Source organism: Pan paniscus, chromosome 3 (genome assembly GCF_029289425.2).
Source record: "Pan paniscus chromosome 3, NHGRI_mPanPan1-v2.0_pri, whole genome shotgun sequence".
Lineage (NCBI taxonomy): Eukaryota > Metazoa > Chordata > Mammalia > Primates > Hominidae > Pan > Pan paniscus.
The window spans coordinates 139,831,345-139,903,433 of NC_073252.2; positions in this window are offsets into that span (position 1 = coordinate 139,831,345).

Here is a 72,089-nt window from a genome sequence, read left to right on the forward strand (position 1 = left end):
ATTAACAGGCATATTAAAAGCAGTCAATACCTCAATTACAGCTACAAGTTCCTCTTTTTGAGCTGAAGTATAGGGCATCTGAAAAACTTTACCTTTTGTTCCAGAATAAGAAGATTTACTATTACTAGGCCCATCTGTGAAGACATTTTCAGCACCTTCGATTGGTTTAAATTTAGTTATTTTAGGGAGAATCCAATTAGTTAATTTCAAAAATTGAAATAATTTCATTTTAGGAAAATGATTATCGAGGATATCCACAAAGTCAGCTAAATGGGTTTGCCAAGTAAGACTATTTATAAAATCTTGCTGTATTTGTGCCTTTGTGAGAGGTACAATAATTTTTCCAGGATCATATCCATGTAATTTAAAAATCCAAGTTCTCCCATTTCCTATTATAGTAGCAATTTGATCCAAATAAGGAGTTAGAGTCTGTGAATTAGTATATGGAAGAAAAAGCCATTCTACCAAGTCCTGCTCTTGGACAATAACACCCGTAGGTGAATGCTGAGTTGAAAAAATTAGCAAATCTAGAGTCTTCTCTGAATCTATTCTATTTATTTGAGCCTTATGGACTTGCTTCTTAATCAGCTGTAACTCTGCGTCAGCCTCCTTTGTTAATTGCTGAGGGCTAGTGAGACTAGGATCTCCTCTAAGGATAGAAAATAGATTACTCATGGCATAGGTAGGAATGCCCAGAGCAGGTCGTATCCAATTAATGTCCCCTAGTAATTTTTGAAAGTCATTCAATATTTTCAATTGATCCCTATGTAGGGTTACTTTCTATGGCACAATGGTAGTGTCATTTACTAAGGTCCCTAAGTAGGAGTAAGGAGTAATAGTCTGAATTTTGTCAGGAGCTATAATTAAACCAGCATGAGAAATCAAATTTTGCAAGTGATCATAACATTGGAATAATATTTCTCGAGTGGGGGCAGCACAAAATATATCGTCCATATAATGAGTAATGTAACACTGAAAATTTTTTACAAGTAGCTTCAGTTGCTTGCTCTACATAAGTCTGGCAAATTGTTGGACTGTTTAACATGCCTGTGGCAACACTTTCCAATGAAAACACTTAGGAGGCTGCAGGTTGTTTACTGCAGGAATTGTAAATGCAAACTGTTCAGTCTTGCTCAGCTAAGGCGATAGTAAAGAAACAGTCTTTTAAATCTATGACTATTAAGGGCCAATTTTTTGGAATCATAGCAGGAGAAGGCAATTGTCTGTCTACATTGTCCCCATAGGTTGTATAACTGAATTAATGGCTCTTAAGTCAGTTAACATTCTCCATTTACCTGATTTTTTCTTAATTATGAAAACTAGAGAATTTCAAGGGGAAAATGTTGAAGATATGTGTCCTTTTTCTAATTGTTCAGTAACTAAGTCTTCTAAAGCTTCCAGTTTCTCTTTATTTAGTGGACATTGTTCTATTCAAATTGGCTTATCTGTTAACCATTTTAAAGATATAGGTTCTGGAGGCTTAACAATCGCCATCATCAAAAATGATATCCTAAACCTTGGTGGGAACTTTGTCTTCCCACTTGAAGTGGTTCCTTCAAACCTTGAAAATTTTTTCCTAGTCCCGTACCAGGGACATACCCCATTTCAGGCATCATATGTTGACTTTGAGGGCTATATAATTGCTCTGGAATTAGAACTTGTGCTCCCCATTGTTGTGATAAATCTCTCCCCCATAAATTTAAAGGTACAGAAGTTACAATTGGTTGAATAGTCCTAGGTTGTCCATCGGGCCCTTCACAATGCAAAATATAACTGCTTTGATATACTTCAGGGGCTTTACTAACTCCAACTACGTTAAATTGAGTGGGTTGAATTGGCCACAGAGATGGCCAGTGCTGTAGATAAATGATTGAAATGTCCACTCCTGTATTGACCAAACCTTTAAATTTCTTTCCCTGAATAGTTATTTAACAGGTAGGACATTTATCAGTAATTTGATTCACCCAATAAGCTGCTTTGCCTTGTTTATTTGTGCTTCCAAATCTTCCTGTTCATTTAATTTCACTTTTCCCCATTTCCACATATGGCACAATCAGGAGCTGTTTTATACACTCTCCTGGCTCTGCTTTCCAGGGAACAGAAGTAGATATAACAATTTGAATTTTCCCATTGTAATCTGAATCAATGACTCCTGTTTGTACTTGCACTCCTTTTAAATTTAAACTAGACCTACCTAGAAGTAATCCTATCATCCCCTCTGGCAACATCTGACGGGAGACAGCAACATTTTTTAACAGTCCCATTACAAAAGGAGAACCTGGTCCATATTGATTAATAGCTTGTTTAAAATCTTTGAGTACTTTAAAAGGAAAAGTCTCAAATATAGCTATAATATTTCCCTGTTGATCAGGTGGGTGTATTCTAACAGGGAACTGCCAAGCCTTTAAATCACCCTCTTTTCTAGCTTGCTGGATTCCTGCCTGAATAGAACTGAAAGTGGTCACTCGAGACACTGCTTGAACAGTCACGGGGCCAGCTACTTTTTGCCCAGTGTCCTTTGGAAAAGAAAGATCTGGAAGGTCAGGCCACTCTTTTTCTTCAAAATAAGGAGGGGGTGCAGAAGGGTAGGGATGAACCTCTTCCTCCTTGCCACTTTAGCTTTAGCTGGAAAACAAACCTGCTGTGTTACCTCTTCTGTTACTTTGTTATACTTCCCTTCCTCCTCCTCATCAGTATGAAAAGCTTCCAAAGTGGATCGAACCAGAGCCCACACTTGTCCCATTGTTACCCTGATGCTTCCAAGCTCCCCTTCTTATTCACCACGGGGATTGCTTAAGAGTACTCGGGTGTCCTCCAGCTTCGTTTCACATTCTCCAACCATCACTCTGGTGACCCTTTGACCTGGGTTTGAGCCCCACATATGGGCATGACTTGCTGAGACCAGCTCAGTTGTGGAGACCTTAATCCAGCAGTGCTAGAGGAATTAAAGACACACCCACAGAAATATAGAGTGTGGAGTGGGAAATCAGGGGGCTGACAGCCTTCCGAGCTGAGAGCCACGAACAGAGATTTGCCCACATATTTATTGACAGCAAGCCAGTGATAAGCATTGTTTCTATAGATTATAGAATAGCTAAAAGCATTCCTTATGGGAAACAAAGGGATGGGCCAAAACAAAGGGATGGGTTCTGGCTAGTTATCTGCAGCAAGAATATGTCCTTGAGGTACAGATGGCTCATGCTATTGTTTGTGACTTAGGAACACCTTAAGCAGTTTTCAGCCCTGGGTGGGCCAGGTGTTTCTTGCCCTCATTCTGGTAATCCCACAACCTTCAGCGTGGGCATCATGGCAATTAGGAACATGTCACAGTGCTGCAGAGAATTTATTTATGGCCAGACTTGGGGGCCTGTTCCCAAAAGAAACTAGATTTTGAATGGAATTACCATTAATATATATTGGAGTTTTATGGGAATAAAATATCATAGGTGAATTAAAATTAATAGATAATAAAATTTAATAATAAAAATTAAATTTATGTAAAATATGAAGGAATAAACATTCCTTTTTCTAATATACTTCTTCATAAAAGGATAAAAGTAGACTGATTATTATGTTATCAAATATTTAAAGATAAAATGTTTGTACATTGATAGTCATTGGGTATTCGCTAAAACACTTTTCAAAAGCTTCATAATACAAACGTTAGAATGGTAAACTGTGTTTTTCTGGACATAGATTACTAAAGTTATATAGACATATATAGGCCTAGCGATGACAATTTTTATAACCTTAGTACAGTTGGATCTTGAATACCGTGGTGGTTAGGGGCATTGACTTCCTGTGTACCTGAAAAAAAATATATATATATATATATACACACACACACACATATATATATATATATATATACACACATACATATATATATATATACACATACATATATATATATATTCTACAATGGAAATTAGAGGTTTCACATAAAAATCAGCTCTCTGAACTTTAACTCAAGAAGGAAAAGAGAAATCCACCAAAATCAGAAAAAAAGCCCCAAACCCTGGGGAGGAGATGCAGGCAAATAGCCCCCTTGACAGCATCTGGCTGATAAAAGTGAGTAAAGTTCCAGTACACGTGAGAGGCAGAGAGCCTCCCTCTGTGACTTACCTTTCCACTGGGGATCTGAGCAACCCAGGCTGAGGGAGAGCACTTTGTTTCCCCCAAGCCCAGGACTATTTTGGGAAGAGACTTGGAGGTCTGAGAGAGAAAGAGAGTGAGAAAAGCTGCAGGCATTTCCCCTGGACCCTCAGGACTAAGAGCAGGATGCCATTCTGAATTCAGGTTAAAACAGTCAGCCATTCTTTGGTGACCTGGCAGCATGGCCCTGCAGGCATTTCAATCGTAGACTAGAGATTGGAGCACTTGCTCTGGAGTGGAGTAGGGGCCTCCACAACCAGAATCATAAAGAGCTACTTAGCAGCAGTCACTGCAGTTACTTTCTTCCCCATCCCAGGCCTGGGTTGGGGAGAGGGCTGCTACAGCTACAGTTTTTGCTGGGTGATTTGAAGCCAGAGCCACCTTGGTGACCTGGAACTGGTCTAAGTGAGTCATTGCTGGGTGTCCCAGCCTGCTCCCCTGAGATTATGGTGCACCAGGGCCCCCTCCTCTCTGTGCCTAGGAAGATCTCCAAGCATTTGGAGCACTCATTCACATTGACTAGCAATGCGAGACCCCCCCATCCTTCTTGTGCAGAGTCCTCTCCAGGCCATGCCCAAGCATATTCCCAGGTATTCAGAGCACCCATTCTTCTGGATCAGCAGCTTGCCCCACCCCACTCTCCTTGTGCAGAGATCCTGGTGCAGGGAGTCTCTCTCCACTTTATGTTTAGGCAAGTCTGTAGGCATTCAGAGCAACTGCTCACCTGGTTCAGCAGTTCCACCCTACCTGCCCTGGATATAGATTGTGATGCAGCACAACCCTCTCTGTTGCATGCTTAGACTGATCTCCAGGTAGTCAAAGAACCTTCTCACCCAGATTGGTAGCTTGAGCCACTGTACCCTTTTTGTGCAGAGATCCTGGAGCAGAGATTGTGGTGCAGCAGCACCCTCTGCACTACACACTCAGGCAGACCTCCAGGTACCTGGAGAACCCACTCTCCTAGATTGAGAGTTTAGGCCAGCCTTTCTAATCATGCAGAGAACTTGGAGCTGAGAAGATTTATCAGCTCAATGCCTAGGTGCACCTCTGGGTGCTTGGAGGCCACCCACTAGATTCTTCTTCAGCACTAGCGCTTGTGCCTGTCATCAAGGGTCCTGCAGGTGGGCATGCCCAGTCTGGACCTGCCCATCATAGTCCTCACTCCCCAGGGCTGAACAGGGAGCTCAAACCACTGTGCAATCCACAGATCAGTCCATTGCCTGAGGCAACAGAGACCTTCTCTCAGTAAACAAGGCTCAGGTATATACCCAGCCATATTAGCCCCATCCAGTTCTTATCCATAAATACCATCTACTGGCTTGTAGGTTGGACTGCACAGATAAGTATAAAACCCACCAAAAGAAGTGCAAAAGCAAAAAGACCTTACCCAACATTCTCTATAGTCACACCCCCTAGGGAGGGGGAAAAGGGAAAGAAAAAGAGACAGAAAACCACTAAGTTTATAAAGAAATAAAGTAAAAGAAAAATTCCTACCTGTACAAAAATAATTACAAAAATCAGAAGTGCCAGAATCTCCAGATAAGAAGAAACCAACACAAGAATTATGGCATCATAAAAATTCTGAGTGTAGTGACACCACGAAAGGTCACACTAGCTCTCCTGCAGTGGTCCCTAACCAAAATGGATACTCAGACATGAGAGATAAAGAATTCAAATCTTTTTTTTTTTTTATATGATTGTTGCCACATGTATGTCTCCTTTTGAAAAATGTCCATTCATTTCCTTTGCCCACTTTTTTATGGGTTTTTTTTTTTTTTTTTTTTTTGTAAATTTGTTTAAATTCCTTATAGATGCTGGATATCAGACCTTTGTCAGATGTGTAGTTTGCAAAAATTTTCTCCCATTCTGTAGGTTGTCTGTTTACTCTATTGATAGTTTATTTTGCTGTGAAGAAACCCTTTAGTTTAATTAGACCCTGTTTGTCAATTTTTGCTTTTATTGCAATTGCTTTTGGCATCTTTACCATGAAATCTTTTCCTGTGCCTATGTCCTGAATGGTATTGCCTAGTTTGTCTTCCTGGGTTTTTATAGTTTTGGATTTTATATTTAAGTCTTTAATCCATCTTAAGTTAATTTTTGTATATGGTATAAGAAGGGGGTCCAGTTTTAATACTCTGCATACAGCTAGTCAGTTATCCTAGCACCATTTATTGAATAGGAAATCCTTTCCTCATTGTTTGTTTTTGTCAGGTTTGTTGAAGGTCAGATAGTTGTAGTCTTATTTTGTGGTTCTGTATTTTGTTCCATTGGTCTATGTGTCTGTTTTTGTACCGGTACCATGCTGCTTTGGTTACTGTAGCCCTGTAATATAGTTTGAAGTTGGGTAGAGTGATGCCTCCAGCTTTGTTCTTTTTGATTAGGATTGTTTTGGCTATTTGAGCTCGTTTTTGGTTCCATATTAATTTTAAGATGGATTTTTCTAGCTCTGTGAAGAATGTCAATGGTAGTTTAATGGGAATAGAATTGAATCTGTACATTGCTTGAGCAGTATGGCCATTTTAACAATATTGATTCTTTCTATCCATGAGCGTGGAATGTTTTTCCACTTGTTTGTGTCATCTCTGATTTCTTTCAGTAGTGGTTTGTAGTTTTCCTTGTAGAGATCTTTCACCTCCCTTGCAAATTGTATTCCTAGGTATTTTTTTCTTTTTGTGGCATTTGTGAATGGGAGTTCGTTCCTGATTTGGCTCTCGGCTTTACTGTTGTCAGTGTATAGGAATGCTAATTATTTTTTTCACAATGATTTTGTATGCTGAGATTTTGCTGGGGTTGTTTATTAGCTTTAAGAAGCTTTTGGGTTGAGACAATGGGGTTCTTTAGATATAGGATCATGTCATCTACAAACTGAGATAGTTTGACTTTCTCTCCTCCTATTTGGATGCTCTTTATTTCTTTCTCCTGCCTGATTGCCCTGAGCAGAACTTCCAATACTATGTTGAATAGGACTGGTGAGAGAGAGGGCATCCTTGTCTTGTGCCAGTTTTCAAGGGGAATGCTTCCAGCTTTTGTCCATTCAGTATGATGTTGGTTGCGGGTTTGTCATAGATGGTTCTTCATATTTGAGGTATGTTCCTTTAATACCTACTTTACTGAGAGTTTTGAACATGAATGAATGATGAATTTTATTGAAATAATTTTCTGCGTCTATTTCAAAAAGATGTGCTGCTGGATTTGCTTTGCCAGCTCCTTGTTAAGGATTTTTGGATTGATGTTCATCAAGGATATTGGCCTGAAGCATTCCTTTTTTATTGTATCTCTGCCAGGTTTCGATATCAGGATGATGCTGGCCTCATAGAATGCGTGAGAAAGGAGTGCCTTCTCCTCAATTTTTTGGGAGTAGTTTCTGTAGGAATGATTTCAGCTCTTCTTTGTACATTTGGCAGAATTCAGCAGTAAATCCCTTTGGTCCTGGGCTTTTTTTGTTCGGTAGACTATTTATTACTGCCTTAATTTCAGAATTCATTATTGGTCTATTCAGGGATTTAATTTCTTCCTGATTCAGTCTTTGGAGGGTGTATGCATTCATGAATTTATTCATTTCTTTTAGATTTTCTAGTTTATGTGCATAGTGGTATTCATAATATTCTCTGATGGTTGTTTGTATTTCTGTGGGGTCAGTGGTAATATCCCCTTTGTTGTTTCTGATTGTGTTTATTTAATCTTTTTTATTTATTAGTCTAGCTAGCAGTCTATTTTCTTAGTTTCTTTTTTTTTTTTAAAGAAAAAAACAAACAGCTCCTGGATTCGTTGATCTTTTGAATGGTTTTTTCATGTCTCTGTCTCCTTCAGTTCACAGTTACAGTTCACCTCTGATTTTGGTTATTTCTTGTCTTCTGCTGGCTTTAGTATTTTTTTGCTCTTGGTTCTCCAGATTTTATAGTTGTGATGTTATGTCATTAACAAAATCTTTCTAATTTTTTATGTGGGCATTCAGTGCTATAAATTTCCTTCTTAACAACATCGCTTATCGTTAGAAAAATGCAAATCAAAACCACAGTGAGATACTATCTAACACCAGTCAGAATGGCTAGTATTAAAAGTCAATAAATAACAGATGCTGGCAAGGTTGTGGAGAAAAAGGATTGCTGGTGGGAGTGTAAATTAGTTCAACCATTGTGGAAGACAGTGTGACAATTTCTCAAAGACCTAAAGACAGATATACCATTTGACTTAGCAATCTCATTACTGGGTATATCTGAAAGGAATATAAATTATTCTATTCTAAAGACACATGCATCTGTATGTTCACTGCAGCACTATTCACAATAGCAAACATGTGGAATCAACCGAAACGCTCATCACTGATAGACTGGATAAAGAAAATGTAGTATATATACCATGGGATACTATACAGCCATTAAAAAATAATGAGATCATGTCCTTTGCAGGAACATGGATGGAGCTAGAGGCCATTATCCTTAGCAAACTAACTCAGGAACAGAAAACCAAATACCACATATCCTCACTTATAAGTGAGAGGTAAATGATGAGACTACATGGACAGATAGAACAGAAAAACACACACTGGGCCTATTGGAGGGTGGAGGGTGGGAGGAGGGAGAGGATCAGGAAAAATAATTAACGAGTACTGGGCTTAATACTTGGGTGATGCAATAATCTGTACAACAAAACCCCATGATACAAGTTTACCTATGTAGCAAACCTGCACATGTACTCTGAACTAAAAAAAAGAAGTAGAATGATTGTATGCCCTTGAAGTTATATTGTTGTCAGTTTTAATTCAATTGTTATAACTTAAAAAAATAAGAATTTGAAGCACAGATTACAAGGAAGCTTGAAAAGATCCAAAACAATGTTGAAAATCAACACAAAGACATTTCTTTCCTTTTTTTTTTTTTTTTTTTTTGAGACGGAGTCTTGCTCTGTCGCCCAGGCTGGAGTGCAATGGGATGATCTCAGCTCACTGCAACCTCTGCCTCCCAGGTTCAAGCAATTCTCCTGCCTCAGTCTCCTGAGTTGCTCAGATTAAAGGCACCCACCATCACATCCAGCTAATTTTTGTATTTTTAGTAGAGACAGTTTCACCATGTTGGTCAAACTAGTATCAAACTCCTGACCTCAGGTGATTCACCTGCTTCGGCCTCCCAAAGTGCTGGGATTACAGATGTGAGCCACCATACCTGGCCTAACACAAAGAAATTTCTAAAGCTAATCAAGAAATAAATGAAGAGGTGAAGATATTTAAAAGAAATCAGTTAGACTTTATGGAATTGAAAAACTCATTTAAGGAACTTCAAAATACAATTCGAAGCTTTCTCAATAGACTGGACCAAATAGAAGAAAAAAAAATTCAAAACTCAAAAACTGGTCTTTCCAACTAACCCAGTCAGACAAAACTAAGAAAAAAAATAATTTTAAAAAGGAAGAAATTCTTCAAGAAACATTGGATTATATAAAGCAAACAAACCTATGAATTATTGTCATTTCTGAAAGAGAAGGAGAAAAAGTAAACAACCTGAAAAATATGTTTGAGGAAATAATTCAAGAGAATTTTTCTAATTTTGCTAGGGAAGTAAACATTCAGATACAAGAAATATTATACAGGACAAACATCACCAAGGCATATATAGTCACCAGATTGTCCAAGGTTAACACAAAAGAAAAATTCTTAAAGATAGCTAGAGAAAAAGGCCAGATCATGTACAAAGGGAACCCCATCAGGCTAACAGCATACTTCTCAACAGCAACCTTACAATCCAACTAACCTTACAATCAAAGAGACTGAAAGCCTATTTTCAGCATTCTTAAAGAAAAAAAATCTAACCAAGAATTTCATATCCCATTTTCATAAAAGAACTAAAGCTTGTCCAGAGAAGCAGGCACAAAGGGAATCTGTTACCACTAGACCAGCCTTAAGAGAGATCTTTAAGGGGTTTCTAAGCATAGAAACAAAAGAATGATACATGCTACCACAAAAACTCAATTAAGTACATAGCTCACAGACCCTATAAAGCAACCAAACAATAGAAACTACAAAGCAACCAGCCAACAAGTTCATAATAGGATGAAAACCTCATATATCAATATTAACCTTGAATGTAAATGGTTTAAATGCCCCACTTAAAAGGCACAGAGTTGGAAGTTTTGTCTGTGTGTGTGTGTATGTATATATATATATATATTCATATATATAAAGACCCTTTTGTCTGTTACCTTCAAGAGACCATTTCACATAGCCTCAAAATAAAAGGTTGGGGAAGGAGCTATCATGCAAATGGAATACAAAAAGGAGCAAAGGTCACTCTTCTTATATCAGATAAAACAGACCTTAGATAGTAAAAAAGGATAAAGAAGGAAATTACATAATGATAAAGCATTCAATTTAATAAGAAGACTTAGCTATCCTAAACATATATACAACCAACATTTGAGGACTCAGATTCATACAACAGCAACTTCTAGATCTATGAAAAGACTCAAACACACTATAATAGTGGAAAACTTCAACACCCAAATGACAGCATTAGACAGATCATCAAGGCAGAAAACTAACATAGAAATTCTGTTCTTAATTTCAACACTTGAACCAACTGAAACTAATGGAAATCTACAGAATACTCCACCCATCAACCACAGAATATACATTATTCTCACCTACACACAGAACGTACTCCAAGATTGACCACATTTTCAGCCATAAAGCAAGTTTCAAAAAATTAAAAAAATTTAAATCATACTAACCATACTCTCAGACCACAAAGGAATAAACATAGCAATCAATACAAAGAAAATCTCCCCAAACCACACAATTATCTGGAAATTAAACAACTTGCTCCTGAATAACTTCTGGGTAAACAACAAAATGAAGTCAGAAAAAAAATATTTGAAATAAAAGAAAACAGAGACACACATAGCAAAATCTCTAAGATGCAGATAAGGAGTGTTCAGAGGAAAATTTATAACACCAATTTTCTATTTCAAAAAGTTAAAAAGATTTCAAATTAACAATATAACACTAAACTTAAAGGAACTAGAAAAGTAAGAACGAACAAATCCTAAAGCTAGCAGAAGAAAATAAATAACTAAAATCAGAGCATAACTGAATAAAATTGAGACACAAAACTCCTTGGAAAGAATCAACAAAACCAAAAGCTGATTTTCTGAAAAGATAAAGAAAATTGATAGACTGATAGCTAGATGAACAAAGAAAAAATAGTGAAGATCCAAATAAGCACAATCAGAAATGACAAAGGTTGTTACAACCAATGGCACAGAAACACAGAAAAATCCTCAGAGAATGTTATAAACACTTCTAAGCACTCTGATATCATGTGGATGTTTGTTCCCGCTAAATCCCATGTTGAAATGGAATCCTCAGCATGTAGGGCCTGGTGGGAGATGATTAGGTCATTGGGGCAAATCCCTCATGAATAGCTTAGTGCTGTCTTTGTGATGAGTGTGTTCGCACTCTGAGTTCATGTGAAATCTTATTGTTTAAAAGAGTGTGGCACCTCCTGCTCTCTCTTGCTCCCACTCTCACCATGAGATACGATGGCTCCCCCTTCTCCTTTGACCATGGTTGAAAGCTCCCTGAGGCCTCACCAGAAGCAAAGCAGATGCTGGCATGTGCTTTCCATACATTCTGCAGAACTATGAACTAATAATTCTTTCTTTCTTTATAAATCACCCACCTCAAATATTTCTTTAGAGCAAAGCAAGAATGGACTAAGACACACACAAAATAGAAAATCTAGAGGAAATACATAAATTTCTGGAATTTATAATTTCCTGGAAACACACAACCTCCGAAGATTGACTCAGAAAGAAACTGAAGCCCTGAACAGACCAATATTAAGTTCCAAAACTGAACCAGTAGTAAAAAACTTACCAACTGAAAAAAAAAAGCTTCAGACCAGTTGGATTTACAGCTGAATTCTGTCAGGCATACAAAGAACTGCTAGTACCAATTCTGCTGAAACTATTCCAAAAAACTTAGGGGAAGGGACTCCTCCCTAACTCATTCTAGGAAGTCAGAATCACCCTGACACCAAAACCTGGCAAAGATGCAGTAAAAAAAGAAAACTATAGGCCAATATCCCCCAATATCCCTGAAGGACTTAGACACAAAAATTGTCAACAAAATAGTAGCAAATCAAACCCAGGAGGGCATCAAAAAGTTAATTCACCACTATCAAGTAGGTTTCTTTCTTCTTATGTAAAGTTGGCTCAACATGCAGAAATCATTAAATGAGATTCACCACATAAAGATAATTTAAAACATAAACCATATGATAGTCTCAATAGATGCAGAAAAAAGCCTTTGATAAAATCCGACATTCTTTCATGATAAAAACCCTCAAGAAACTAGGAAAGAACATACCTCAAAATACTGAGAGCCATCTATGACAAACTCACAGACAATATCATACTGGATGGGCAAGTGTGAACGGGCATTTCTTTTGATAATTGGAACAAGATAAGGATGCCCATTCTCCCCACTCATATTCAACATAGTCCTTGAAGTCCTAGCCAGAGCAATCAGACAAAAGAAAGAAATAAAGGGCATCCAGATAGGAAAAAGGAAGGAAAACTATCTATCTTCAGTGATAACATGACTCTATACTGAGAAAACCCCAAGGACTCTGCCAAAAGGCTCCTGGAACTGATAAATGACTTCAGTGAAGTTTTAGGATACAAAATCAATGTAAAAATATCAGTGGCATTTCTATATACCAATAACATTCAAACTGAGAGCAAAATCAAGAACACAATCTCATTTAAAATAGACACACACACACACACACACACACACACACACACACACACACACACAATATTTAGGAATACATCTAACCAAGGAAGTGAAAGAACTCTACAAGTAGAACTGCAAAACACTGCTAACAGGAATTGTAGATGACACAAACAAATGAAAACATTCTATGCTCATGGATAGGAAGAATCAAAATCATTAAAGTGGTCTATACTGCCCAAATTGATCTATAAATTTAATACTATTTCATCAAACTAGCAATGTCATTTTTCACATAAATAGAAAATCTATTCTAAGATTCATATGGAACCAAAAAAGAGCCTGAATAACCAAGGCAGTCCTAAGCAAAAAGAACAAAGCTGGAGGCATCACATTACCTGACGTCAAACTATATTATAAGGCTACAGTAACCCAAACAGCATAGTACTGCTACAAAAACAGACACATAGTGCAATGGAACAGAATAGAGAGCTCAGAAATAAAGTCACATTCCTACAGCCATCTGATCTTTGAGCAAGTTGACAAAAATAAGAAATAGAGAAAGGAATTCCTATTCAATTAGTGGTGCTGGGATAGCTGGTGAGCTATACATAGCAGAATGAAACTGGACCCCTACCTTTTACCATTTACAAAAATTAACTTAAGATGCATTAAACATTTAAATGTAAGACCTCAAATGATAAGAATTCTAGAAGTAAACCTAGGAAACACCATTCTGGACATTGGCCTTGGAAAAGAATTTGTGTCTAAATACTGAAAAGCAATTGCAACAAAATAAAAAATTGACAAGTGGGACCCAATTAAACTAAAGAGCTTCTGCACAGCAAAAGAAGCTATCAAGGGAGTAAACAGACAACCTGCAGAATGGGAGAAAATATTTGCAAAGTATTATTGGATAAAGGTCTAATATTCAGAATCTATAAGGAGCTTAAACAATTCAACAAGCAAAATCAAATAATTCCATTAAAAAGTATACACAAGACATGAACAGACAGGTCTCAAGAGAAGACATGCTATTAATAGCAGCGTGAAACATAAAAAATGGCTTAACATCTCTAATCATCAGAGAAATGCAAATCAAAACTATAATGAGATATCATCTCACACCAGTCAGAGTGGCTATTATTAAAAAGTCAAAAAACAAAACAAAAACAAAAACAAACAGATGCTAGGGAGGTTGTAGAGAAAAGGTAATGCTTGTGAACTGCTGGTGAAAATGTAAACTAGTTCACCCACTATGGAAAGCAGTTTGGAGATTTCTTCAAGAACTTAAAGAGAACTGCCATTAGACTTCAGGAATCCCATTACTGGGTATATATCAATGAAAACAAATCATTCTACCAAAAAGATGTATATACTTGCATATTCATTGCAGCACTATTCGTAATAGTAATGACATGGAATCAACCTAGGTGCCCATTAATGTAGATTGGATTAAGAAAATATGCCACATATACAGCATGGAATACTGTGCAGCCATAGAAAAGAATTACGTCATGTCCTTGTCAGCAAACTGGATGCAGGGGGATGCTATTATCTTAAGTGAATTAACTCAGAAACATAAAATCAAATATCACATATTCTCACTTATAAATGGGAGCTAAACATTGTGTACTCGTGGACATAAAAATGGCAACAACAGAAACTGGGGGCTACTAGAGGGAGGAAGGAGGAAGTGGATAAGGTTTGAAAACTAACTGTTGGGTACTATGTTCATTATCTGGATGATGGAATCATTCATATTCCAAACCTCAGCATCAGGTGACATGTAATGAACTTGCACATTGAATCTAAATAAATGTGCACTTGAATCTAAAATAAAAGTTGAAACTATGAAAAAAATGAATAACCATTAGCTGATAAAATACCCAACCAATCAAAGAAACAGACAAAAGCAACAAAAATGAAAATCCATGTATAACTTTTGACTCCCTAAAACTTGTTACTAATGGCCTACTGTTGACAGAAAGCTTTACTGATAATATAAACAACTGACTAATACATATTTTGTATGTTATGTATATTAGAGACTTCATTTTTACAATAAAGTATGCTAGAGAGAAGAAAATGTTATTAAGAAATTCAAGGAAGAGAAAATATACTTATTATTCATTAAGTGAAACTGGATCATTATAAAGGTTTTCATCCTCATTGTCTAGGTGCCAAGTAGGCTGAGGAGAAGGAAAAAGTGGAGGAGTTGATTTTGTTATCTCTTGCACTTCTAAAGTACAAGAGGCAGAAGAGGTGAAAGAGGGGGAAGGGAAAGCTGGATAGGCAGGCACACTTGATGTAACTTTACAGAAATACGTTGTTTTCTGTCTGACAAATTTGCTTTTCTATTTCTCTAAAAATGTTTCCATACAGCACCATTCCTTTTTCCACCATTTATTTTTGTTTCAGGGTCCATATCATAGAAGGGTTCATGTCATAGAAGATGTCAAAAGTAGTGTTGAATCATTGCAGTCCTTTTGCCAGATTGTCTAATGCCAATTTGTTGTCCCACACTGCTGCTTCTATGTCTTCTTCCTCATCCTTGGGCATTGGTTCACAATCACTCATTTACATCAAGTTGTCTTGTGTTAATTCATCTGGTGTGGTGTCTATTATCTCTTGAATTTATCCAAGATTGGTATCTTGAAACCTTTTGTCACCCACCATTTTTGCCATATCCACAGTCTCTCTCATGATTTTATTATCTCTGTCATAAATCCTGTGAAGTCAAGTACAACATCTGGGCACAGTTTTCTTCAGCAGGAATTTATTGTTTCAGGCTTGATGGCTTTCACAACTTTCCTATAACAGTGAAGACATCTTCAATGGTGTAATCCTTCCAGGCTTTCATGATGTTGTCTCTATTTGGGTTCTCTTCTATAGTGTTGATATTTTTTTCCTAGAGTACTGTGTATAATAAGCCTTAAAGATCCTTATTACCCACTGATCCAGAGATTGAATTAGAAATGTTGTTTTTGGGGGTAAGCAGACACCTTCGCCTACCTTTGTTGTTGAACTCATGGGGTTCTGGGTGGCCAGGGCCATTGTCCAATATCAAAAGAACGGTAAATGTCAGTCTCTTAGTGGCAAGGTATTTTCTGACTTCAGGGACAAATCATCAATGGATCTGTTACTTTTGCACCAACCTAATATTTCTATTTCTATTAGGTTGGTGCAAAAGTAACAGATCAATTGATAATTTACACCATCAAATTACTTTTGCACCAATCTAATATTTCAGAAAAAGCCCTTTAATGAAATATAATATTTAAAAGGGCTTTCCTTGTTTAGGTTTTCTTATTTGTACAACCAAAAGATTGGCAGCTTGTGTTTGTCTTTTCCTTTTAAGCCTGAAGAGTTTGCAGCTTTATAGAGAAGGGCAGTCCTGATTATAAATCTGACTGAATTTACACAAAACAATGGAGTTAACCCAAGTCTTTCTGTCTTAAATCCTAGTGCTTGCTTCTCTTTGTTACAACTAAAAAGTGTATTTTGTGGAAATTTTTGCAGAATTGGGCACATTTGTCTACATTAAAAATCTGTTCAGGCAGAGATCCTTTCTCTTTGATGATTTTCTTAATGGCATCTGGGAACTTTTCTGCTTTCTCTTGGTTGGCAGCAACTGCTTCTCCTGTTATCTTGACATTTTTTGAGTCAAACCTCTCTTTAAAATTATCAAACTATCCTTTGCTGGTATGAAGTTCTCCAGCTTTAGATCCTTCACCTTACTTTTTGCTTTACGTAGTTATACAGTAACTTTGCTTTTTGTTGAATTATATTAAAGTCCATAGTTATGCCTTTCTTACAGAAATCCTGCACCCACATAAAATACGCATGTTCAATATATGACACAAAGGTATTTCAGCCAAAGGACAAGGTTTTTGTGCCTGCTGACATAGCTGCAGCAATAATTTCACCAATTTTCTTTCCTCTTTTTTTTTTTAACATCAGTCTTTATGCTGGATTCATTAATCTTGAAATGGTGGAAAACCACAACTACAGACCTCAACCCATGGTATATATGCAGCAATTCGATTTTTATTGTAATGTCATGACTTTTCTTTGATTATTGGGAGCACTTCAAGCATCATTAGTGTCACTTTGCATGGGTCCCATGGTGTTATTCAACGTTTATGGTATTGCACTAAATGTGAAGAAAAAAACACAAGAACTGTGGGAGATTACCTTTTACTGAAATATGCAATTTGGCGGAGATACTAACTGCTCATATAGAGATGATTATCATCACAGGGTGTTTCAAGCAGACACAACACTCGAGCTCACCCCAATAGCAACAGGAGGTGGCTTGAAATTATTATAGTAGTTCAGTATATAGTATGGTTAATCTTATGCAGTTATAATTTTACAGAAATGACATGCTTAACTTTTTCTTAATTTTTTCAATATTTTGACACTACACAGTTTATTTGCAAGTGTTTTCAAATTATTACAAATCTCAAACAAATTTCGATATATTTACTAAAAAAAATCCATATGTAAGTGGATCTGTGCAGTTCAACCTGTGTTGTTCAAAAGTCAATTGTATAATTTTTCTTATAATAAGCAAAGAAAAGTATAAAACGAAGAGAACTCTGGGCCAATTCATTCTGATGTAAATAAACTATTGGATACAAGGTTTCTAAGAAAATGTTGTAATAGCACATATTTTTCATTTGTGTTTTACAAACATCAGTATCCTTCAGATGTGCTATTGAGAAATGTTTTCAAATTTAGCCAGTGTTACCAAATGTCTTTTAGTAAGTTTGATCCCAGAATATTCTAGTTATGGCACAACTCAGCCCTTTATTGGAAACACGAATTTGCTCAACTTAGTAGCTTGATCATTAGCATGAGCACAGAGAAGGCAGAAACAGAAAATTACATCTCTCATCCATTGGAGATTCAAAAATCTGTGTACTATTCACCACCTTTCTCTTAATATCAAATTAATTACATATTTTTATTTTTTCTTCCAGCATTCTTACAGTTTCACCATTTCTTGCATTTCTAAAGCTAGAAGTTTATTCTCAGTCTTGGCATTTCCCTATTTAAACTATATATGAAAACCCAAATTTAGTTTCTTCATTTCTTCTGCAAACATAAGTTCATTTAGTCTTCAGATGATTGAGTAAGGTAGATATAAGAATGGTTACAATACAGATTTAGAAATCAGTAATTCACCTGAAGTAGTAAGAAATTTTGGACATGAATCACATCCAGCTAACTCCAAAGCTATACACTTTCTGTCATGTAACAGTAAGTTTACTAGCATTGCAATTGCTGTTGCCAAAGTCTTAGATATGCTCTCTGTTAATTATATTAGAATTCTGCCCACACAGATGGACAGAGGATGAGAATATTTGAATTTTGTTTTTAATTAAGATACTCATTACATTTATTGAACTTTGCATATATATATGTATATATGTGTGTGTGTGTATATATGTATATATATGTGTGTGTGTATATGTATATATATGTGTGTGTGTGTATATATATATATTTTTTTCTCTTTTTCTTTTTTTTGAGATGAAGTCTCACTCTGTTGCCCAGACTGGAGTGCAGTGGCATGATCTCGGCTCATTGCAACCTCCGCCTCCCAGGTTCAAGCAATTCCCCTGCCTTAGCCTCCCAAGTAGCTGGGAGTATAGACACGTGTCACCATGCTTGGCTGGTTTTTTATATTGTTAGTAGAGACGGGGTTTCACCGTGTTAGCCAGGATGGTCTCCATCTCCTGACCTTGTGATCCACCCTCCTCGGACTCCCAAAGTGCTGGGATTACAGGCATGAGCCACCACGCCTGGATGATTATATTTTATAAAAAAGCAAAACTGCAGTGTTTCTTGGGAGGAAGCAGAGCCATTATAGCTATTTATATGCTCTTGGCCTCTTATAGATCTAAGAAGTTTAGATGAAAATATTTATGTTTACTGAAGAAATTTACTTTCATCTCAAATATTTCAAAATTTCCAAATATAACCTATCCTTTAATTATATTTTATAGCTTTTGTTGTTATTGTTGTTGTTATTTGTTTTTTATTTTTATTTTTTAGACAGGGTCTCACTTTGTCACCCAGGCTAGAGTGCAGTGAGTGCCGATCCTCCTGCCTCAGCCCTGCCAAGTAGCTAGGACTACAGGCATGTGGTACTATTCCTGGCTAATTTTTTTGTCTTTTTTGTAGAGAGGAGGTTTCACTATGTTGCCCAGGCTGGTCTCAAACTCCTGAGCTCAAGCAATCCGCCTACCTTGGCCTCCCAAAGTGCTGGGATTACAGGTATGAGCCACTGTGCCTGGCCGTATTTTATATTTCTGATAGTCTTGTGGACTGTTAAGCTCAACACATTCATTTCTACCAGCCAATGGAAACAGCGAATGGTCATAAATGGTATTTAAACTGTGGTAAGAACGGATTCCATTTTTATGATTTTGTACTCTCATTAAATGAGAAATAAGAAAATGCTTGCATAATGCTATCATTTCTTCTAAAGCCAATTATCTTGGCCTTCAAAACAAGTTGTGAGAATGTCAATGCTTGAGACATTTTCAAAATTGTTACTTGTTTATGTTTTTCTTTTTTTAAAAATAATTGCCATAAATTGTGACAGGCTGCCTTTTCAACACTTTTCATTTAAATGCTCATTAACTCATTTGGGATAATTAAAATGTTCCCAATAAGAAAGTCAGCTTTTTACATGAAGCATACAATCTTGTTTTTGAAATTCCAGAAAAATGCTTAGGGAACACCAATTGCAACTTAACATTTGTCCTGTGGCTTTAAGGGAAGAAAGCAGTTTCTGTTAAATAAAAACTTTAATTCTTTTGACCCAGCACACAGTTAGTCTCCTACCCTAAATTTGTCTCTATGATTTAATATTTTGCCTTCTTAGCAAATATTTTGAAACAAGTAGTAAAAGAGATAATTTTTGTTAAAATACTTTCATGAAAATGATTAAACATGATTTGGAAGAAGAAGAAACTAATCTGTGTAGTTTAAAAGGATGAGGTGGCTTTTGTATGATTATAAAGTTTTAACAGTTTAAATTGAGAGAACATTTGTCAAAAAGCCAACATTCAGAACACTTAAACATTTCTTATTAACTCTGGTTAACCCTATTAACTATTTCAATGGAAATAAAAACAACCTATTCTCACACAAAGCCAAGAAAAATGAGACATTCTAGTATTTTGAATGTATTGATGCCTTAAACCTTCTACATAATTGAAAACAATTAGGTCTACATAAAAAAGTCCTTGTCATATGAAAATTTGGCTGGAAACTAATGAAATAATCTGTGCATTGTGTAACTACTTAACATATTTTTATTTGATTAGGTGACTAATCAGATGAATTAGAGAGATAATAAAATTGGCTTTAAAATTTTACATTAACATATGCCCTGAAGTCTTTCTTAAATGTCTATTGTGGTATAAAATATGTCTATTGAAAGGAAAGACACTAAATAGGCAATTTAATCTTTAAAATATATGTAGTTTGACTGAAAAACAAAAACAAAAATCTGTGGCCTAGAAAGGAATATATGTGTGATACATAAGTCTGGAGAGATTACCAGGTGACAGACAATTTCTGCTTTAGAGATGGATATTGTTACAAAAAAGCTACAAGCATACATTTTAGCAAGTAAATTATGTCGTGCACTAAATGGCAACTTCATTTTGGGGACTGAGACTGAGGATGATGTTCTCTACATACTTTGAGCCCTAGTGCTGCCTAATAAAAGCAAACAATGAAGAATGGACTTCCTTTGTAATACGTGCATTGATTAAACTGGGCTGGAGGAGAGATGATGCAACTGAAAATATGGTGGAATGATTAGCTGAGTATAAGTAAAATAAAGATATCTGGGATTCACTACAGGTTAAATGTTAACATGTGCATAAGCTGTTCGATACTGTTCTAAAAACAAGCAAAGTAATAGTGGATGTAGTGGAATAGAGTCTATAAGGAAACTTACAAGCTTTCATGAAAGGGTAATACCGAAGGCCAACTAAAATTTAGAATGAATTATTGGATTACATAATCATCATTTTGGAACTCCTAATGATCCTACTAATCCAGGTAAAAATTATCATCTGAAACAACTACATGAATGGTTGATGAGAAACATGAAAAGCAGCAAATGTAACCATTTTCTAAATATCTCTGACGTGCAAAGAGGAAAAAATAACTACAATGAAACAGTTTTTCAACCCCTTAGTACAATGTTTAATCTTAGTACCACTAATGATTGGTGAACCAGAAAATGAGCTTTATGATATGATGCATTACCCAGCATTACTAATGTTATACTTACCTCAACACTAGTTCTAATTTCTGGTTTGTAGGAATTGCAAAGGATAGAAGAAGAAGCTAGATAATGACAGAATTTAGAAAACTCTCACTGTGAAACTGAGCAAGATATGGAAATGCCTTCACCTTTGCTCCTAGAAAATTTAGACCAATGAAATTTTGAAGATACTGACATGACAGAACCATTTAAGCCTAATAATTTCTTCACAATGTCTCTGAACTTAATTTTCTCATTTTATAGATTAGGAAAGGAATGTTAAGTTCAAAGGCAACCCACACTTGTAAAAGCCAGTCAGCATTCTACCCCAGATCTTTTGATTCCTAAGTCAGGTATTCTTTGCCTAGTACCCTGTTATTCTTCAGGGGCTTGGTGGTACCCCAACAAGCGATATGTTCTCTATCACTAGAGAGGTTGGGGGATAATTTGAAAGTTATACTACAGAGAAAATTTAAACAGCAAACTTGAGTCTGGACTAGGAGAACATCTTTAAGATCTTCTCTGAGAGTGCATGGTTCTGTGAGTAATCCACAGCTGGAGCAAGCAGGTGTTAGCTGGGTAATTTAGGAACCCACCCCCAGTCATACTCTTGTCTCTAAGAGTGTAATTATTGCACAGGGAGTAATTTCAAGAAATGGCTAATCACCACAAACAAAATAAAACGGCAAACTTGTTTTTAGCCCCTTAAGAATGGATAAATAAAGCATTATTCTGATTATTTTTCATTACCTTCAGATAAATTCACATTGAAAAAAATGCATTTCCATTCTCCTGTCAAATTCAATTATATAGTCATTTCATTTGAACTTCTTTTATGAAGAAAAATGAATATCACCTTCAAAATATTTGCAACTAATCTATAACAGCAGCTATATATCCTGCTTATATAACTTTTATAAAGTGTAAATTACAGTACAGATGTTAGTAATTATTTCATTCACTCCTAAAATGACCTTCGTAACTGTTTTGTACCAAAGCATATTGGTAGCTCTAGTTTCTCAATGCAGTTAAAAGAAAAGCACAAAGTCAAAATATTCCTCATCAGGTTAACGAGAATAAGTAGCAAACACCTGCCCTTTTGAAGATACAAAAATGATTTTAACAGATTAGGTTCTGAGCTTCCTCATGAGATGATTACAGCCTTTTAAAACAAACTGTTTTTAGACATGGCCCTGTAAGCCCTGCTGGTAAATCAATAGACTAACAATTTTATTTTCTGTCTTTCACTCTGAGAGTATTGAAGAACTGTCCTCAAGGAAGTTTTCTCAGAGAGTTTTTCTTTTTTACACCTGCAGAGTAGAGGGGTGTGGTACTGATCTATATATTAAGAGAAGAAATAAAGCCTAAAACTTTGTATATGATGTCTGAATTTCATTTTCTGCACTCAGTGAAACAGAACAAAATGGAATAAATCAACACCATAAACCACAATAACAAAAACGCTTACTTCCTACATTACATAACCTCTCCTTTCTTCTTGTCAGTATAATTATTAATATACTACAGTCCTGATAGGTAAAATACTAATAACAATTAGAGCATTTTTAAGAGGAAGGCAGTTAGAGCAGGAAAAAAGGCTGAGAACATGAATGATCTACAGTCGGAGCCTGAATAGCTTTTCTGCCTTACTTCCCTTTATGAATAGAAGACATTAATGTCCACACTCAGGACAAGGAATAGTATTGAACTTTCAAAGCTTTTGAGATGTAGATCTTGCTCTGCCACCTATTTAAATAATTGAAAAACCTAACATTTTATTTTTATTTTCAAAACCCTCCTGATAATAAATATCATGATAATTTTTATTTAGTGGCTATCTCGTATGTGCCAAAAACATATGTTTTGTTTTTCCGTTTAATCCTCACAACTACTCCATGACATACATATTATTATCTCATTTAACAGGTGAGGGAGTGAATTTTGTTTTAGCAAGTTGTTCAATTTACACAATGAGGAAATGGAAAAATTGGGATTTGACTTTAGATCTGACTTCAAAGTTTATGTTCTTTTCTCTATACTGCAATCTTTTTTAAGAAATTAGAGGAGATGTAGAGAACAAATGGGCTAGAGCCATAACTATTTTAATTCTTAATAACTGTCAATGTTGTTTACCCTGAATTTAAAGTTTTTAGAATTATACAAATTAAGATATTAGATTATATTTGAAATAAAACTAGAAGAGCTTACTAAACAATTTATATACATTTTAAATAAACGAACAAAAAATCCTCTAAATGCTTACTATCCTTTTGAGCTATTAAAATGTTTCTGTTTCAATAATGTTAGTTTAAATCTATATCCTAGCAATGGTCAGATGTTTTAATCATTAGTATACATTCCAGAGAAGGCTAGCTAGCATTTAATTTAAAAGACATATTCCAGATGTGGCTACTACAAGCTTCAGCTAGCTTCATGTCTCTCCAACGTTATATTTTCCTATTTTTTTAAACAAATATTAAAGATTATCTTTCTTTGGTGAAATGAATGGTGTTGAAGATCTGTCAATGAGCTGAAATGTGGAGAAAGTTGCATGAATCAAATATAAGAATCTAGAATGAGCTCTTCATCCCTCATCATAGAATTAAGAATCTAGGTTTCATTCCCAAATGGTCCTGTGTTTAGTCAGTGATTCCAGCAGGTTTTTGGTCACATGACCCAGATTAACGTAGTTAGCTAAAATAATGTCACATTTGCCCTGGGGTGAACTTTTCATTTAATGTTTGTCAGAACACCCAAGGGACTGTTCATTCATACACAAGGGTTTGTGTCCCTATTTCATACCTGCTTACTACTAAATATCTGCAAGTGAGACAGAACTCTGTCTGAAACTTGCTTTCATTCAACAGTTGGAGAGGAGGAAGAGCTGTCTTCTCATTTACCTCTAACTTTCGAAGATTACTAATATTTATCAGAAAAAAATCTAGTTGTAGGTGGACAAATGGGCTTTGATCCATTAAAAACTAATATTCAGCTCCATGCATTATATGATCAATTCTATGATTACCTTGGGACAATTGTTACCTCCTCACCATTTCTGCATTTATATTACCAAAAGAGAATGCTAGAAGTCAGGCAGGGTACTCTTGTATCATTCCTAAACTAGTTTTTGGATGCACTTGGACTTTTGATGGGTCTCTGGAGAGATTGGCAGGTTACCAGACTGCCTGAGGATACATCCATCTGCATAACTTGTAGAGCCAGGCCTCAAAATTGTCCAACAAACTGTTATCCTCTTCGAACAAGGGCTTCATCCAGATTTGGACAACAAAATAAATATCCTAGGAGTCAGGAGCTACCACTTCAAACTGTTCAAGATTTGTGACAGTGTCGTATAAAAATCAGCAGATGTATTCTCTCAACAGTATTTTAAAAGTAGCTTCTACGGTTTACAAAAAAGTATGTGGTCATTAAGTCCAGAAAGGTACCCTCCTTATTCGCTGCCTCATGATGTCTTGTGATTGCAAATAGAGCTACGTTGATTGGCCTGGCCACTGAGATGGGGCTCCTGGGCTCCCTGGAATGCATAACATGAGTAATTTTTACAATCACTAGGCTTAAACAGATCAACCTGGTGTTACAGGAAATAAAACTTAGTGAGTGTGTACTTATACTATTTTTACAAATGGGATTTCTGTTTAAGATTTCTAGTCTGGGTGATATTTGACAAAAGAATTAACCTAGGATATATTATTTATTTTCAGTAATACAATTCTTTTTAATTTTTATTTGCAAATATCTTAAATCGAATGACATCCTTCCTAAAGGCAGATATTATCATAGTTGTACAATGACCACGAAAACATACCAGTTCTTAGGTTTTAGTGAGTTTAGGAAGTTTGTAGGAATGAATACAAAGAGAAGGTTTGTTAAACTCCATTTAAATGAAAAACATCTACAACTTTTCATTTTCCCACTCACATATATTGTCTGAGAGGAACTATGTCGTTTTCAAGATTGCTGGGAGTAAGCTGTAGAGTAGTTGGGAGCAAAACGGGATCCAGCCTCATACTGGGGATAAATATCATATCATTCTCTCACCAGCATAAAAATGCTATCTACCTTGTACAGTTGTTTTGAGGATTAAATGAGATAATTGCCATAAAGTAGTTAGGACAACATTTACAATAAACATGTTAACATCTTTACAATAAATAGATATTTAGATTTCCTTAGATAGAATTTAAGAAAACCCAACTTGATGAGATATAAAAATTAGGAGATAGTTTTATTTTAAAGGAATTTGAATAAGGAATATAAAGGAATTTGAATAAGAATATAACCCATATTATAATAATTAACTCTCCACAGTTGTGTATAATTGCTGAAAGCATCAATAAGTCAAAGTACCAAGAGTACTTAAATATGGAATCAGAAGTCCTGGTTTGAATTCTAGCTGACAATAGATTGTTTGATATTCCTGAGCCTTATTTCAAAATTGTTCTGAAAATTAAATGAAATAATTTAAAACAAATGCCTATCATTGAGCGAGCACGTAACAGATGCTCAACAAATATTAGCTCTTTCGTCCCATCTAAATTATATGTTTCTGGAGAATAAGAAGTATGCTGTAAATTTCTCCTTATCTCTATGTAGCTCATTGATCTGCACACCCTTGGGGTCTTAACAATTAAATATTCCCAGACTTCATGAATAAAATGCATTTCTAACTTTGACCATGTGACAAAAGCACTGAATATGTGAATTTATTTGATTGCTTTCTCACTGAAATGTCTGAATGCTCTTCTGCACCTTACAATGTCAAGGATATTATTTTCTTCATAATGATATTCAAACAAATACAATGTTAAAAAATAAATTGCAGGAAACAGTGGGAAATAAAACTTACCAGGCAGAAGATCAAGAGGAATTAAGTCTCAAAGGTCTGGTCCACATGTCTATAAAATTGATTTGACTTAATAAGTTTGATGCAAAGAGAGTTGTATTGTTTGGGATGTGCACACACACACACACACACACACACACACACATCTTTAACTGTCTGAGCACACCTTTCTGCCATTCATTTAGAATTCCATGAATAAATAAATATAAATAGGTTGTTTCTTTTTAAAAATCAGCTTTTTATCTGAAATTTCAAATGAAGCATATACTAATATATGAACAGACAGACTAAAAAGCATGGTAAACTGAAGAATGCCCAAATGCCAAAGACTACTCATGATTGTTATACTCTTCTTGGTAAAAGAAGTACTGTATCTCTTACCACATGTTGATTAAATCTGTTTGTTTTTGTAAATATTTCTGTAATTTTTTTTTGCAACCACCACCAGACTTAAAGCATGGAGCTTTTTCACTCTAAAACTTTGTGGGGTAATTTGGGTAAAATGTTTTCTATCTGTTCTCCTAGCTAACCCCTATATATCCTTTAGAATTCAGCCTCAGTGTCTTACAGGAAGCCTCTTCTTTATCACTGTTCCTTTATCTTCCTGTTTTTGACTAGCAAAATGCCCTGAGTAATATGAAAGTGCCTCCACAATATTAAAACTGTAGTGTTTCTGTCTGTCTTATCCACCAGATTGTGAAAATCTTTAAGGCAAAGACTTCATCTTCTTTCATCTTGAGTCTAATCCTCTAGCATGGTGCCTGGCACATAACACAGGCTCAATAGACATTTGTTGAACTGAATTGAATCTATTTATAGAACAGTTTGTTTAACTAAATTTATTCTAAAGTGATTCCCAAGTTTCCACTAGTCCAAGAAGAATGCTACTTTATGTACAGCTTCCTGAAGGAGACATTAATATGTATTTTTTATGAAAGCAATTTCTGATTTGTGTTGCAGTGATAGATTTCAGCATCTGATGATAGGTTTCAGTGATAGGAGGGTGATACCACGTATGTAATTCACAAAAGGTGTAACGTGTAACATGCAATTGGCTGAGTTTAGGGACGTAAGCTCATCTCCAGGCTACCACTACACACGTGACTGAGTTTTACCATGTGTTTTTGGTTTTCTGCTTTGCAAAAGAAAACAAGTCACTGCTTCTTTCTACCTAACAGGAGGGACCAGAAAACCTACCGTGCACAACCAGATCATAAAAGGTGAGTTTTTAATTGATAAGGGCTCATCCTCTCAAAGACTTCTTTCACTTACATAGTCATTCCAATTACTAATAAGTAAATCTGTAAAATAAATGTAGATATAACAGCTGATCTTAAGAAGTGTAATTTAGTGATTTATTTTCGAAGATGGCCAAATAGGAACAGCTCTGGTCTACAGCTCCCAGTGAGATTGACATAGAAGACGGGTGATTTCTGCATTTCCAACTGAGGTACGTGGTTCATCTCATTGGGACTTGTTGGACAGTGGGTGCAGCCCATGGAGGGTGAGCCAAAGCAGGAAGGGGTGTCGCCTCAACAAGGAAGCACCAGGGGTCAGGGGATTTCCCTTTCCTCACAAAGAAAAGCCGTCAGTGACTGTAGCTGGAGGAATGGTAAACTTCTGCCCAAATACTGCACTTTTCCCACAGTCTTCACAACTGGCAGACCAGGAAATTCCACCCCCATGCCTGCCTTGGTGCATCTCAGGCCCACAGAGCCTTGCTTGCTGCTAGAGCAGTAGTCTGAGATCAACCCGGGTCACTGGAGCTTGGCGGAGGGAGGGGCATCTGCCATTGCTGAGGCTTGAGTAGGCAGTTCTATGCTCACAGTTTAAACAAAGCAACAGGGAAGCTCAAAGTGGGTGGAGCCCACTGCAGCTCAGCAAGGCCCACTGCCTCTCTAGATTCCACCTCTGGGGGCAGGGCATATCTGAACAAAAGGCAGCAGACAGCTTCTGTAGACTTAAATGTCCCTGCCTGACAGCTCTGAAGAGAGCAGTGGTTCTCCCAGCACAGTGTTTGGGCTCTGATAACAAACAGACTGCCTCTTCAAGTGGGTCCCTGAACCCTGTGTAGCCTGACTGGGAGACATCTCCCAGTAGGGGCCGACAAACACCTCATACGGGCAGGTGCCCCTCTGTGGCAAAGCTTCCAGAGGAAGGATCAGGCAGCAATATTTGCTGTTCTGCAGCCTCCACTGGTGATACCTAGGAAATCAGAGTCCAGAGTGGATCTCCAGCAAACTTCAACAGACCTGCAGCTGAAGGTCCTGTCTGTTAGAAGGAAAACTAACAAATAGAAAGGAATAATATCAACATCAACAAAAAGAACATCCACACCAAAAGCCCATCTGTAGGTCACCAACATCAAAGACCAAAGGTAGATAAAAACACAAACATGGGGAGAAACCAGAGCAGAAAGCCTGAAAATTCCAAAAACCAGAACACCACTTCTCCTCCAAAGGAACACAGGTCCTTGCCAGCAAGGGAACAAAATTGGATGGAGATTGAGTTTGACCAGTGACAGAAGTAGACTTCAGAAGCTTGGTAATAAGAAACCTCTCTGAGCTAAAGGAGCATGTTCTAACCCATCGCAAGGAAGCTAAAAATCTTGAGAAGTTTAGATGAATGGCTAACTAGAATAACCAGTATAGAGAAGAGCTTAAATGACCTGATGGAGCTGAAAACCACAATATGAGAGCTTCGTGAAGCATACATGAGCTTCAGTAGCTGATTTGATCAAGCAGAAGAAAGGATATCCATGAATGAAGATCAAATTAATGAATAAAGCAAGAAGACAAGATTAGAGGGAAAAGAGTGAAAACAAATGAACAAACCCTCCAAGAAATATGGGACTATGTGAAAAGACCAAATCTATGTTTGATTGGTATACCTGAAAGTGATGGGGAGAAAGGAACCAAGTTAGAAAACACTCTTCAGGATATTATCTGGGAGAACTTCCCCAACCTAGCAAGATAGGCCAACATTCAAGTTCAGGAAATCCAGAGAACACCATGAAGATACTCCTTGAGAAGAGCAATCCCAAGACACATAATTATCAGATTCATGATGGTGGAAATGGAGGAAAAAATGTTAAGGGTGACCAGAGAGAAAGGTCAGGTTACCCACAAAGGGAAGCCCATCAAACTAACAGCGGATCTCTCTGCAGAACCCCTACAAGCCAGAAGAGAATGGGGGCCATATTCAACATTCTTAAAGAAAAGAATTTTCAACCCAGAATTTAATATCCAGCCAAAGTAAGCTTCATAAGTGAAGGAGAAATAAAATCCTTTACATACAAGCAAATGCTGAGAGACTTTGTCACCACCAGGCCTGCCTTACAAGAGCCCCTGAGGGAAGCACTAAACATGGAAAGGAGCAACCGGTACCAGCCACTGCAAAAACATGCCACATTTTAAAGACCATCAACACTATGAAGGAACTGCATCAATTAAAAGGAGAAATAACCAGCTAACATCATAATGACAGAATCAAATTCATACATAACAATATTAACCTTAAATGTAAATGGGCAAAATACCCCAATTAAAAGACACAGACTGGCAAATTGGATAAAGAGTCAAGACCCATTGGTGTGCTGTATTCAGGAGACCCATCTCACATGCAAAGACACAAATAGGCTCAAATTAAAGGGATGGAGGAAGATCTACCAATCAAATGGAAAGCAAAAGAAGCAGAGGTTGCAATCCTAGTCTCTGATAAGACAGACTTTAAACCAACAAGGTCAAAGGAAACAAAGAAGGGCATTACATAATGGTAAAGGGATCAATTCAACAAGAAGAGCTAACGTTTCTAAATATATATGCACCCAATACAGGAGCACCGAGATTCACAAAGCAAGTTCTTAGAGACCTACAAAGAGACTAAGACTCCCACACAATAATAGTGGGAGACTTTAACCCCCCACTGTCAAATTTAGACAGACCAATGAGACAGAAAATTAACAAGGATATGCAGGACTTGAACTCAGCTCTGGACCAAGTGGACCTAATAGACATCTACAGAATCCTCCACCCCAAATCAACAGAATATACGTTCTTCTCAGCAACACATCACACTTATTCTAAAATTGACCACATAATTGGACGTAAAACACTGCTCAGAAAATGCAAAATATCTGAAATCATAAAAACTTTTTCTCAGACTACAGTGCAATCAAATTAGAACTCAGGATTAAGAAACTCACTCAAAACTGCACAACTACATGGAAACTGAACAACCTGCTCCTGAATGACTACTGGGTACATAACAAAATGAAGGAGAAATAGATGTTCTTTGAAACCAATGAGAACAAAGACACGACATACCAGAATTTCTGGGACACATTTAAAGCAGTGTGTAGAGGGAAATTTATAGCATTAAATGCCCACAAGAGAAAACAGGAAAGATCTAAAATTGACACCCTAACATCACAATTAAAAGAACTAGAGAAGCAAGAGCAAACAAATTCAAAAACTAGCAGAAGACAAGAAATAACTAAGATCAAAGCAGAACTGTAGGAGATAGAGACGCAAAAAAACCTTCAAAAAATCAATGAATCCAGGAGGAGGTTTTTTGAAAAGATCAACAAAATAGATAGACCACTAGCCAGACTAATAAAGAAGAAAAGAGAGAAGAATCTAATAGAAGCAATAAAAAATGATAAAGGGGATATCACCACCGATCCCATGGAAATACAAACTACCATCAGAGAATACGATAAACACTGCTATGCATATAAACTAGAAAATCTAGAAGAAATGCATAAATTCCTGGACACATTCACCCTCCCAAGACTAAACCAGGAAGAAGTTGAATCTCCGAATAGAACAATAACAGGTTCTGATATTAGGTAATAATTAATAGCCTACCAACCAAAAAAAGTCCAGGACCAGACAGATTCACAGCCAAATTCTACCAGAGGTACAAAGAGGAGTTGGTACCATTCCTTTTGAAACTATTCCATTCAATAAAAAAGAGGGAATCCTCCCTAATTCATATTATGAGGCCAGCATCATCCTGGTACCAAAACCTTGCAAAGACACCGCAAAAAATGAGAATTTTAGGCCAATATTCCTGATGAACATTGATGCAAAAATCCTCAATAAAATACTGGCAAACTGAATCCAGTAGCACATCCAAAAGTTTATCCACCATGATCAAGTTGGCTTCATCCCAGGGATGCAGGGCTGGTTCAACATATGCAATCAATAAACATAATCTATCACATAAACAGAACCAATGACAAAAACCACATGATTATCTCAATAGATGCAGAAAAGACCTTCAACAACATCCAACAGCCTTTCATGCTAAAAACTCCAATAATTAGATATAGATGGATTGTATCTCAAAATAATAAGAGCTATTTATGATAAACCCACAGCCAATATCATACTGAATGGGAAAAACTTGAAGCATTCCCTTTGAAAACCAGCACAAGACAAGGATGCCCTCTCTCAGCACTCCTATTCAACATAGTATTGGAAGTTCTGGCCAGGGTGATCAGGCAAGAGAAAGAAATAAAGGGTATTCAGTTAGGAAAAGAGGAAGTCAAATTGTCTCTGTTTGCAGATGACATGATTGTATATCTAGAAAACTCCATTGTCTCAGCCCAAAATCTCCTTAAGCTGATAAGCAACTTCGGCAAAGTCTCAGGATACAAAATCAATGAGCAAAAATCACAGGCATTCCTATACACCAAGAACAGACAAACAGAGAGCCACATCATGAGTGAACTCTCATTAACAATTACTACAAAGAGAATAAAATACCTAGGAATCCAACTTACAAGGGATGGGAAGGACCTCTTCAAGGAGAACTACATACCGCTGCTCAATGAAATAAAAGAGGACACAAAGAAATGGAAGAACATTCCATGCTCATGGATAGGAAGAATCAATATCATGAAAATGGCTGTACTGCCCAAGGTAACTTATATATTCAATGCTATCCCCATCACCCTACCACTGACTTTTTTCACAGAACTGCAAAAAAACTATTAAATTTCATGTGGAACCCCAAAAGAGTCTGCATGGCCAAGACAATCCTAAGGAAAAAGAACAAAGCTGGAGGCCTTATGCTACCTGACTTCAAACTATACTATAAGGCTACAGTTACCAAAACAGTGTGGTACTGGTACCAAAACAGATATATAGACAATGGAGCAGACCAGAGACCTCAGAAATAACACCACACATCTACAACCATCTGATCTTTGACAAACCTGACAAAAGCAAGCAATAGGGAAAGGATTTCTTATTTAATAAATGGTGCTGGGAAAACTGGCTAGCCATATGCAGAAAGCCAAAACTGTATCCCTTCCTTACAACTTATATAAAAATTAACTCAAGACGGATTAAAGACTTACATGTAAGACCTAAAACTATAAAAACCCTGGAAGAAAACCTCAGCAGTACCATTCAGGACATAGGCATGGGCAAAGACTTCATGACTAAAACACCAAAAGCAATGGCAAGAAAAGCCAAAATAGACAATTGGGATCTAATTGAAGTAAAGAGTTTCTGCACAGCAAAAGAAACTATTATCAACTATCATCAGAGTGAACAGGCAACCTACAGAATGGGAGAAAAAAATTTACAATCTGTCCATCTGACAAAGGGCTAATATCAAGAATCTACAAAGAACTTAAACAAATTTACAAGAAAAAGACAACCCCATCAAAAAGTGGGCAAAGGATACGAACAGACAATTCTCAAAAGAAGACATGTATGCAGCCAACAGACACATGAATAAATGCTCATCATCACTGGTCATCAGAGAAATGCAAATCAAAACCACAATGAGATACCATCTCACGTCAGTTAGAAAGACAATCATTAAAAAGTCAGGAAACAACAGATGCTGGAGAGGATGTGGAGAAATAGGAATGCTTTTATACTGTTGGTGGGAATGTAAATTAGTTCAACCATTGTGGAAGACAGTGTGGCAATTTCTCAAGGATCTAGAACTAGAAATATCATTTGACCCAGCAATCCCATTACTGGGTATATACCCAAAGGATTATAAATCATGCTACTGTAAAGACACATGCACACATATGTTTATTGCAGCACTATTCACAATAGCAAAGACTTGGAACCAACCCAAATGTCCATCAATAATAGACCGGATATAGAAAATGTGACACATATACACCGTGGAATAGTATGCAGCCACAAAAAATGATGAGTTCATGTCCTTTGCAGGGACATGGATGAAGCTTGAAACCATCATTCTTATCAAAATATCACAAGGATAGAAAACCAAACACTGCATGTTCTCACTTATACGTGGGAGTTGAACAATGAGAACACATGGACACAGGGAGGGGAACATCACACACTGGGGCCTGTTTGGGGGTCGGGGGCTGGGGAGAGATTGCGTTAGGAGAAATACCTAATGTAAATAATGAATTGATGGGTGCAGCAAACCAACATGGCACATGTATACCTATGTAACAAACCTGCATGTTGTGCCCATGTACCCTAGAACTTAAAGTATAAAAAAAAGTGTGATTTGGTAATTGTATTAGCCCATTCTCACACTGCTGTAAAGAACTGCCTGAGACTGGGTAATTTATAAAGGAAAGAGATTTAATTGACTCACAGTTCCGCACGGCTGTGGAGGCCTCAGGAAACTTAAAATCATGGCTGAAGGGGAAGCAAACATGTCCTTCACATGATGGCAGGAAGAGGAAGTGCCAAACAAAAGACAGAAAATCCCCTTGTAAAACTGCCAAATCTTTTGAGAAGTAACTTACTATCACAAGAACAGAAGCATTGGTTTAAGCACGCTTATGATTCAATTACCTCCAACCAGGTCCCTCCCACAACATGTAGAGATTAGGAGAACTATGATTCAAGATGAGATTTGGGTAGGGACATAGCCAACCATATCATTTCACATCTGACCCTTCCCAAATCTCATGTCCTCACGTTTCAAAACACAATCATGCCTTCCCAAAATTCCCCCTAAATTCTTAACTAATTTCAGCATTAACCCAAAAGTCCAAGTTCAAAGCCTCATCTGAGACAAGGCAAGTTTCTTCCACCTAGGAGCCTGTAAAATTGAAAGCAAGTTAGTTACTTCCTATATGCAATGGAGGCACAGGTATTGGGTAAATACAGCCATTCCAAATGGGAGAAATTGTCCAAAACAAAGGGGCTATAGGGCCTTTTTGAGTCCAAAATCCAAAGATGCAATAATTAAATCTTAAAGCTCTGAAATAATCTCCTTTGACTCATTGTCTCACATCCAGGACATCCTGATGCAAAAGGTGGGCTCATAGAACCTTGGGTAGCTCCACCACTGTGGCTTTGCAGGGAAAATTCCTCCTCCTGGCTATTTTCATGGGTTGGCATTGAGTGTCTGTGGCTTTTCCAGGCCAACAGTTCAAGCTGTTGGTGGATCTACCATTCTGGGGTCTGGAGGATGGTGGTCCTTTTCTCACAGCTCCACTAGGCAGTGTCCCAATGGGAATTCTGTGTGGGGGGGTCCAACCCCACCTTTCTCTTTTGCACTGCCCTAGCTGAGGTTCTCCATGAGGACTCCATCCCTGTGGTAAACTGCTGCCTGGATACCTAGGCATTTCCATACATCCTGTGAAATGTAGGCAGAGGTTCCCACACCTCAATTCTTGACTTCTGTGCACCATCAGGCCCAACACCACGTGTAAGCTGCCAAGGCTTGAGGCTTGCACCCACTGAAGCCACAGCCTGAGCTACAAATTGACCACTTTTTGCCATGGCTAGAGTGGCTGGGAGGCAGGTCACCAAGTCCCTAGTCTACACACAGCAGGGGGTCCCTGGCCCTGGCCCTTGAAACCATTTTTTCCTCCTAGGCCTTCAATCTTGTGATGGGAGGGGCTATTCTTTGACATGGCCTGGAGACATTTTCCCCATTGTCTTGTGGATTAACATTAAGCTCCTCATTACTTAAGTAAATTTCTGCTGCCAGTTTGAATTTTTCCTCAGAAATTTTCTATTGCATCCTCCGGCTGCAAACTTTCCAAACTTTTATGCTCTGCTTATCTTTTAAACATAAATTCTAATTCTAAACCATATCTTTATGAATACATAAAACTGAATGATTTTAACAGCACCCAAATTACCTCTTGAATGCTTTGCTGCTTAAAAATTTTTTCTGACAAATACCCTAAATCATCTCTCTCAAGTTCAAATTTCCACAGATCTCTAGGGCAGAGGCAAAAAGCCATCAGTCTCTTTGCTAAAGCATAGCAAGAGTGACCTTTACCCCAGTTCCCAACAAGTTTCTCATCTTCATCTGAGACCACCTCAGCCTGGACTTCACTGTCTATATCACTATCAGCATTTTTTCAACAAGTCTCTAGGAAGTTCCAAATTTTCCCGCATTTTCCTGTCTTCTTCTGAGCCCTCCAATCTGTCCCAACCTCTGCCTGTTACCCAGCTCCAAAATTGCTTCCACATTTTCTGGTATCTTTATAGAAGCACCCCATTCTCCACAGTACCAGTTCACTATATTAGTCTTTTCTCACGCTGCTATTAATAACTGTCTGAGACTGATAATTTATAAATAAAAGAGGTCTAATTGACTCACAGTTCTGTATGGCTCGGGAGGCCTCAGGAAACTTACAATCATGGTGGACAAGGAAGCAAACACATCCTTCTTCACATGATGGCAGCAAGGAGAAATCCCAAGCAAAGAGGGAAGAGTCCCTTATAAAACCATCAGATCTCAAGAGAACTCACTTACTGTCATGAGAACAGCAGCATGAGGGCAACCACTCCCATGATTCAATTACCTTCCACCATGTCCCTCCCATAACACATGGAGCTTATGGGAACTACAGTTTAAGATGAGATTTGAGTGGGGACACCACCAAGCCATATCAGTAATTATGTATAAAGGCAGTTTAGATGAGAGAGTAAAATGCTAGCATAGAGGAAAATACAACTCCTGGTTAATAGAAGTCTTATATGCCATAGAATTGCATCCATTTAGGATAGCAGATGTCCTCAGGATATTTCCAGTTATCTCCTGGAGCTAGGATAAAAGGATATACTTTATTTCTTTTACAAGGAAATTGAAAAATTAGAAAACAATTTTACACACTCAATATAGGCTTCATTTCTCAAAAATACTATAAGAATCACAATGCAACAGTAGTCTTTTATTTATGAATCACAGCCAAGATCCGAGGGCTGCAGATCTCTATAAATAATCTATTCTTTCAAGAACACAAATCCTTTTTTTTTAATCTGCGTTTTGGATGGAAGTACTGACTCCATTTAAAATGGGGAAAACTAAACAACAGAGACGGTATGTTTTTGACATAGGAATACTAATAACGCCTTAGGAAAATTAACCATTTCATATTTTCACTACTTGGATCTTTGGGGTTCATTTCTTTAATATGTTTATTATTTAGGTTTTTTTTTTTTTTTTTTTTGAGATGGAGTTTTGCTCTTATTGCCCAGGCTGGGGTACAATGGTACAATCTGGGCTCACCGCAACCTCTGCCTCCTAGGTTCAAGTGATTCTCCTGCCTCAGCCTCCCAAGTAGCTGGGATTACAGGCATGTGCCACCATGCCTGGCTAATTTTTGTATTTTTAGTAGAGATGGGGTTTCTCCATGTTGGTCAGGCTGGCCTTGAACTCCCAACCTCAGGTGATCCTCCCAAAGTGCTGAGAATCCAGGCATGAGCCACCACACCCGGCCTATTTAGTTATTTTAACAAATTTTATTGTAAATCGACAAATTATAAGTGTGTATATGTATGGGGTACGAAGTGATGCTATGATATATGAATGCAAGCCTACCTTGTTTTATTGTGCTTTGCTTTATTGTGCTAGGCAAATATTGCATTTTTTTACAAATTGAAGGTTTGTGGTAACCTGTGTTGAGCAAGCCTATGGGTTTCATTTTAAACAGCACATGCCCACTTTTGTCTCTGTGTTACATTTGGTAATTATTATAATATTTTAAACGTTTTTATCATGATGATTTCTGTTATGGTGACCAGTAGTCAGTGACCTTTGAAATCACTACTGTAATTATTTTTGGATACCACAAACTATGTCCATATAAGATGTTGAACTTAATTGATAAATTTTGTATATGTTCTCACTGTTCCATCTACTAGCCATTCCCCAATCTCTCTCCCTCTCCTCACGTGTCCCTATTCCCTGAGATGTGACAATGTTGAAACTAGATCAATTAATAACACCATAATGGCCTCAAAGTGTTCAAATGAGAGGAAGAGTTCCATGTTTCTCCCTTTAAATCAAAAGCTAGAAATGATTCAGCTTTTTGGGAAAGGCACGTCAAAAGCCGAAATAGATGGAAATCTAGGCTTCTTGGGCAAAATAGCTAGCCAAGTTGTAAATGGAAAGGAAAAGTTATTGAAGGAAATCAAAAGTACTATTGCAGTAAGCATGTGCAAGATAAGAAAATGAAACAGGCTTATTTCTGATATTAAGAGTGTTTAGTGACCTGAATAGAAATCAAATTAGCCACAACATTTCCTGAAGCCAAAACCTAATTCAGAGCAAGGTTCTAAATCTCTTCAATTCTGTAAAGGCTGAGAGAGGTAAGGAAGCTAAAGAAGCTAGGAAGCTAACAGAGGTTTGTTCATACAGCTTAAGGAAAAAAGCTGTAACATAAAAGTGCAAGGTGGGCCAGGCACAGTGGTTCACACCTGTAGTCCCAGCACTTTGGTAGGCTGAGGTGGGCAGATCATGACGTCAAGGGATCGAAACCATCCTGGCTAACACGGTGAAACCCCTTCTCTACTAAAAATACAAAATTAGCCAGGTGTGGTGGCAGGTGCCTGCAGTCCCAGCTACTCGGGAGGCTGAGGCAGGAGAATGGCGTGAACCTGGGAGGCGGAGCTTGCAGGGAGCTGAGATTGCCCCACTGCACTCCAGCCTGGGCAACAGTGCGAGACTCCATCTCAAAGAAAAAAAAAGTGCAAGGTGAAATAGCAAGTGCTGCTGTAGAAGCTGCAGCAAATTATCCAGAAGATCTAGCTAAGATAATTGATGATGGTGGCTATACTAAACAGCATATTTTCCATACAGTCAAAACAGCCTTCCATTAGAAGATGCTATCTAAGACTTTCATAGCTAGAGGATGGAAATCAATATCTGGGTTCGAAACTTCAAAGAACAGTGCGGCTCTCTTATCAGAAGCCAAGCAGCTTGTGACTTTAAGTTGAAGCCCATGCTCATTTACCATTCTGAAAATCCTAAGATCCTTATGAATTATGATAAATCTGCTTTGCCTGTGCTAGAACAACATAGCCTGGATGACAGCACATCCTTTTAAGGCATAGTTTACTGTTTATATGTTTATAGCCATAGTTTATCTATTATTTTAAGCTCACTGTTGAGATCTACTGCTCAGAACAAGATTACTTTCAAAGTATTATTGTTCTTTGACCACGCACCTAGTCATTGAAGAGGTCTCAAGTATATTAAAGATTTTTCATGCTGGCTAACACAGCATCTATTTTGCAGTCCATCAGTCAAGGAGTAATTTTGACTTTCAATTCTTATCATTTAAGAAATATATTTCATAAGGCTATAGCTGCCATAGAGGGATTCCTCTTATGGATCTGGGCAAACTGAATTGAAACCCTTCTCAAAAAGATTCACCATTCAAAATGCTATTAAGAATATTAATGATTAATAGAAGAAGGCCAAATATTAACATTAAGAGGAACTTGGATGAAGTTTATTTCAACCCTCATGCATGACTTTGAGAGATCAGGACTTCAGTGGAGGAGGTAAATGCAGATATGGTGAAAATTGTGAGAACTACAATTAGAATTGGAACCTGAAGACGTGACTACATTGCTGCAATCTCATGATAAAATTTGAACAAACAAGGAGTTGCTTTATATAGATGAGCAAAGAAAGTGGTTTCTTGAGATGGAATTTACTCCTGATGAAGATGCTTTGAACACTGTTGTAATTACAACAAAATACTTAAAGACTATTACATAACACTAGTTGACAAAATAGTGACAGGGTTTGAAAGGTTTGACTCTATGAAAACAGTTCTAGTGTGGGCAACATGCTATCAAACAAAACCACATGCTACAGAGAACTATTTTGTGAAAGGAAGAGTCAAACTTTTTCATTGTCCTATTTTAAGAAACTGCCACAGCCACTCCCAAATTTTCAGCATCCACCACTATGATTAGTCAGCAGCCTTCAACATCAAGGCGGAAGTCTCCACTTGCAAAATGAGTACCTCTCTTTGAAGGACCAGGTGTAGTCAGACAAAACTGAAAACCTAACTTAGTAGTGTGCACCTGTAACAATAGCTGAATGTTGGCCAATCCCAGCAGCCATGTTTCAGCCACTCATAGACTGCTGAATGTGCAAACTGCATTCAAATAAGGCAAACACCGAGTTGTAACTAATCTCACTGTTTCTGTTCCTCACTTCTGATTCCTGTACGTCATTTTACTTTTTTTTTTTGTCTATAAATTTGTTCTGACCAGGAGGCACCCTGGAATCTCTGTGAATCTGCTGTGATTCTGGGGGCTGCCCGATTGATGTATCATTCATTGCTCAATTAAACTCCTTTAAATTTAATTCAGCTGAAGTTTTTCTTTATCAGATGGTGTCAGAAGCAGGATCTGAAGTGGAGCTTCTAGCGAGCCCCACCAGGAGCGCTGAGTGAAAATACAAGGCACCTGCAGGACGCACTTGCATCCATTGATCTCTCAGAGTGCCTGGAGATGGTAGGTAAGTTCCCGCTTGGGGTTCAGAGCTCCACGGATTTGTGTTTTCAACTCTTCTAGTTTCCTTGAGCAAACTTCTGATCCAAACTGGGTTTGGAGTCATGACAGAAACTGGACTGGATCCAGGAATGGATTTGACCCAGGAATTAACTGATTTGCATCCAGTTAGAGGCCTCTTACATCTGACTGGGTCAGAAAGGAACTGATAGTAAGCAATCATGTTGCAGGGGTTATAAATTTTTGGCTTTTGACAATTCACAGGGATTTTTGTGTTCTATCCCTTTGTTTTATTTTTCTTGCGTGCTTAGGTAGGAAAAAAAAAAACATTGGTTAAGTTAATCAAGAGAACCTGAGAGGAAAGCCAATATTTTAGGTAAAAATGGCATTCTTAATTTCTGAAAAACTGAGTTTCTTCTGGCTTCTACATAAGGTCAGGGAGGCAGCAAAGTCTTACAGAAATGGCAAAATCTTACTAAAGATAACTTACAGTGCAAAGTTCTGAATGAATAACAATGCATTGAAGTACCTTTAAAAATGAGGACTTTTGGTAAACTCCCTTTAGTTTAAGAACAGGTTTGGCACTACGGGATGTCCACTGCTATTCTCTTTGGAATAATCTGCCTTGCACTCTTTGCTAGTGGCTGTAGGTGACAGGATTAGCCATGTGTGGCATCATGGGACATGGCAAGCTTTTTCCTCCCCCACAAAAAAAGGAGAAACTTGAGAGCTGATGGGAATGTTGGAAAAGATCCCTTCGCTACCAACAAGTGGCCGCCTGCACTTTTCTGTATCACTGAAATGAATGAGTCTTGCTCTGGCACCCCTGAGCTCTTCACCTTCCGCATCCTGCCACAGGCAACATTTTCCTTTTTCTTCTTTTCCTTTCTTGTCTTTTCTGTTACTCAGGGCAACCATCTTGCCCAGAGACCACATGTTGAAACTCCTAATCAGAGGTTGGATTAAAGATGACGAGACCCATCTGGGGGCAAATTTAAACCTTGCCAGTTTGATATTGGGTGCTAAGCAGGGTGGCTCATGTCTATATTTTATTACGGGCATTTTGCTCTGGCCAGAATGAAAAAAGGTAACTTTCTTTTATGATGCGGCTTGGCCCCCAAGGGTGATGATGCCACAAGTCAGATCACTAGGACTGCTCAGGGAAAGGGAACCCAGAGGCCTGGCATGCTGGCAAAAGGGTAAGAATTTCTTATTAGTCAGATTTCTGGCTTTTCTCTCTCTCTCTGTGCAAATGGTTGCATGAATGGTTAAAAATCACTGCTTATCTCCTCTGTAAACTTTTACTGTGAAAAATAATTCTGAGGCTAGTTTTAAGCTGTAGTTCATCTGCTCTATTTTGTGCTATGAATTCACTTTTCTGTGTCAAAGGATACCTTATGATAAAACATGGGCTTATGACCCCATAAGCTGGCTGCTCAAGATGGCCCAGCAACCTGGTCAGTAACAAACTTTGCTGCAATTCCCTAAAGCAAACAAACAAACTGGATAGGGTCTCCATCTTGTTTTAAGTCCTTAGGAGTTTGACCTTGTAACCAGGTGGCAGTACTTTCTCTTGGTCTCCACCTTCCAGGGAACAGGAATTTTAGGGTTTATGTCATAGTTTGCTCTAAAAATTATCTTGAGTAATTAAAAGTCTTTGCAAGCTCAAAATTAACTACTCCAAACTTCCTCTGGGAAAAGCAGCAGAGATTTACCTGTGCTATATAGCACAGTAGCTAAGGATTTTGCCCTTTCACACTGGTGGTCTGGGTTCAATTCCCTTCTTAGAAAGTGAGTCCTTTCTGGTTTAATATCTGTATGACCTTGTCTATTCTCTTTTCCTTCATGGACTATCTTAAATTTCCTTTATCTGGGCACCTGGGAGGTTACCTTTGGTAAAGTTCAAAAGCCAGTAATATCGACCGTCTGGCCTGGCTAAAATCAGGTAATAAGAACTTTTAAAAGGACTTTATTAAAGAGTGCTATGGTTAAAAGTCAGCTTAATTAAATGTAGATATTCAAGCTCTAACAGCTTGGACTCCTTGGGGAAAACAAGAGGCATGAGAGACCCTTTTCCTGGCCCTGTTCTTCCAAGGACTCCACCATAAAGTCAATAACCAATTAAGATACTTATAAATCTTACAACTACTGTAGTAATCGTCTTCTGTCTGTGTAATTATATATGCGTTGTGTGTAATGTTTATATAAGAGCTCTAATTGGTTTAAACAAAAATAAGCACTTAAATATATTGAAAGCAAAATAAAAACTGTAATGCCTTTTAGTTCATATAACTTTAGTAATCTTTGGGAAATAAAAACAGCTTTAGGCCAGGCACAGTGGCTCACACCTGTAATCCCAGCACTTTGGGAGGCCGAGGTGGGTGGATCACCTGAGGTCAGATCACCTGGCCAACATGGTGAAATCCTGTCTTTACTAAAAATACAAAAATTAGCCAGGTGTCATGGCAGGTGCCTGTAATCCCAGCTACTTGGGAGACTGAGGCAGGAGAATCCCTTCAACACAGGAGGCAGAAGTTGCAGTGAGCAAAGATCACGCCATTGCACTCCAGCCTGGGTGACAAGAGTGAAACTCTGTCTCAAAAACAAACACAAAAACCCAGAAAAAAAAAAACAGCTTTAAAGATTATTGATGAAATAAAGACATTTTGTCTATGCAGGGCAGATATCAGGTTTGCTAAATGCTTTAAGGTCATAAACTGCTTTGGCTTTTGAAAATTGTTCAATTTATTTTAGATTGAATTCTAAATAAGGCCTAGGGATATATGGGATCAGCCATGTCCCCTAGCTATGCAAAGAAGATTATAAGGAAAAAGGATTTTATATGAGAAAGGATGTTCTATGGTAAATTCTTGTCCTAAAGTAAATGACTAGTTGCTTAAAAAGAGGGATGTTTAGGAAATATCAGAAAGTCTAAACGTGTTGTGCATGGTCTGTGTAAGTTGTGAAAGAATTTATGAAAAGGAATTTATGCCAGAAGTGTTGTATAATTTAAAGGTGATTAGGCTTCCTAAATGCTTCATAAAATGCCGCTATAACTCTTAATTGTACAGCTTGCCTGCTTTACATCTAGGTAAGACCTGGAACACGTGGAATTAGATGCTGAAAAGACTCAGACCTCATCTGCATTTCTCTCTGGGTCCTAGGCTACACACCTAGTACATAATTAAAATCCCTTACCTACCAATGTTTTCACCCAAAGTAAAAGTTGCTAAGAGTTAACATTGTAATATGTAATTGAGGGTACTGGAAAAGTAGGTTTACTTGCAAGGTGTGTAAGGAGAATGAAATGTGTTTTTTATAAGAGATTATAAGAAGATATGGGAATGTAAATTTTTGCCTAAGTTAGAAGATCAAAGGATTATTTTAAATAAAGCTAAAGGTTTGAACAAGTTATGGAAGGTTTATAAAAAATTAAGTGTAAGAGATTCTATGTGTGAACATATTGGCTAAAGTTAAAATGGTATTCAGTTTTTTTCCATTAATTGGACACTAAAAGCACAACAGTTTTCTTAGAACATTATTTTCCTCTGAGAAAAAATTGTGAAGTGTTATAAGACGTTTATAAAAATCTTACGTTATGGTCAAACTAAGTTCTAGATTATCATGCTAAAACATCCAATACTAAAATTGTTTAAATATACAATTCGAATGAACTCCGTGGTCTAAGTCACATTACCCATGATAACCCATTAGTTATCAGTGCTATGGATCTAAGTTGGAGAAACAACTGGTATTCAAGAAGGACAAATGTCCAATGTTAATCATGGACTCATGAAGAACCAGGACAGCCACCTTGTCCTTCCTGAGTCCTTAAAGCTTTTGTTATTAAAGGTTCTATATTTCATGACTTGTCATAAAAAAGAAAAACTAATACAAATTGAATATATTGATATGGTGACTTATAAATTGTGGAAATAGTTGAAAACAAGTGTTTGGTTCTATATTCCTGGGAAGACAATCAAAGCTTCAGGTATATTTGGCTACATGATGGGCCATTTAAACATTTATAAAGAGTTTTCATTCAGTTGTCATTTTCAATGCATGTTTTCTGGTTATATAAAAGCTTTCCCATGCAAGAGGGCTTTTGTTAAAGTGGTAGATTATTATGCTATAGTATATTTTCACCAGGTAAAGAACGCTTTTTATGGTTCACTGAGGACAATTCCTTCACAATCTAGAACCCAAAGATTGGATTTTCTGAGAACATCAGAGAAGGACTGTCCTTGCCATCCACGCTACAGCAAAACTTTGGAGCCTTGAACCTTGGGTTCATAATCTCACAACTGAGAAGGGTCCCTCCACACTCCTGGAACTATACACCCATTGGAACCCTTAAGGTAAAACTAATTGGGAAAGTTTCTCCCCAGAAGAAGATGGCATTCTTAACGTGAACAGCTTTTCCCAGGATCATGGATCAAGACTTCTACTATCACGAGATTCTTATCTTTGTATTTTTTCCTTGTTTATGCCTCTATGAACAATAGAAATGAAAAGAGAATCTATTATGTGCACTTATAGGGTACACTTTTATTTTTGAAGGATTTGCAGCCAGCCTTATACATTAGTAGCCTTATACTTTACTAGTTAAAAGATGAAGGCCCAATGTAGGAGAGAAACTTTAGTGATGCATACGTTGCCTCATAATCAGTCAAAACTCCTCTTAACCTACATTATGGATTAAAGAGAACATTGCCAGGGGGCCTTCACTCTTCTAAAAGGATATCATTTGTTAGGTCCTTTTTCCATAGTTTAGAGTAAAAGAAGCAATAATTAGAAATATCTCCCTCATAATAGGCTCTACAGCAACTTCTACTTTAAAGGCTATCATTACACAACAGACTTTAAATTTTCTTATGACAGTTATGTTAAATAATAGGCTCGACAGAAAAGTACCTGTGCAGCTGCTGACACTTGTGGCCTATGGAGAAACACATCAAATGTAGATTATAAAAATTCAGTTGTAGGGGGTTAATGAAAAGACCAGTTAGTCAAGCAAATAGACTCTTCATCTAGCTCATTCTTTATTTAATTTTAGCGGGTTTGGTTTATAGGGACCCTGGGTAGGGAACATACTCCAAACTCTTGGTATTATCCTCCCGACAGTCATATTAAGAGTCTCCCTTGTGCACTGTGCACTGTATTCTTTCAAAGATTTTAAATGTTTGCATGCATCATCTGTAGAATATCAAATGGTTTCTCTTTGACTGGAATGACAAGAGCTGAAGGAAATGTACAACCATGAGGACACCATAACCTATGAATGACATGCTGAGACTGGAAACTCAAAATGATGGTAACTGAGAATGGCGATAAGGCCCTAAGTTTCGGTCACACTGTCACCTAAGTGAGAATCTGTCCAAAAAGAAGGAATTTTAAAAAAATTATGGGAGGCCATTATTTTGGACTAAGCTCATGCCCTAGGCAACAACAAACTAACCCAAATTAAAATGGAGTCACTCATGCTAAATGTGATGTAATCAAACTAAGGCTTTAAGGAAACACATAGATCCTAGAACAGACCGGGTTTGTTTTTCCCCTGTAAATAGGATGTTCCAGCATAAGGAGGTACCCTCTACTCAGTCCTTATTCCCTCCTTGCAAAACCTGTTCTACTGTTTTCCAGTGGGTCTCAAAACCCTATACTTCTCCAAAATACACAGAGGCCATCGTCTCCCTGCCTGTGCAGGGGATTGGGTTGGGCTCTGAAGCTGAGCGTGGAGACTAGCCAGGTTGAACTTCTCATTGTGCCTCTGAAAGCAGCCAGCTCAGTTTTGTGGTTGGGCTATCCAGTTGGCTGGTATTTCTGATAGAATGCCACAGCTGTCAGGAACACAGAGGCACTACCAAGGTCAGTGGGCTGGTCACTTGGGAGTTCCACTGCCCTTCTTTGTTTCTACCTGCTGCTGGGTGTTCAAGCCCTGCCCTTACCCCAGTAGTCCCTATGAGGTGAGACCAGAGTGGGCTTCCTGGGAAGGGTCTTGGAATGCTAGAGAAGCTGGATTGTTGCTTCTGGTTCTCTTTTCCCCCTGTAGAAACCCTGGACCCAGGGGAATACACTCTTTGTCTCTGTGCCAACTTCGGGGAGGAGACCAGTTCTGTTAAACTTCTAATTCAGTTTTTATTCAATTCTGTGGACCACATGGATGTCTCAGGCTTGTTATTGGAGTTTTCACAAAGATGCTAAGGGCTGTGGATAGTTACTAGTTGAATTTTCCATGGGGTGAAAGGGAAGCCTGAGAAATCTTATTTTGCCATCTTGCTGATTTCACTCCTTTAAAGTGTCTATTTAAAAATTAGACTTAGAACAAAGAATGGTTAGGACAAAAAGGGACTGCAAACGATCATTGACACTTCAGGTAAAACAAATCCTCAATCACTTTAGACAGATGACTGTCTAAGAATTTATAAACGATCAAACAAATAGAAAATTACTCTATAAACTCCCATATTGAAAATGACTTCATGGATAGTTGCAGTACAATACATAGTACTCATCAGAAATGGGTGTGGCCATTTACTTTTTACTTTCTTCTAATAATGTCAAATGCTATCTTGTCAAAGAAGAAATATATTTTATTCCATATCTTAGCATTAACACAGCCTTCCCTAATCAAAGCACAATTCAATAAGCAGTCACTGAATACTAATAATATATTAAAATTTACACTGAAGTTCATGTTGAATCTTCTAGATAGTTTAAAGGGCATAATCTAAGTAATCTCTCTTTTTTCATCTTCCTCCCTGCGGATTTAATGAAGTGGAAATCACCTTGGTAGAGCAGCAGGCGCCTTTTAGCTTTGTTGATGATTTACTTTGCCTTCAAATATTATTCTAGCACAGCATCTGTGAGCAAAGTCAATTGTGCATTCCAGGCAGATTCTTTTTTTTCTTCTTCTTCTTGATAATTTGTTATGCATCTTAATATATTTAAAAATTTTTTTGTTAGTCTTATATTGGTTTCTGGTTCCAGAAGAGTCACAAATGTTTACTTGCTTACATTTGTCTAAGTGCTTTTCCCACTTGTCCAGAACATCTTTAGCAGTTGGTCCACACTGATCTAAAGATTTTAAACAGTTATGAATGCAACATCTGTGACATTTAAATTTGTACAGAAAAGCTCTTAAAATTCTTTAGTTGTAAATTTTGAAGGCTCTCATTCTTTAAATGTTGAAAACTCCATGCTAGCAAAGACATTATTGTAAAAAGAATGTAAAGGCAAAAAAGTGTGTGTATATATAAAATACAGAGTTAAAAACTAATTTCCAGTACAATTCTGTAGGTATAGAACAAAATCACAAAGGGTCTCCAACTCCCAATGGTTCAACTTATGATTTTTTGACTCTATGGTGGGTTTATCAGGACATAACCCCCTTGTACGTTGAGCTCCTTAACAACTTACAATTGGGTTACAATTTCTGCTGAATGCATATGCTTTTGTACCATAGTAAAGCCAAAAAAGTATAAGTCAAATCAACATAAGTCAGGGACCATCTACTATGGGGCCAGCATTAAATGCATTTATGACTTACAATTTTTTTTACTTATGATGGGTTTATGGAAACAACCTCATAGTAAGTCAAGGAGCATGTGTATTTAATATCCATGAAGTTTGTTTCCTAAGACAAATACTCTAAGAACTAATAATTTCAAGAAATGTTTTTCTTACAAGTCATACTCACATGTAAAGGATTTCAAAATAATAAACGATTACATTTTTCTATTTATATATGATGTCTTGCTCGAGCCATTTCCTAAAGCATTGCATTTAAAAAAGATACTTGAATTTTACTAAAAAATAATTCAAATAAAATCTCATACACAGTCTTCTAGCCTTTAATTTACTCAAATTATTTAAACAATCTATTGGAAAACCAATACGTTCATAATTGTCAGTGTACAGTGTTATTAGGAAGAAAAATGACATTTTCAAAGGTGACATATTAAAACAATCAAACTCAATTAAAGACATTAAAAATTTAAAGTTTCAAAGAACAAATGGATAAATTTACACAACATAATGAAGTCACACACTAAACCCCAAAGCCTGACTAAATTTAAGACTGTTACCGAGGTTTAGATGCATTAAACATAAATACATTAACCTAATGTAGTTATTCATTATGTTACAGTTTTAAATGAATAAATTTTACAAAAAACTTTCAGGGAGATTTTAGAGAGTTAATTTATACCATCTTTTTTTTTTCGTCACCAAGCACTGAACAAATGAGGAAGACAAGGAGTAAGGATGTCAGTGATGAAAGTATAAGCATGTAGAGTTGATTTTTTAATTTGAGATAATTTTAAATTTACAGAAAAACTGTAAAGATAATATAGAGTTTCTGTACAACTTTACCTAGCTTCTCCTAATGTTAACATCTTATATAACTATGGTACAATACTATTAGCTAAACAGACTTCATTTGGATTTCCCTGGTTTTTTCACTGATGTTTTTGTTTCAGGATCCAGTCTAGAAACCCAAATCACATTTAGCTGTCATGTTTCTTTTTCTTTTTCTTTTTTTTTCTTTTATCTTATTTATTTATTTATTTATTTTTATTATTATACTTTAAGTTTTAGGGTACATGTGCACAATGTGCAGGTTAGTTACATATGTATACATGTGCCATGCTGGTGTGCTGCACCCATTAACTCGTCATTTAGCATTAGGTATATTTCCTAATGCTATCCCTCCCCCCTCTCCTCACCCCACAACAGTCCCCAGAGTGTGATGTTCCCCTTCCTGTGTCCATGTGTTCTCATTGTTCAATTCCCATCTATGAGTGAGAACATGCGGTGTTTGGTTTTTTGTTGTCATGTTTCTTTTGTCTCCTCCAATCCATGACTGTTCCTGAGTATTTCTTTGTTATGACCTTGGCACTTCTGAAAAACACTAGTCAGGTATTGTGTGAATGTCCCTCAATTTGGATCTGTCTGATTTATTAGACAAACGTTACAGATTTTTTAATCACCTCAAATATTGAATTCATTTACCATTGAACTAGAATTATATATATTCTTATACTTTAAGTTATTGGATACGTAGGCAGAATGTGTAGGTTTGTTACATAGGGGTACACATGTCATGGTGGTTTGCTACACCCATCAACAAGTCATCTATGTTAGGTGTATCTCCTAATGCTAACACTTCCCTAGCCCCCCAGCCCCCAAAAGGCCCCAGTGTGTGGTTCCGCTCCCTGTGTCCATGTGTACTCATTGTACAACTCCCGCTTAGAGAACACGTGGTGTTTAGTTTTCTGTTCTTGTGTTAGTTTGCTGAGAATGATGGTTTCCAGCTTCATAGATGTCCCTGCAAAGGATGTGAACTCATCCTTTTTTAATGGCTGCATATATTCCATGGTGTATATGTGCCACATTTTCTTTATCCAGTCTATCATTGATGGGCATTTGGGTTGGTTCCAAGTCTTTGCTATTGTGGACAGTGTCACAATAAACATACATGTGCATGTGTCTTTATAGCAAAATGATTTATAATCCATTGGGTGTATAACTAGTTATGGGATTGCTGGGTGAAATGGTATTTCTAGTTCTAGATCCTTGAGGAATCACCACACTGTCTTCCACAATGGTTGAACTAATTTACACTCCCACCAACAGTGTAAAAACATTTCTATTTCTCCACATCCTCTCCAGCATCTTTTGTTTCCTGACTTTTTAATGATTGCCATTCTAACTGGCATGAGATGGTATCTCATTGTGGTTTCTATTTACATTTCTCTAATGACAAGTGACGATGAGCATTTTTTCATGTTTGTTGGTTGCATACATGTCTTCTTTTGAGAAGTGTCTGTTTATATCCTTTGCCCACTTTTTGATGAGGTTGTTTTCTTCTTGTAAAGTTAAGTTCTTTGTAGATCCTGGATATTAGCCCTTTGTCAGATGCATAGATTGCAAAAATTTTCTCCCATTCTGTAGGTTTCCTGTTCACTCTGATGATAGTTTATTTTGCTGTGCAGAAGCACTTTAATTAGATTCCATTTGTCAATTTTGTCTTTTGTTGCAGTTGCTTTTGATGTTTTAGTCATGAAATCTTTGCCTATGCCTGTGTCCTGAATGGTATTGCCTAGGTTTTCTTCTAGGGTTTTTATGGTTTTAAGTATTACATTTAAGTCTCTAAGCCATCTTGAGTTAATTTTTGTATAAAGTGTAAGGAAGGAGTCCAGTTTCAGTTTTCTGCATATGGCTAGCCAGTTTTCCCAACACCATTTATTAAATAGGGAATACTTTCCCCATTTCTTGCTTTTTGTCAGGTTTGTCAAAGATCCGGTTGTTGTAGATGTGTGGTGTTATTTCTGAGGTGTCTGTTCTGTTCAATTGGTCTGTATATCTGTTTTGGTACCAGTACCATGCGTTTTGATTACTGTAGACTTGCAGAATAGTTTGAAATCTAGGAGCATGAGGCCTCCAGCTTTGTTCTTTTTGCTTAGGATAGTCTTGGCTATGCAGACTCTTTTTTGGTTCCATATGAAATTCAAAGCAGTTTTTTCCAATTCTGTGAAGAAAGTCAATGGTAGCTTGATGGGGATAGCATTGAATCTATAAATTACTTTGGGCAGTATGGCTGTGTTCACGATATTGATTCTTCCTATGTATGAGCATGGAATGTTTTTCCATTTGTTTGGGTCCTCTCATTTCGTTGAGCAGTGATTTGTAGCTCTCCTGGAAGAGGTCCTTCACATCCCTTGTAAGTTGTATTCCTAGGTATTTTATTCTCTTTGTAGCAATTGTGAATGGGAGTTCACTCGTGATTTGGCTCTCTGTTTGTCTATTATTGGCTTACAGAAATGCTTGTGATTTTTGCACATTGATTTTGTATCCTCAGACTTTGCTGAAGTTGCTTAACAGCATGTCATCTGCAAACAGAGGCAAGTTGATTTCCTCTCTTCCTATTTGAATACACTTCATTTCTATCTCTTGCCTGATTACCCTGGCCAGAACTTCCAATACTATGTTGAACAGGAGTGGTGAGAGAGGGCATCCTTGTCTTGTGCCTCTTTCAAAGGGAATGCTTCCAGTTTTTGCCCATTCAGTATGACATTGGCTGTGCATTTGTCATAAATAGCTCTTATTTTGAGATATGTTCCATCAATACCTAGTTTATTGAGAGTTTTTATTATGAAGTGGTGTTGAATTTTCTCAAAGGCCTTTTCTGCATCTGTTGAGATAATCATGTAGTTTTTGTCATTGATTCTGTTTATGTGATGAGTTATGTTTACTGATTGCGTATGTTGAACCAGCCTTGCATGCCAGGGATAAAGCTGACTTGATTGCGGTACGTAAGCTTTTTGACGCGCTGCTGGATTTAGTTTGCCGGTATTTTATTGAGGATTTTCATATTGATGTTCATCAGGGATATTGGCCTGAAATTTTCTTTTTTTGTTGCATCTCTGCCAGGTTTTGGTATCAGGATGATGCTGGCCTCATAAAATGAGTTAGGGAGGATTCCCTCTTTTTCTATTGATTGGAATAGTTTCAGAAGGAAGGGTATCATCTCCTCTTTGTACCTCTGATAGAATTCGGCTGTGAATCCATCTGGTCCTGGACTTTTTTTGGTTGATAGGCTATTAATTACTGCCCCAATTTCAGAACTTGCTATTGGTCTATTCAGGGATTCGACTTCTTCCTGGTTTATACTTGGGAGGGTGTATGTGTCCAGGAATTTATCCATTTCTTCTAGATTTCCTAGTTAATTTGCATAGAAGTGTTTATTGTATTATCTGATGGTAGTCTGTATTTATGTGGGGTCAGTGGTAATATCCCCTATATCATTTTTATTGCATCCATTTAATTCTTCTCTCTTTTCTTCTTTATTAGTCTAGCTAGCAGTCTATTTTGTTGATCTTTTCAAAAAAACAGCTCCTGGATTCATAGATTTTTTTTTAAGGATTTTTTATGTCTCTATCTCCTTCAGTTCTCCTCTGTTCTTAGTTATTTCTTGTCTTCTGCTAGCTTTTGAATTTGTTTGCTCTTGCTTCTCTAGTTGCTTTAATTGTGAAGTTAATGTGTCAAATGTAGATCTTTCCTGCTTTCTCTTGTGGACATTTAGTGCTATAAGTTTCCTTCTAAACGCTGCTTTAGCTGTGTCCCAGAGCTTCTGGTACATTGTGTCTTTCTTCTCATTGGTTTCAAAGAACTTGTTTATTTCTGCCTTAATTTTGTTATTTACCCAGTAGTCATTCAGGAGCAAGTTGTTCAGTTTCCATGTAGTTGTGCAGTTTTGAGTGATTTTCTGAATCCTAAGTTCTAATTTCATTGCTCTGTGGTCTCAGAGACTGTTTGTTATGATTTCAGTTGTTTTGCATTTGCTGAGGAGTTTTTTACTTCCAATTATGTGGTTGATTTTAGAATAAGCATGATGTGTTGCTGAGAAGAATGTATATTCTGTTGATTTGGGGTGGAGAGTTCTGTAGATGTCTATTAGGCATGCTTGGTCCAGAGCTGAGTTCAAGTCCTGAATATCCTTGTTAATTTTCTGTCTCGTTGATCTGTCTAATATTGACAGAGTGTTAAAGTCTTCTACTATTGCACTGGAGTCTAAGTCTCTTTGCAGGTCTCTAAGAACTTGCCTTATGAATCTGGGTGCTCCTGTATTGGGTGCATATATATTTAGGATAGTTAGTTCTTCTTGTTGCATTGATCCCTTTACCATAATGTAATGCCCTTCTTTGTCTCTTTTGATCTTTGTTGGTTTAAACTCTGTTTTATCAGAGACTAGGATTTCAACTCCTGCTTTTTTTTTTTTTTTTGCTATTTGCTTGGTAGATCTTCATCCCTTTATTTTGAGCCTATATGTGTCTTTGCACATAAGATGGGTCTCCTGAATACAACATATCGATGGGTCTTGACTCTTTATCCAATTTGCCAGTCTGTGTCTTTTAATTGGGGCATTTAGCCTGTTTACATTTAAGGTTAATATTGTTATATATGAATTTGATCCTGTCATTATGATGCTAGCTGGTTATTTTGCCCGTTAGTTGATGCAGTTTCTTTATAGTGTCGATGGTCTTTACAATTTGGTATGTTTTTGTAGTTGTTGGTACTGGTTGTTCCTTTCCATGTTTAGTGCTTCCCTCTGGAGCTCTTGTAAGGCAGGCCTGGTGGTGACAAAATCTCTTGGCATTTGCTTGTCTGTAAATAATTTTATTTCTCCTTCACTTATGGAGCTTAGTTTGGCTGGATATGAAATTCTGGATTGAAAATTCTTCTCTTTAAGAATGTTGAATATTGACCACCACTCTCTTCTGACTTGTAGGCTTTCTGGAGAGAGACTCGCTGTTAGTCTGATGGGCTTTCCTTTGTGGATAACCCAACCTTTCTTTCTGGCTGCCCTTAACATTTTTTTCCTTCATTTCAACCGTGGTGAATCTGACGATTACGTGTCTTGGAGTTATACTTCTTGAGGAGTATCTTTGTGGTATTCTCTGTATTTCCTGAATTTTGAATGTTGGCCTGTCCTGCTAGGTTGGGGAAGTTCTCCTGGATAATATCCTGCAGAGTGTTTTCCAACTTGGTTTCATTCTCCCTGTCACTTTCAGGTATACCAATCAAATGTAGGTTTGGTCTTTTCACATAGTGCCATATTTCTTGGAGGCTTTATTTGCTTCGTTTCTTTTTCCTTGAATCTTGTCTTCACGCTTTATTTCATTAAGTTGATATTCAATCTCTGATATCCTTTCTTCCACTGGATTGATTCAGCTATTGATACTTGTGTATGCTTCCTGAAGTTCTCGTGCTGTGTTTTTCAGCTCTTTCAGGTCATTTATGTTCTTCTCTACACTGGTTATTCTAGTTAGCAATTGGTCTAACTTTTTTTAAGGTTCTTAGCTTCCTTTCATTGGGTTAGAAGATGCTCCTTTAGCTCAGAGGAGTTTGTTATTGCCCAAGTTCTGAAGCCTGCTTCTGTCAATTCATCAAACTCAATCTCCATCCAGTTTTGTTCCCTTGCTGGCAAGAAGTTGTGATCCTTTGGAGAAGAGACGTTCTGGTTTTTGCAATTTTAAGCCTTTTTGTGCTGGTTTCTCCCCATCTTTGTGGATTTATCTAGCTTTGGTCTTTGATGTTGTTGACCTTCGGATGGGGTTTTGGTGTTGACATCCTTTTTGTTGATGTTGATACTATTCCTTTCTGTTTGTTAGTTTTCCTTCTCACAGTCAGGCCTCTGCTCCAGCTCTGCTGGAGTTTGCTGAAGGTACACTCCAGGCCCTGTTTTCCTGGGTATCACCAGCAGAGGCTGCAGAATAGCAAAGATTGTTGCCTGTTCCTTCCTCTGGAAGTTTCGTCCCAGAGGGGTACCTGCCAGATGCCAGCCGGAGTTCTCCTGTATGAAGTGTCTGTTGACGGCTGCTGGGAGATGGCTCCCAGTCAGGAGGCTTGGGGGTCAGGGACCCACTTAAGGAGATACCCTGTCCCTTAGCAGAGCTCAAGCCCTGTGCTGGGAGATCCGCTGCACTCTTCAGAGCCATCAGGCAGGAACATTTAAGTCTGCTGAAGCTGCACCCACAACCACCCTTTCCCCCAGGTGCTCTGTCCCAGGGAGATGGGAATTTTATCTATAAGCCCCTGACTGGGGCTGCTGCCTTTCTTCCAGAGATGTCCTTTTTTTGAATACCAGAGAAACATGGTGCCCATCTCATTGCATGTAACAGAGGGCACATAATGTTGATATATTTTATTCCTAGTGATTTTATCCTTAATCACCTGGTCGAGGTGATGTCTGCCAGGCTTCTCTGTTATAAAGTTGCTGACTTTTTCCTTTTTGTATTCCAGGTTCTCTTAATGGACAGAGCTAAGAAATGTATGTATATCCATGTATGTATAGGAATCTATACTTCTATATCCCTTTATCTGTGGGTGCATACATATGTTTATATGCATACATGTATGTATATATGTATGTGAATATATTTACATATAAACATGAATTTATACTGATCTCTATCAATCCAGTACTACAAGATATATTCTAGCCTTTTTTTTTTGTAACTCCTGTCTCAGAAACTTGGTTCTCAAAATTTACAAAATAATTACTTATTTATCCAAACAGTATAACTTGATAGTCTCTATTCATGTGGGATACAATTTATCAAGTAGATTACAGTGTTTATATACAGTTATCTTCCTCTTTACATAAAAATAAAGCATGCATCTAGTCAAAACACGTTTTCTTCCTATTCATTTTCATGTGATTATATTATACATTTGGAATATGGATAAAGAATATAGAGAACTAAAAGCAAAGTGGCAGACATAAATTTAAGCTAAACAAACCTGAAAATTAAATGTATTAAATATATAGGATATAGTTAAAGCACTTACAGGGCAATTTATTCTACAATTTATTTTTAAAGAAAAATCAGCAATCAGAAATCTAAGCAATCTAAGCTTCTTTAAAAAAATAATGAATAGTTTCTGGTTCCTCTTACATAATGTGCTTTATTTTTTGTCTACTTTCCTTATCTTCTCCAGGTCATTGATTTTTAGCAATTTGTATATGATATGCCTAGTTTTTTAAATCCTTTTTTGTGTTCTGTGAATTTCTTTGGCATATGGTTTTGTGTTTGTCATTAATCCTGGCCACTTCTCTGGCATTATTTCTTCAACTATTTCTTCTGTCCTGTTTTCTTTCCATTCTCAGTCAAGGCCTTCTATTACTCATATATCAAAACTTTTGATATTGTTTTACACTTCTTGGAAACTCTGTTCTGTGTTTTAGTTGTTGTTGCTGTGTTCCTCTTTTTCTCTTTCTCTTTCAGTTTGGGTAATTTCTATTGCACTATCTTCAAACTCACTGATTCTCTCTTTGGCTATATTCAGTCTACTAACAAGACTAAAGGACACTTTTCACATATCTTAGTGTCTTTTTAATATTCAGCATTCTCATTCAATTTTATCTTGTGATTTTCATGTCTCTTCTCTAGATTTCCATCTTATTTTTTATACTTCTAATCTTTTACATTAGAACCATCAACATATTAATCATAGTTTAAGTTAAATTCCCTTTCTGAGAGTTTCTACAGTATTGTTATGTGAACCTGTTTCTGATGGCCTTGTCTTATGGCAATGTGTTTACTCTCGCCTTTTTGTATGCCTTGTAATTATTTGTTAAATGCTGGGCATGTTTTTTAGGACAATAAATACTAAGGTTATTGTGGGTTTTTTAATGCTTGGAAATGAATATGCCTTTCCTTCTTCTAGGCCTTTTTCATGGGAGTGTGTATTCATCTAATCCAAATCTAGCCTGGGTTTGACGTTTGTTGTTCTCACTGTTACCCTTTGTGTCCCAGAACATTCAAATATCTGTAGTGATTCCTGGTTTTTAGCAGGAGGGTTGGTTTGTCAGAAGTTATGTTCTCAATGTTTGTTTCTTCCTTTCTGCTATGGTCTGAATGTTTGTGTCCTCCCCCAACCCTCAGAATGCATATGTTGAAACTTACCTCCTGATGTAATAGCATTAAGAGGTAAGACCTTTGGGAGGAGATGAATGCCATTATGAAAGAAGACTGAAGGAGCTTTGTTCCACCAAGTGAGAACATTGCCATCTATGAGAAACAGAACCTCCCCAGACATGGAATCTGCCAGTGCCTTGATCTTGAACTTCTCAGCCTCTAGAACTGTCAGAAATACATTTCCATTGATTAAATTACTGCAGTCTAAGGCATTAGCAGCAGGAACAGACTAATAAACTTGCCTTAGATCTTTTCTCTATGCTGCACTCCAGAGTACAGCTCTCCATTCAGCTCTTCTAGATGTATTCTACTTTTATTTTTACTTTAGGTTTGACAGTCTGGTGGTTGGGTCAAAAAATAGAGATTGTTTGTGATGGTGTGAATAAGTGTCTTGCTTTTAGGCAGGCTGTGTGTCCCTGGTTCTTAGGTGTGTGACCTTTACTAGCTTCTGTTTCTCATCTAGCTATAGTGCTCTGCATAGCATGTATTTCTGACCCTTCTTCAAGGCTAGAGCTTACTTTTGTTTTTCTTTCCTGACTTTCCTTTAAGGCTAGAGCTTACTTTTGTTTTTCTTTCCTGACTCTCCTTTAAGGCTAGAGCTTACTTTTCTTTTTCTTTGTTTTCTTTACCCAGCCTCCATGGGTTTCTACCAGTGCCCTAAGGTAACAGTTTTTATTGCCTATTCTCCTGTTGATTAATGCCTTTGTTCCCTATGGGAGTTAGTGAATATTGGTCTAAATGGAAACTCAGATGTGTGACAAATTGAGGAAAAGTCGTTAATTTGCAGTTTGTGTAGTGTTACTTCTGCCGTAAGGGTAAGAAAAACATTCTTTCTAGCTCTCTATTGCTGAACTGAAACTGTAAGTCAGTATCAACACTTTAAAGATAGTTCAGTTAATAAAATATAGCTTAGAGACATGGTGACAAACTCACCAATGCTAACATCAGATTTGGACAAACTTACCCACTCAGTCCCTGGAAAACTTCAGGTTTTTCCAACAGGAACAGAGCCTTTGCCAGTAAGTTTGTGTTATAGGTGGAAGGAGACCAGACCACGTTTTCTACAGATGGAAAATCCTGAGGTCAAGATGAGTAGAAGTGAGATAGTTAGACATACTGATTTTTCTTCCCAAATCCATTACTCAAATATATCACTTTTCCCCTTTGGGGTAAGTTGGGGGTAGAGACAAGGAATGGATATCCTTCTAGACCCACAGAAAAATAGAGAAACCCTCCTCCCTTCACAGCAACATTCCTCAGCCGTTGTCATATTTGCCCATTCAGTTCAATCAATAAATCCATAGTCAACCTGTAGGAAGAAATTAGCAATCCGTGAGTTTCTGTTTTCACTTTCCTGAGGCTGCTGTCCTTAAAATCACCAAAGTTCCTTTGAGGATACTACTAATATCACTGTATTGCCACCACAAATCCCTTAAATGAGTCAGAATAGAATACCAATAACTCCAAGCCCCTGTGTTTCATTCTCGTTTTGTTTTTTAACAATTAGACTCAGCAGCCTTGTCCAAAATAGTATATTAAAGTTTCTGTAATAAGAATAAATGATAATGTAAAGGTTAGCCTATATAAAATGACAACAAATGAAGATGCCCAAATTTATTTCCATTATTAAATTCTAGAGGATACTTACAACCTGCAGGCTAAATACTTTTGTTAATTATAGTGCTAAAATGTCAAAATCTAAAATAATTTTAAACTGCAAATTCAAATTCTCTTTTTCTTATCAGTTACAAATCCAGAGGAATGTAAGACTTCACCAATTTCTCATTCTGCTCAGTCTCAGCCCAAGGGGTCCTCCACATCTGGGTAGAGGTGGCATTTCTGAAGCAGATGCAGTCTGAGCTCTCGCTGGAACAGGCATAGTTCTTTCATGGCCCCAGAGGTTAGTTTAATGCCAAGTCTCTCATATTCTCACTTAAGCATCTGAAGAATTACTAAGAAATACATAGACAATTGTCGGTAGCTGGCATTAGACTTAAAATTAAGCTACTTCTAGCCCCTTCATCAGAATCTAGTCATTGGTGTTGACAAAGGCCGTAACGGCATTTAAAGGCATTTAAAGAGAAAAGATGGTGAAAACCTTACTGATTTTAGTCCAGCCAGGGTGCTCATCAATGCTGGTTATCTGGAGTTCATGATCTATGAAGTTAAGCTCAATTAGTAGAAATCTTCTTTTAAAGAATAGTTACCCTATCTGGAAATACAATTACTATACTTGGAAAATTCACCATTCTACCCTTTCTAGTCTCACAGAATGACATTTGAGATACCGCTATGGTTTTACATTTTTTTCTCCTTTTAAATAAACTATGTTTTTAAAATTATACTTTAAGTTCTGGGGTATATGTGCAGAATGTACAGGTATACACATTACATAGGTATACACGTGCCATGGTGGCTTGCTGCACCCATGAACCGGTCATCTACATTAGGTATTTCTCTTAATGCTATCCCTCCCCCAGTCCTCCACCCCCTGACAGGCCCTGGTGTGTGATTCCCTGACCCCCACGTGTCCATGTGTTCTCACTGTTCAACTCCTACTTGCGAGTGAGAGCATGCAGTGTTTGGTTTTCTGTTCTTGTGTTAGTTTGCTGAGAATGATGGTTTCCAGCTTCATTCATGTCCCTACAAAGGACATGAACTCATCTTTTTTTCCAGCTGCATAATATTCTATGGTGTGTATGTGCTACATTTTCTTTATCTAGTCTTTCATTGATGGGCATTTGGGTTGGTTCCAAGTCTTTGCTATTGTGAACAGTGTCACAGTAAACATAAGTGTGAATGTGTCTTTATAGTAGAATGATTTATAATCCTTTGGGTGTATACCCAGTAATGGGATTGCTGGGTCAAATGGTATTTCTAGTTCTAGATCCATGAGGAATCACCACACTGTCTTCCACAATGGTTGAACTAATTTACACTCCCATCAACAGTGTAAAAGTGTTCTTATCTCTCCACATCCTCTCCAGCATCTTTTGTTTCCTGACTTTTTAATGATTGCCATTCTAACTGGCCTGAGATAGTAGCTGATGGTGGTTTTGATTTGCATTTCTCTAATGACCAGTGATGATGAGCTTTTTTTTTCACATGTTTGTTGTCTGCATAAATGTCTTCTTTTGAGAAGAGTCTGTTCATATCCTTTGCCCACTTTTTGGTGGGGTTGTTTTTTTCTTATAAATTTAAGTTCTTTGTAGATTCTGGATATTAGCCCTCTGTCAGATGGATAGATTACAAAAATTTTCTCCCATTCTGTAGGTTGTCTGTTCTTTATAACTTTCTTTGCATAGTTAGGCGACATGGCTGATTCCATATATCCCCAGGCCTCACTTCAATGTCTCTAAAATCGAACAATTTTCAAAAGTCAAAGCAGTTTATGACCTTAAAGCATTTAGCAAACCTAATATCTGACCTGCATAATTTAGACAAAATGTATTTTATCAATAATCTTTAAAGCTGTTTTTTGAGACAGAGTTTCACTCTTGTTGCCCAGGCTGGAGTGCAATGGCACGATGTTGGCTCACTGCAACCTCTACCTCTAGGGTTCACGTGATTCTCCTGCTTCAGCCTCCCAAGTAGCTGGGATTATAGGTGCCTGCCATTGACGCTCGGCTCACCTCAGCCTCCCAAGTGGTGGGATTACAGGCGTGAGCCACTGTGCCCGGCTTCTAATGATTTTTTTGTGCAGAAATACATAGTATCACAAGAGTGGAGACATGGATTTTAAAATTCTGAGCTGTAAGAAACTTACTCCTCAGATAAACACATGCAAATGAGTCCACGCATTTATATAACTCGGAGCTCTCTGAATTAACATTTATATGGCATATACAATTTACTAAAGCATAACCATGTTTGAGACATTCACATATGTATTTACATGTAACACTAGTTTATTTTTTATTGTACAAATTTCATTGAATATACCAAGTTTTATTCACTATTGATGGACTTTTGTGTTATTTACTATTTTGAAATATTATGAATGATAAAAAATCAGACCATCTTTTATGCTTTTTTCTGTTTTAGTTGTTTTGTTCAACTCTCTAAATGCAAGGAACACTCTAATTTCCTTCACCCAGGGCTGATTTCGTCCACCACTCCATTCTAGGTATGCCACTGCCTAGGAGTAGAATTGCTGGTAAAGAGGTTGCATATGTTCAGCTTAGTAGATTCTGCCCAGTTTTCAGAGTTAGTGCACTAATTTACACTTCTGCTAGCAATATATAAAATTCCCAGCTGTTTCGTATTTTCCTATCAGTACTTGTTCTGCCAGGTTTTGTATGCTAGTTATTCTGGTAAGTGTATAATGGCAGCTCAACGTGGTTTTAATTTGCATTTGCCAAATTACTAAAGAGAGTAAAGTGACAGTTTAAGACTTTTAACCCTGATTGAATTATCTGTGTGGGGTTTAAAAAATGATTTGTAGTAGTTACTTACATTTTCTGGATTAACTACTTTGTTATAAGTATTCTAAATACCCTCTCTCACTCAGAGGTTACTTTTTTTACTCTCTTAATGATGTCATTTGCTAAATAGAGTACCTCTTTTTAAAATACAGTCATGTGTTGCTCAAAGATAAGGATACATTCTGAGAAATGTCATTAGGTTTTTGTGATAAGAACATCAGAGTGTGTTTACACAAACCTAGATGGTACAGCCTACTACACACCTAGGCTTTATGGTATAGCTTATCGCTCTTAAGCTACAAACGTGCACAGCATGTTAGTATACCGTATACTGTAGGCTATGTAACACTAGTATTTGTGGATTTAAGCATATCTAAACTTAGAAAAGATACAGTAAAAATATGGCATAAAAGATAAAAACTGAGGTTTTATGTCCCCATATATTTGTTGGCTGCATAAGTGTCATCTTTTGAGAAGTGTCTGTTCATATCCTTTGCCCGCTTTTTGATGGGGTTGTTTTTTTCTTGTAAATTTGTTTAAGTTCCTGGAAGATTCTGGATATTAGACCCTTGTCAGATTGGTAGATTGCAAAAATTTTCTCCCATTCTGTAGGTTGCCTGTTTACTCTGATAGTTTCTTTTGCTGTGCATAAGTTCTTTAGTTTGATTAGATTCCATTTGTCAATTTTGGCTTTTGTTGCAATTGCTTTTGGTGTTTTAGGAAGGAAATTCTGACACATGCTATGATACAGATGAACCTTGAAGACATTATGCTAAGTGAAATAAGCCAGTCACAAAAGAACAAATACTATACATGACTCCATTTTAAATGAGCTACCTAGAGTGCTTGAATTCATAGAGATAGAAAGTAGAATGGTGGTTTCCAGGGGCTGGGCAAAGTGGGAATAAGGAGTTATTGTTTAATGGGCATAGAGTTTCCAATTGAGAAGATAAAAAAGGTTTTGGAGAAGGATGGTGCTGATGGTTGCACAATAACATGAATGTACTTAATGCCACCGAAATGTACACTTAATGGTTAAAATGGTAAATTTTACATTATGTGTATTGTATAATAAATACAATATTTGTTAAAAAAGATCAAAACTGCTACACTTACCAAATGTATAGGGGCACTTACCATTAATGAAGCTTTCAGGACTGGAAGTTGCTCTGTGTGAGTGAGTGAGTGAGTGGCAAGTGAATGTGAAAGCCTAGGACATTACCGTACACTACTATAGACATGCTCAACACTGTGTACTTAGGCTACACTAATTTTTTTTTTCCTTTTTTGAAAATAAATTAACTTCAGCTTACTGTAACATTCTTACTTTATGAACTTTTTAAATTTTTGTGACCTTTGTAAAAACACACATTGTACAGCTGAACAAAACTATTTTCTTTATACCCATATTCTGTGAGCATTTTTCTATTTAAACTTTTTTGTTAAAAACGGAGACACAAATACACACATTAGCCTAGGTCTACACAAGATCAGGATCATCAATATCACTGCCTCCCAGTTCTATATCTTGTCCCCCTGGAAGGTCTCCAGGGGAAATAACACACATGGAGCTGTCATTTCCTATAATTATTATTATAATTCAAATACCTCCTGAAGGACGTGCATGAGGATACTATAGAGTTAAGATTTTTTAAAATAGGAGTATACCATCTAAAATAATAATAAATATAATATAGTAAATAAACCAGTAACATCATCATTTATTATCAATATCATAATTTATTATCAATATCAAGTTTTAGGTAATGTACATAACTATATGAGATATACTTTTATATGACTAGCAGCATGGTACATTTGTTTACACCAGCATCACCACTAGTAAGTAATGTGTTGCACTGTGGCTTGTGACAGCTATGATGCCACTAGGCAATAGGAATTTTTCAGCTCCATTATAATCTTATGAAACCACTGTTATATATGCAGTCCATTGTTGACTGAAACATTGTTATATGACCCATGACTGTAATTGCAATTTATTAGTATTTTGTTCCATGGTTAGTGCTTTTGTGTTCTGTTAAAAACAGAAGATTTTCATTTTAGTACAGACAAATTTATCAATGTTTTCTTTGATAGTTAGGGCTATTGTGTCCTATTTGAAAGATATTTACCTACTAATCACCAAAAAGATATTACAGAAGCTTTAATGTCTTATCTATCACAGGTAAATCTAAAGTCTTCCTGGAATTGATTTGTTTTTAATGTGGAGTAAGGCAAGGGTCAAGCTGTCCAATTTACCTAGCATCATTAAATAAATGTCCCTTCTTTTTTCCACTACCCTGCAGTAGCAGATTTATTACAAATTAAATGACTGAATATATATGAGTTAGTTTCCGTACTTTCAATGATATATTATTCTTTTAATCTAAACTTGAACTAATAGTTAATTAACATACCTTTATATAAGTCCTTATATTTCACTGCATGAGTGCTATGGATTTGTTCTTCAATTTTCTCTTGCTTTTTTTTGGTATCCTTGAATTTTCTTATAAATTTAAAGATCAGCTTGTTAGTTTTCACAAAAATGCCTGCTGGGGTTTTGCTTGGGATTGCACTGATAAAAATTAACTTGGAAAAAATTGGCATGTTTACAATATTGCATCTTATGATTCTTGGTGATAGAATATCCTCCATTTATTGAAATATTCTATAATTCCCCTCACTAATGCTTTATTATTTTCTGCATTGAGGTCATGTGCTTATTTTGTTAAATTCTATTGCATTTGATTTTTCCTAGTGAATATTGTGTATTTTTAAAAACTGTATTTCTATTTTTTCAGTTACTAGTATATGGAAATAGGATTGCTTTCTCTGCGTTTCTTATATTCAATCACTAGATATATTTACTTCTTAATTCTAATAATTTATATCTAATTTTAATGAATTTTCTCTTAAAAACTCACGTTGCCTGTGTATGATAGTTTCATTGCATTTTATACCATATTGTACTGTTTAGGTCCTCCAATACAATACTAAAGTGGAGAGACAGAACATTCTTTTTAGGTCCCTGTTATGAATATTTCAACCTTCAGCATAAATTTTGAAAATAGTTTTTATAAGATAAAAGAACTTCCTTTCTACTTCTAGTTTAAGAATTTCTGCCATAAATGGGTGTTGAATTTTATTATATATGTACTTTATGGCATCTATCGAGAAGATCATATGATTTTACTGTTTTGTTCTCCAAATGTGGTGAATTATATTGATGGAAACCTGAATGTTATTCCAACCTTGCATTTCTGGAATAAGCTCAACTTGGTTGTAGCAATTTTTAAAAATAGACAATTGATTCAATTGCTAATATTGTGAGTAGAATATTTGTAATTGTTTTAATAAGAATCATTGGCCAATGATTTTCCTTTCTTGTATTATTTTCACCAAGTATTGTAGTCAGGATTATGCTGGCCTCATAAAATATGTTGGAAAGCATTCAACCTTATTCTATTTTTTGGAAGAGTTTTTTTTTTTTTAAGATTGGTGTCATTTTTAAACAGCTTTATTAAAGTATAGTTTTTATACATATCATTTACTTAAAATGTGCAATTTGATTAGTTTTTACACACACCATAGTATCTTATGATTCTTGATAATGGTATATCCTCCACTTATTGATAAGCTCTATTGTTTTTAATTTTTATATCTTCCTGATCTCTCTACACACACATACACACATATATGGATGTATACACATATATGGACGTACACACATATATGGACGTACACACATATATGGACGTACACACATATATGGACACACACATATACAATGAAGCTGTCTGCACAGTCAAGGGAATGTGGATATCCATTGCTCCCAAAGCTTTCTAATGCCATTTTAAAGTCCATTCCTCCATCGGCCAAACTGCACTCCAGGCAAGCAATTATCTACTTTATATCACTATAGATTACTTTGTAATTCTCTAGACTTCATATAAATACAATTATATAATATGAACTCTTACTTTGGCTTCTCTCAACATAATTATTTTGAGATTCATCCATGTTCTTGTCAAGACTTGGTAAAATCTCAATTTTAGTAGTTGTTGTGGAAATATAGTGGTATCTCTTTGTGCTTTTTTGGAATTTTATTTTTAACTTTTAACTTATTTTAAGTTTAGGGGTACAAGTTCAGGTTTGTTAAATAGTTTAACTTGTGTCATAGGGGTTTGTTGTAGAGATTATTTCATCACCCAGGCATTAAGCCTAGCCTAGCATTTTTTCTGATCCTCTCCCTCCTTCCACTCTCCATCCTCTGAAAGGCCCCAGTGTGTGCTCTTCCCCTCTATGTGTCCATGTACTCTCATCATATTAGCTCACACTTATGAGAACATGCAGTATTTGGTTTTCTGTTCCTGTATTAGTTTGCTAAGGATAATGGCCTCTAGCTCAATCCATGTCCCTGCAGAGGACATGATCTCATTCTTTTTTATGGCTTCATAGTAGTATTCCATGGTATATATGTATCACATTTTCCTTATCCAGTCTATCATTGATAGACATTTAGGCCGATTCCATGTCTTTGCTATTGTGAATAGTGCTGCAATGAACATGCATCTCATGCATGTACCTGTGTCTTTATAATAGAATGATTCATATTCCTTTGGGTATATATCCAGTAATGGGATTGCTGGATTGAATGGTATTTCTGTCTTTAGTTCTCGAGGAATAACCATACTGTCTTCCAGAATGGCTGAACTAATTTACATTCCCAGTAAAAAAAGCATTTCTTTTTTTCATAACCTCGCCAACATCTACTGTTTTTTGACTTTATAATAATAGACATTCTGACTGGCGTTAGATGATATCTCATTGTGGTTTGATTTGTATTTCTCTAATGATCAGTGATGTTGAGGTTTTTTTCATATAATTGTTGGCTGCATGGCTGTCTTCTTTTGAAAAGTTTCTGTTTATGTCCTTTGCCCACTTTTTTATAGGGTGGTTTTCTTGTAAATTTGTTGAAGTTTCTTATTGATGTTGGATATTAGATTTTTGTGGATGCATAGTTTGTGGCAAACATTTTCTCCCATTCTGTAGGTTGTCTGTTTACTCCGTTGATAGTTTCTTTTGTTTTGCAGAAGCTCTTTAGGTCAATTAGATCCTATTTGTCATTTTTTTCTTTTGTCGCAACTGCTTTTGGTGTCTTCATCATGAAACCTTTTCCTGTGCCTATGTCCTGAATAGTATGGCCTAGGTTGTCTCCCAGGACTTTTATAGCTTTAGGTTTTACATTCACGTCTTTAATTCATCATAAGTTAATTTTTGTACATGGTATAAGAACAGGGTCCAGTTTTAATCTTCTGCGTATGGCTAGCCAGTTATCCCAGCACTATTTACTGCATAGAAAATCCTTTCCTCTTTGCTTGTTTTTTGTCAGGTTTGTTGAAGACCAGATAGTTGTTGCTGTGCAGTCTTATTTCTGCATTCTCTATTTTGCTCCATTGGTCTATGTATTTTTTTGTACCAGTACCATGCCGTTTTGGTTACTGTAGCTGTGTAGTATAGTTTGAAGTCAGGTAGCATGATGTCTCCAGCTTTGTTCTTTAATATGCATTTTATTATTTTATTGTAAAAGTTAATTACAATTATTAAAACATTAATTTAAAAATTGACACATAATCTAGGAAAACTGACACAGTAAAACCTACTCATTTTATACAGATCATGGATTTTGACAAACACATGGAGTACTCTCTATGCTACCATAATCAAAACATAATGTAATTCAATCAGTCCCAAATCTCTTTGCAGTCGAGAATTCTTATCACCACCAATTTTTGGCAGCTACTTACCTGTTCTTCATCCCTATAGTCTTCATTTTCCAAGATGCCATATAATGGAAGCATGTAGTAAATGGCTTTTAGGCTATGATTTCTTAGCAAAAGCAAATTTAAAATTCATAAATAATGTAGTGAATATAAGTAATTTATTGTCTTATTTTGCTGAGTAGTATTCCAATGTATGGATGTACCACAGTTTCTTTTTTTAAAAAACTTTTATTTGAGATTCATGGGGTAGATGTGCACGTTTGTTATCTGGTTACATTGTGTGATGCTGAGGTTTGAGTTATGAATGATCCTGTCACTCCAGTACTGAACGTAGTACCCAATAAAACTCTTTTCCACTTTCATCTCTCCCCCACTAATAGTTCCTAGTTTCTATTGTTGCTATTTTTATGTGCATGTGTGCTCAATGTTTAGTTCCCACTTATAAATGAGAACATGTGGTATTTGGTTTTCTGTTCCTGTGTTAATTCACTTAGAATAATGGTTTCTAGTTGCATTTATACGAATTCAAAGGACATGATTTTGTTCCTTGTTATAGCTGCATAGTATTCCATGGTATACATGTCCTGTATTTTCTTTATCCAATCCACTGTTGATAGGCACCTAAGTTGATTCCATGTTTTTGCTAATGTAAGTAGTGCTGCAATGAACATGCCAGTGTGTGTGTCTTTTCAATAGAAATATTTATTTTCTTTTGTGTATATATCCAATAATGGAATTGCAGGTTAAAGAGCAGTTCTGTTTTAATTTCTCTGGGGAGTTTTCAAACTGCTTTCTCTATTGGCTGAATTAATTTACATTCCCACATACAGTATATAAGCATTCTCCTTTCTCCACAGCCTCACCAGCATCTGTTGTTTTCTGACTTTTTAATAATAGCCATTCTGACTGGTGTGAGATGGTATCTTATTGTGGTTTTAATTTGCATTTCTCTGATGATTAGTGATGTGGAGCATTTTATTTTATGTTTGTTTCCCACTTGTATGTCTTCTTTTGAGAAGTGTCTGCATGTATTTTTTCTCATTTTTTAAAAATGGGGTTATTTGTGTTTTGCTTATCCAATTAAGTTTCTTATAGATTCTGTGTATTAGCCCTTTGTTGGATGAATAGGTTGTGAATGTTTTCTTCCATTTAGTAGATTGTCTGATTACTCTGTTGATAGTTTCTTTTGCTGTGCAGAAGCTCTTTAGTTCAATTAGGTCCCACTTGTCAATTTTTTGTTTTTGTTGCAAATGCTTTTGAGGACTTACTCATAAATTCTTTCCCAAGGCTGATTTCCAGAATGTTGTTTCCTAGGTTTTCTTCTAGGATTCTTATAGTTTGATATCTTACATTTAAATATTTAATCCATCTTAAGTTCCAATCCATCTTAAGTTAATTTTTGTATATGATGAAAGGTAGGGGTCCAGCTTTATTCTTCTGCAAATGGCTAGCCACCTATCTTCTACAATTGATTGCATAGGGAGTCTTTCCCCTTAGCTTATTTTTGTTGAATTTGTCCAAGATTGGGTGGCTGTAGGTGTGCAGCTTTATTTCTAAGTTCTCTTTTCTGTTCCATTGCACTACATGTCTGTCTTTGTACCAGAACCATGCTGCTTTAGTTAACATAGCCTTATAGTATAGTTGGAAGTTAGGTAATGTGATGCCATCGGCTTTGTTCTTCTTTGGCAATTTGAGATCTTTTTGGCTCCATATGAAATTTAGAATAGTTTTTTCTAGTTATGTAAATAATGACATTGCTACTTTGATAGAAATAGTGTTAAACTGGTAGATCATTTTGGGCAGCATGGGCATTTTAATGATATTGATTCTTCCAATCCATGAGCATGAAATGCTTTTTCATTTGTTTGTGTCATCTATGATTTTTATTAGCAGTGTATTTTAGTTCTCCCTATAGAAGTCTTTCACCTCCTTGGTTAGATGTAGTTCTAGGCATTTTATTTTATTGTATTTTTGGCTATTGTAGATGGGATTGTGTTCTTGATTTGGCTCTCAGCTTGAATGTTATTGGTGTGTAGAAATGCTAGTGATTTTCATATGTTGATTTTGTATCCTGAAATTTTACTGAAATCATTTATCAGTTCCAGGAGGCTTCTGGCAGAATCTTTAGGATTTTTCTGGGTATAGGATCATGTCATCTGTGAAGAAAGATAGTTTTACTTTTCTTTCCCTATTTGGATGCCCTTTATTTCTTTCTCTTGCCTAGATTACTCTGGTTATGACTTTCAGTACTATGTTAAATATAACATGTTTATATGTTGTACAGGGATCCTTGTCTTGTTCCGATTCTCAAAAGGAATGCCTCTTCAGTTTTTGCCCATCAAGTATGATGTTGGTTGTTTGTCATAGATGACTCTTAGTATTTTGAGGAATGTTCCTTTGATGCCTAGTTTGTGATTTGTACATATTTTACCTCAGTCTGTGTCTAGGCTCTTCCTTCTCTTAACTATTTTGAATGTGGAGCAAAAGTTTCTAATTTCAGTAAACTTCAATTTATCAATTATTTTACTTTTATGACTTACATTTTTGATGTTACATTTAAGAATTCCGCCTAATCCAAGGTCAAAAATACTTTTACTATACTTTCTTCTAAAAGCTTCATAGTATTATGTTTTACATTTACATTTTCAGTAAACATTGGTATAATGTTTGGGGTATTAAGGTTTATTTTTTTTATATGCACATCCAATTATTTCAGCATCATTTGTTAAACAACTTTTTTCATTAGTTTATTTTTGTACTTTTATAAATGGTACTTTTTAAAGTGATTGTTAGAAATATAAACTCAATTTTTAATTTTTTAACTTGTGAGTACATAGGTGTATATATTTATGAGGTACATGAGATGTTTTTATACAGGCAGGTAATGTGTAATAATCACATGGAAAATGAAGTATCTATTACCTCAAGCATATATCCTTTGTGTTACAAACAATTATACTCTTTTAGTTATTTTTAAATGTACAATCAAATTATTATTGACTATGGTACCCTGTTTGTTATATTCATTCTGTCTTATTCATTCTTTGTATATATTTTTTAACCCATTAACCATCTCCACCTCCCAGCCCTCACCCTCCCACTGCCCTTTTCAGCCTCTGGTAAACATCCTTCTACTCTCTATCTCCATGAGTTCAATTGTTTTGAATTTTAGATCTCACAAATAAGTGAGAATATGTGAAGTTAGTCTTTCTGTGCCTGGCCTATTTCACTTAGCATAATGACCTCCAGATCCATTTATGTTGTTTCAAATGACAAGATCTTATTCCTGTTCATGCTGAATGCTACTCCATTGTGTATATGTACCACATTTTCTTTATCCATTCGTCTGTTGATAGACACTTAGGTTGCTTTCAAATCTTGGCGATTGTGAACAGTACTGCAGCAAATATGAGAGTGCACATATCTCTTTGATATACTGATTTCCAGCATTGTGATTTCTGGGTGGTATGGTAGCTCTATTTTAGTTTTTTGAGGAAACTCTAAATGATTTCCCATAGTGGTTGCACTAATTTACATTCCCACCAACAGTGCATAAGGATTCACTTTCCTCTGCATCCTTGTCAGAATGTGTTATTGCCTGTCTTTTGGTTATAAGCCACTTTAACTGCAGTGAGATGATATCTTTTTACAGTCTTGATTTGCATTTATCGGATGATCAGTGATGATGAACACCTTTTATTATGCCTGTTTGCCATCTGTATATCTTCTTTTGAAAAATATTTATTGAGATATTTTGCCCATCTTTAATCAGATTATTAGATTTCTTTTTCTATAGAGTTGTTTGAGCTCCTTATATATTTTACTTATTAATCCCTTGTCAGATGGGTAGTTTGCAAATATTTTCCCCCATTCTGTGGGTTGTCTCTTTGTTTTGCTGATCCTTTCCTTTCCTGTGTGGAAGCTTTTTAACTTGATGTGATCCCATTTGTCCATTTTGGCCTTGGTTGTCTGTTGTGGGGTATTACTCAAGAAATATTGCCCAGATCAGTGTCCTGGAGAGTTTCCCCAATGTTTTCTTGAGCAGTTTCATAGTTTGAGGTCTTTTTAATCCATTTTTATTTCATTTTATATATGGTGGGAGATAGGGATCTGGTTTCATTCTTCTGCATATGGATATCCAGCTTTCCCAGCCCTATTTATTGAAAAGTTTGTATTTTTTCCAGTGTATGTTCTTGGTACTTTTGTTGAAAATTGAGTTTCAACAAATGTTCTTGGTACCTTTGTTGAAAATTGAGTAAAGTTGAGTTTACTGTACGTGTGTGGATTTGTTTCTGTGTTCTCAATTCTGTTCCGTTGTCTATTTTTATGCTGGTACCATGCTGTTTTGGTTATATAGCTCTGTAGTATAATTTGAAGGGAATGTGATTCTTCCAGTTTTGTTCTTTCTGCTCAGGATAGCTTTGGCTATTCTGGCTTTTTTGTGGTTCCATGTAAATTTTAGGAATTTTTTTTTCTATTTCTGTGAAGAATGCCATTGGAATTTGGACAGGGATTACATTGAATTTGTAGATTGCTTTGAGTAGTATGGAATTTTTTTTTTTTTTTTTTTTTTTTTTTTGAGATTGAGTCTCGCTCTGTCACCCAGGCTGGAGTGCAGTGGCCCAATCTCTGCTGACTGCAACCCCCGCCCCCCAGGTTCAAGTGATTCTCCTGCCTCAGCCTCCCGAGTAGCTAGGATTACAGGCATGCTGTAATTTTTGTACTTTTTAGTAGAGATGGGGTTTCACCATCTTGGCCAGGCTGGTCTTGAACTCCTAACCTCGTTATCCACCCTCCTTGGCCTCTCAAAGTGTTGGGATTACAGGCGTGAGCCACCGTGCCCAGCCTGTATGGATGTTTTAATAATATTGATTCTTCTAATCCATGAACACTGAATATCATTCTGGTTTTTGGTATCCTACTCAATTTCTTTCACTGGTGTTTTATAGTTCTCATTTTAGAGATCTCTTACTTCTTTTGTTAATTCCTAGGTATTTAATTTTATTTATGGCTGTAGTAAATGGGGTTACTTTTAAATTTATTTTTCAGATTTGTTCAATATTGTCATATAGAAATACTACTGATTTTTGTGTCCTGAAACTTATCAGTTCTAATAGTTTTTTTTTTTTTTTGGTGGAGTCTTTAGGCTTTTCTAAATACAAGAACATATCATCTGCAAAGATAATTTGACGTCTTCCTTTCCAATTTGGATGTCCTTTATAACTTTATATTGTCTAATTGCTCTAGCTAGGACTTCCAGTACTATGTTGAATAACAGTGATGAAAGTAAGCATCTTTCTCATGCTCTGGATCTTAGAGGAAAAGGTTTCAGTTTTTCCCCATTCAGTATGATACTAGCTGTGGCTCTGTCATATATGGCTCTTATTATGTTGAGGTATGTTTCTTCTATACCAAGTTTTTTGAGGGATTTTATTATAAAGGGATGTTGGATGTTATCAAATGCTTTTTCAGTATTAATTTAAATGATCATATGGATTTTTGTCTTTCATTCTATTGATATGATGTATCACATTGATTAAGTATGTTGAACCATCCTTATATCCTAGTGATAAATGTCACTTGGTCATGATGAAAGATCATTTTATTGTTTTGTTGAAT